The sequence below is a fragment of the Podarcis tiliguerta genome (genome assembly GCF_965153285.1).
Source record: "Podarcis tiliguerta genome assembly, chromosome: 5".
In the NCBI taxonomy this organism is placed as follows: Eukaryota; Metazoa; Chordata; class Lepidosauria; order Squamata; family Lacertidae; genus Podarcis; species Podarcis tiliguerta.
The window spans coordinates 20196582-20267976 of record NC_139538.1 but is presented as its reverse complement, the minus strand read 5'-3'; the positions used below and the strand labels follow the sequence as shown (position 1 = coordinate 20267976).

Below are 71395 nucleotides of genomic sequence, written 5' to 3'. Positions count from 1 at the left end.
TCTCATTAAAAGAACCACCTTGCATTTAGCAAGCCACAAGGTGACATCTACCATGCCAAGCAAGTATATATGGAGTCCCTGGAACTGGCAAGTATTTATGCCAAGCTGGAATCAAAGAGGTAGAGTGTTCTGAATAGCTTCTTTGAGCACATGAAATTGTGCTGCGTCTTCCCCGCCGCCGCCGCCGCCGCTGCCACCACCACCTGCCCTGCTCCCAAAGCAGTAGGTCTTTCCATAGAAGAATAGCTTCAGATCAAACTTCATCCAAAGAAACACACTTTTGATGAAGTCCAAAGGCTGGAAATGTTAACAAACACCCTCCTTCAATCCTGGCCAGACAGCTGGTTTGTTTTGTAAAACATTACAAAGAATGCTTACTCTTGTCTTTTTCTACCCAGCGAATACCTCTGAAATACAACAGAGGGTGGGGGGGAGAGAAAACATTGCCCCAGGCTTTTTGCTGCCTGCTTAAGAATATTTCTTCAGATTTTCAAAGGGACAGAATGGAATACAAGATTTATTATTCAAGTGGAGATTAGAGCCAGCAGCAGATCTTAGGAGAGCTTTGGTCTTAACCCACTTGGACTAGTTTTGCAGGGGGCTCTTTGAGATCTTCACAAGTGAGGCTGAATATGTTTATCCTCTGCTGTATACAGCCTCATCAGCACTTGGCTGTGCCAGAGATCCAAACAACAAGGCTGGTTTTTCATTAGCATGCTTGGATAGCACAACATACTCCTGGCTTTACAATTTTATTCATTAGCAAACATTGCCTGTTTGGATAACATAATTTTTTTGAAGATGTGTGAATGGCTTTCATCACAAATTCACATTCTCTTTGCTGCTGACAACTGAGCCTTTGCATGGTTTTGAGTGGGTGGGGGAGGATGTAGACTGTATGCAAAGACCCTTCTAACTCCTGGATCCAGCAAGTGTTAAAATATAAGCCAGGCTAGTTTCCTGTGGCAATAGCCTGGGAGATGGGCCATTCCATTAACAAAGGAAGGAGTCTCTGTGTGAGACGGCAGATGGGTGGGATCACCTTCCCAGCTAATGGTTAGTTAGAAAGAGAGTTTGGAAGTGATGTGACCTAGAAGGAAAGCAGCAAGCTAGAGTTTGAGAGCAATGTTTGGTTTCTGTTTGAATCAAAGGCTATGGCTATGGAAGAAATAAGACCCTTTTGGTGGTGTTAATACTGTGAACCCCTCCATCATAGGCTCAGGTGTGTGTGTGTGTGTGTATGTATGTTTAAATAAACCATATATCATAAAGACACCACAGTCTCTCCTGTGCCTCAAACCTGAAACCCCTGGAAACTCAAACCACTTAAGATATTGGCACACAAGATCCTAAATTGAAAGTTCATTTAGGAAACATTGGCAAAGTGGCTACTCTCTCTTTGTGCCAAAAATAAATAAATTACTGTTAACATTCTGAAACAGCTGTATCTCATTGTGTGAGCATGGCTGTAAAATGTATGTTGTCAAATATATGCCTCTCATTATACTAGAAAACTCAGAGACATCCAATGGGAAGGAAATGCAAGACATACGAAAGGAGAGAATTTTACAAAGGAATTAATTAATTTACAAAATTCACTGCCACATGATGTCGCAATGGACTTTAAAATATGATTAGGCTATCACTGCCTTGTGGGCTTCCCATAGGCATTCGACTGGATACTAAGGGGGAAAGATCCTGGTCTAGACAGGCCTCTGGCCTGACCCAATCGGGACTATTCAATCACAAATGTACAAGGCAGTGCAAGAAGGAACCAATCACATTAAACCGATCCAGTTTTGCTTGGAAAAAGCCATTAGCCAACTTTGAATTATGGTTTTGTGCTAAACCCTGCCGTTCATATATGATCCAAAGTCATAACAATACCATTTTAATGCCATTATAACTGGGAGATGTTAGAACAATCAACAGCATCTCAAAATGTGTGACAAATGGCAGAGGGAATACCTGGTCCAATGTGTCCTTCATCTCCCTTTCTATGATGAGGAAGTGAGAACTTTGCCTACATACTGCTGACTGGGAGTCTACCCAGATTAACTAAGGGCAGATTCACACTACAAGTTACTACAAGATTCATACTGCAAGTTAATTTATTCTTTAGGACAGAACGGACTGGTAACTTAACAATGGATTAAACAGTACGTGATCAGGCTTAATAACAACCCCCAATATGTGGCTCTTCTGGAATTTGTGATGGATGCGATTCATCTGCAAAACTGCCCCTTAAGAACCACTCATCAGGGTTTAAAGGGAGCACAGCAGCAGCCCAGTGTCAAAGTCAGAACAGCTGGGCACTGCAGGATGGGGGAACCTTCCTATTGATAGACCCTGCCCTGGTACCAGAATTTTTTTGCTGCTGAAGGCACTCAACAGACACACCTAAAGAGACCTGGATGCCTTGAAGAAGGAACTCCACCCACCCAGTAAAGTAGTTCCATCTGGCTGCTTGTAACCACTTCTGCATTCAATGGGGAGGGGGCACTCCTGCTGAGGTTCACACCTCCAATTGTCCCTTGGGGGAAGCTGCAAGCACCAGCCCTATTCCAGCCTCTTACCTCTCTTTTTTTTATGAGTGTGGCTGTGCTCTGAGGGTTCTGGGGTTTTGTCAAACTAACTTTTGCCTCCCCATTGTTGACAAGAAGAGAGTGCAGGATGAGAGTCACTTCCTTTTTCTCTCATCTCTTATCTGCAAAAGCCAAGATATGACTCATGGCGCTAGGGCAGTGTCTTCCTCTGGAGACTCTCTCTTTTCGTCTTTTATTTCAGATTAGACTGGGAGGTTGATCTTTTGAGGAGCGTAGGTGGTAGTCGTGGATTCTTTGGGAGTAGGATAACATCAGTTTGTCCATTGTCTGTTGGCCTAGGTATATCTTTTCTTAGAATCAAAGTTGGAACGGCCCATGAGAATCACGTAGTCCAACCTCCTGCAATGCAGGAATCTTTTCACCACTCAACGTAGAGCTTGAACCCACAACCCTGAGATTGTGTCTCAGGCTCTGACTGAGCTATTTTACCTGCACTTGTAAATATAGTGTACTGATTGCTTAGATTACTAGAGTTGTATTTTTTCAGCTTAGATCTTGACATTGGCATTATGTTAATTGCTATTTTAAGGCCATGAAGGTTTTGGTGGTTGTTCTTTTGCTTAGCTGCTTTAGGCCTTCTTTAGAAGAAAAAAGCAGGGTGCAAATTCTGAATAATATGTGATCTCCATCTCACAGTATGGTATACAAACCTCAAATGCTCCTCTACTCTAATGAAAAATGATTACAGAGTTCCAACTTCAAGCATTGTGTTTGCAAAATACGGCATAATGGAAAAAGGAGGTCACCAAGATTTTCAACATAGAAAACTCATGTTATTTGAATTAAGCAATTTTCTTGCTAAGTATTCATTGTTTGACATAATAACTTAGCACTAAGGCTTCCACTAAGGTCTGCTAAATAAAACTGTAGCTCCTTCAAATCAAACACAGATATTGAAATATTTCACTGCCAAGGCAACACCAGGATAAAGCATCCCATCTGGAGCAGCTGTGTGTAACAGAAATTTTAGGACCCTGCCCCCTTGTCTTTCTAAATAGTTCACAAGTGCCCTCTTGGAAAAATTCTTCAGGAACAATGCTAAAACTTGCAGTCTAGCAGCTTTGCCAATGACTCCACAGAGTTGGGGGGACAAATTTCTGGTGAACTCATGATTCAAAATACCAATGAAAAGAACAGCTGGACACTAGGAGTCATCACTTCTCTGGAAATGTGCAGTTTCAGCCCAAGCTGTTCCCATCCTATCACAAGAACTTAAAGAGTCCTGCTAGTTCAGACCAAATTTCTATTTAATCCTTCATCCTGCCTTCACAGTTCCTTTTTTTTAATGTAAAACATTTAATTTAAAAATGTTGACACTACAATATATGAAATAGCTATTAGAAATGCACATAGTGTATTCTATAGCTGCCAGCTTTACGTTTTTAGGAAACTGTAAGTTACACTGTGATTAAGACTTGTAGTTTTACGCTTCTGAAAGTCCACATTATATCACAGTGATGATGTATGGTCAGACTTAACAGCCCCAATTGTTAAACACTTGGATGAAGCTATAACCAGTTTTATTGCAAAAAGACCCTCTACACATTTACATCGATTCTAGTACCTTACAATTTTAGCTACCCAACAAGTCATTAACATACAGAAACATGCATGAAAAGCAAGAAAGATCACCCATCCCTTCTGCATATTAGCAGCTTGTCACTGTTGAGCAACAAAGCTCACACCACTGAGTTTTTAGGTGAACAGTCCCTTCTATGGGAAGCTTGCAAGCAGGCCATGAGTGCAACATTACTCTCCCCAGCTGTGTCCTGCAGCAACTGGTGTCCATTTTCAACCATGTATAAGCTTATCCCGCATCCCTTTTAAAGCCCTTCAAGGCATTGCACACACTCCCATATACTCCGCAACCAGTGTACTCCCACAGCTGATTTCAGAAGCAGCGTACACACAGCATTAGCCACAATCCATATCTCCCTGGGCACCTATCCTCTTGTTTCTTATGAAGTATTGTGTTTTGACGAGTTTTCCCCTAGGCCAGTTGGGATGGCTCACTCAGTAGAGAATGAGACTCTTAAGTCTCAGGGTCAAGGGTTCAAGCCCCATGGTGGGCAGAAGATTCCTGCATTGCAAAGGGTTGGATTAGATCTCTGACATTCCAGGATTCTAACCCATATGGAGAACAACAAACAATCTAGCTGCATTATAAGCCATTAATGTGAATACAGTTGGCGACCATCACTACAGCCTGCATTATGCCAGAGCATCACACATGTTGGCCACACTCCCAGCAGGCAGAGCAAACAAGTTGCCCTGGAGACCAACTGTGATGGCGAGACTTCTTTAAACTTTCCAGTTCCACTCTTGCTAGCTTGAGGGTCTTCCTGCTACCTTGCACCAAGCAGCATTTCACTGCAAATCGAGTGCAGGTGTCATGGACAGGACCCGGTGGGCTCATCGACATGGTAAACTTTTGCATGACAGTCTGCCTTTTCTTAAGTTTACAAGAAAATTCCATAGTACTCTACATAGAGCAAGCAGAGTTGCCAACTTTTTTTCCTAGCAAGTCAGACAGAAGTTTTACAGGTGGAACTTTCCCCAGAATGGACAGACACACACAAACTGCCCACTATACATTTCTGCCACCTCAAAAGGCACAATGGCTCTGCGGGGGGGAGGGGGGTATTAACAGAGGATTTCCATAGGGGGAACCGTTTCAGTCTGCTTTGCAGCAAAAGCTGTCTTGTGACGCCTTAAGGACTTGACACACTTATTAAGGAGTCAGAAGCTGCTTTTATAGAATAGAGTCCACTCCATCTGCAAAGGACCACAAAAGGCTCTGTTCCAGACACTGCGCGTGGATTTTGGAAAAAGCCCCTCTCATGGGTTTGGCCAGGATTGCGGGGGCGGGGGGGGGCAGAACCTCAGTTAAGCATTTTTTATTGATTTAGGGGGCAGCCGCCCCTCCCTGCCCACGCCCATGGGCCCCACTCCCGGTACAAATGCTTACCCCACCTGTTACTTAAGCCACGCCCCCTTGAACGATTCCCACGGCGGCGTTCCAAAGCGCCGCGCCTCTGCCCATGTGCAGAGTGCGCTTCCCTGTCCCCCTAGACCATTCGGCCCAAGGATCCCTGCCCTGCCTTACCTTGGCGGACGCCTTCTTGACGTACGCCAGACTCCGCAGAGAGCTGGGCGAGCTCTGCAGGTAGTTGAAGAAGTCGAGGGCCGTCTGCGCGGGCCGGCGGGCCAGCGCGGTGTAAGGGTTCAGCGACAGCCGAAACTGCTGCTGCTGCTGCTGCTTCCAGAGCGCTTTCGCAGGGGCCGGGTCGCCTCCCGCGGGCCAGAACAGCGCGAGCAGCGCCGCCAAGACGAGGGTCGTCTCCGAGCGCAGCATCTTCTTCCCCGGCAGGAGGCGGCGAGCGAGTGACTGAGCCGGAGCGGCAGACCAAGTACAAATAGTGCGGGCTTCCCTTCTCCGGAAGCCGATCCCGCCTCCTCCCCGCCGCCTGGCTCCGGCCCCAGACGGGAGGAGGCGCCCTTCGCAGCAGCGCCCACGCCCTGCGGCCTTCCGCTCGCCTCGACGGGGGCGTCGAGTAGGGCAGCGTGACCCGCGCCTGGGAGGGCTGGGGCGGATTCTCGGGAAAGGAGCCAGCGACCCCCTTTCCCCCCAAACGACAACGTGGTTTAATATCATCCTGCCTTTCCAGAGGAAGAGTCACCTGTTGGATTTGGTCATTTCCAATAGACACACACACTAGGAGCCAGCAGCTGCTTTAAAAAGGCGTCAGTGCACCTTCCAATATTTATTTAGCTGCTTCCTTTGTTTCTTTTTCGCTTTTATATAATATAGGTAAAGGTAAAGGGACCCCTGACCATTAGGTCCAGTTGTGGCCGATTCTGGGGTTGCGGCGCTCATCTCACTTTATTGGCCAAGGGAGCCAGCGTACAGCTTCCGGGTCATGTGGCCAGCATGACTAAGCCGCTTCTGGTGAGCCAGAGCAGTGCACGGAAATGCCGTTTACCTTCCCGCCGGAATGGTACCTATTTATCTACTTGCACTTTGACGTGCTTTCAAACTGCTAGGTTGGCAGGAGCTGGGACCGAGCAACGGGAGCTCACCCTGTCGCGGGGATTCGAACCGCCAACCTTCTGATCAGCAAGTCCTAGGCTCTGTGGTTTAACCCACCCACGTCCTTTTATATAATATATATTACCCCTATTACACTATCAAGAGTCACCCTACTATAGGTTGCATCTAACACGCTCACTTAATTTGTAAACCCTAATAAATACAGCAATAGAATAAAATTCATGAGTTTAAATAGTCTCAAGTGTAAAACGGTGCGCACTGGAAGTAGGTTAGGGTAACAGCCTAAACCGATAAGTCCTAATAAAGGTATTGACTTTTGCATATTATAGTTTAGTTATTCTGTTTCATTTTGTCTTGATTTTTTTCAATGACTGCAGTTGTAACTTTTTATCAAACTTCACTGAACAACCTTTACAAAGTGGCATTTTTTAAAATAAAAAAAAATGACTTCAGCCTTGAGTAGTTTACACTTTAAATTACAATTCCCATCATCCACAAGCAATGTGTTCTGAATTTACAAAGCACGTGTAGTCAATCTCAAAGTACTATTAATCTGCCTTTAGTGATATGTATCCTTGCTTGAGAGCATAGCAAGAAACTATATGGGCTCCTGCTGAGTGGTAGCGAACAGGATGTTATTGGGACTCCAGCTCCCATCATCCCCAGCCAACAGGGATGATGGGACCTATAGTCCCAGGATTCCCTCCCCCCATTGTTTTTATTAAATACTTTCTTGGGTTACAGAAGTACATACTATGTCTCTGGTTTCAGTTCATAGAGTCCTTTATAGAGATCTGTTATATTCAAAGTGAGACACTAACGTTTTTGACCATATAAGGTTGGGGGAGAAGAGAGGTGTGTGTGTGGGGGGGGGGATAGATCAGGGTTGGTGTTGGTGGGAGAATAGGGCTGCCATCTTTGTTCTGGTATAATACAGGACAGGTTGGCAGTGGGCAGACCAGGAGCAAAGGGAAAGAGGGTGTTGGGGTGATTTTCTTTCCCACCTGGTGCCGAAATGACTTCAGAGTAATCCATTACAACCTACTGCAGTCTAACCAGATGGCGCCTCTAAAAGTTGCCACACACACACACACACACACACACACACACAAAACTAGCTGTTCTTTGCAACCCAGAGCTGAAATACACGACACACCCTTTCACACACATGCAAGTACTATACTGCCATATATGCTGACCGGGGTAATAATAATAATAATAAACATATTATGATGAGGTGATGAGCTTTGTTCCGCATGTTAAAGTTCTAAAGCATAGCTGTTAACTTTTCCCTTTTCTTGCAAGGAATCCTATTCGGAATAAGTGAATTTCCCTTTTAAAAAGTTGACAGCTATGTTCTAAAGGGGGCGGGGAATATTAGGGGACAAGGGGAAAGGCAAGCCCTGTGGGAAGCTGCTTCTCCCCCACCCTCCTCTCTCAAATATCATGTAGGTAACTCTGTTCAGAACTGGGGCTTCTGGGCTACACTGGCACAAAACCAGAGAAACGAGCCTCAGGACCTCTCTGGAGTGCTCTGATGGTGTTTCCTGCTTGGCAGGGGGTTGGACTCGATGACCCTTGTGGTCTCTTCCAACTCTATGATTCTATGATTCTATGATTCTATGACCTGTTGCTCTTTGAGGGATGGGTCCCAGGCCAGCACTCTGGGGCTGCAGCTCTGCAGATGGCCACCTTAACCCAGCCAAAGCTTCGGGAAAGTGGAGGCGACAACAATGTCCAAAACGTTTGCCATTCTCCTGCCCTCTCCCATTAAATAAAAATGAAAATGTTTTTATTGGTTGCAATCACTCTGCTAATAATTGCCAACATGTGTCTTTCTACTGTTGTGGAATTAATCTGGACAAAACCCAACGTTCTTGTTTTGTTCCCTGGCATTTCGCAACTAGATTTTACGAAACAAGTTGTTTTTAAAGCATCTTCTTAACTGTGCACACCCAGAATTCCACCCTTTCCCCCAATCTCAGGATAATTGTTTTTCTTTCCATTTATTACACACCAAGCTTGTCCCCATGCCTGGTAAATGAGGAAGGGCCAAAGCTTTGTGGTAGAGGGGCATCTGCTTGGCATTTAGAAGATCTTAGGTTCAAACCCTGATACCTCCAGGTAGTTAAAATGGAAAATCTATATTCAGAGGCAGTTATACCTGTGGATACTGAATCCTAGGAATAAGTAACAGAGTTTGTTTGTCAGCTTCTTGGAGAGCATATGGAAGGCACTTTTGAAAAGAGAGTGTTTAATCTGAAGAGTCATGACTGGAAGGAAAATAGCCACTTGCCCTGTTGCTCAAATGCTTGAACAAACAATGATATATTAAGACTTAGTTTCACTTTTCTTGTGCAACACTTGGGTGTGAGTTGCAAAACAGACCTTCTCTAAGTGGAAGTTTTCACCCAAGCACAAAAACGTGGCTTTGATTGATAGAGCTGGATGTTGATATAACTGAACCTATTGTCTAATTCATCAGAGTTTTTCCTCATTGATTTACAATACCTCTTGATGGCTGCCAACTAGGCACCACTCTGACACAAGGAATGATGGGCAAGGAAGAAAAGAGCTGATTTTCACAACTTTTTTTCTTTCTTTTTTTAAGTGAGCACATTGGGCTTGTGTGTTTGAGAATTTTGGATTTTCCAGGATAGCAGATTTTACTGTCAACTGTAATAGGGAAATATTTATGGATGGACAATTTTCCGCAACTTTTACAGCAAAATATGGGTGATGTAAATGTGAATAGCATGCAGTTGAGGGAACATGAAGACATATATCATCTGCCTAATAATATAGTTGCAGAAGAATTTTGAAACAAAATAAACTACAGGTCATGAGAAAATAAATTGTATCTCTCTGCTTTAAAGCTCAAGCAGAAACTTAGCAGAGGAATATTATTTATCCTCTTCTTCAATCTGCACTCTCCTACAATGTCCATTTAAGACAGGGGTGGGCAAACTAAGGCCTGGGGGCCGGATCCAGCCCAATTGCCTTCTCAATCCGGCCTGCGGACAGTCCAGGAATCAGCATGTTTTTACATGAGTAGAATGGGTCCTGTTATTTAGAATGTATCTCTGGGTTATTTGTGGGGCCTGCCTGGTGTTTTTACAAGAGTAGAATATGTGCTTTTATTTAAAATGCATCTCTGGGGTATTTGTGGGGCATAGGAATTCATTCATTTTCTTTTTTTCAAAATACAGTCTGGCCCCACACAAGGTCTGAGGGATGGTGGACCGGCCCACAGCTGAAAAAGGTTGCTGACCCCTGATTTGAAAGATACTTTGCCCAGATAGACACACTTAATGGATCAGTTATGAATGATACATGAATTTATAAATGCTAAGGTGAGAAGAGGGGACACGGGTGGCGCTGTGGGTAAAACCTCAGCGCCTAGGTCTTGCCGATAGCATGGTCGGCGGTTCGAATCCCCGCGGCGGGGTGCGCTCCCGTAGCTCGGTCCCAGCGCCTGCCAACCTAGCAGTTCAAAAGCACCCCCGGGTGCAAGTAGATAAATAGGGACCGCTTACTAGCGGGAAGGTAAACGGCGTTCCGTGTGCTGCGCTGGCTCGCCAGATGCAGCTTGTCATGCTGGCCACGTGACCCGGAAGTGTCTGTGGACAGCGCTGGCTCCTGGCCTCTAGAGTGAGATGAGCGCACAACCCTAGAGTCTGGCAAGACTGGCCCGAACAGGCAGGGGTACCTTTACCTTTACCTTAAGGTGAGAAGAATCTAGGAAAGGGTTCCTTGTATGGATTAAATGGAAATGAATTTTGAATTGAAAAACTGGGATTTATCCCATGCACCTGCTTTCCATGCAGCAGGGACCAGGGCCAATCCCCAGGATCTCCAAATTATACTGGGAATGACCTGTTTGAAATCCTGGAGAAACACTGGTTGGAACAGGCAATGCTAACCTAGCTCATGGGTGGACAACCAAAGGCCTGGGGGCCGGATGCAGCCCAATCGCCTTCTAAATCTGGCCCCCGGTTGGTCTGGGAATCAGCGTGTTTTTACATGAGTAGAATGTGTCATTTTATTTAAAATGCATCTCTGGGTTATTTGTGGGGCATAGGAATTTGTTCATTTTCTCTCTCTCCAAACTATAGTCTGGCCCCCCACAAGGTCTGAGGGACAGTGGACCGGCTCCCTGCTGAAAAAGTTTGCTGACCTTTGACCTAGGCAGTCCAATGATCTGACTCAGTATAAGGCAGCTTTCTATCTGCCTGGCCTTTCTTATTGACTTATTTGTATTTTGGACCCAGTGTGCATTGCAGCAAAGGCTATGGCATTAAGATGAGAGGCAGGAAATCAAAGTTATAGATTGTAGTGGTTCTAGGGGTTGCTCGTGCGTAAGCCGGTGCAAACACCTGGCTGGGTTGCCTGAGTGAACCTTTTCTGTCCGGACAGCCACTCACCCCTGGCTGTCTCAATCGCTGGCAGAATCCGTCAGTGGGCGTTTCTTAAACTTCTTCCAGCAAAGAAGCTCTTTGACGCCTAGTCTTCTCCTACTCTCTCTGCGCGAAAGCCTTCTGCGCAAGGAGGGCATAGGCAGCGGAGGACCTCTACTCTCCCCGCTGGTCCCCAGCAAGGAGTCATGGGACCGCCTCGCCGCTTCCCCCATCTGCCCCCCTTCTCCACTGGTGCTACGCTGATTCTCTTCCCCAGAAGATGGGCTGCCTCTCCCAATCCCGTGATGCTCTCTGGAATCCCTCTGGATCTTGCTCTCTCCCTCCGGCACTGATGGCAGTTCCCTGACATAGATTCCGCCATGAAGCTCACTTGGGTAGACTGTGTCTCTTGGGCTATTTGCAGTGAGGCTAGAATATCACTCCAAGTCCTTGAACAGAATACAGGTGTAAAGATTCATTACATTGGAGTTCATTACTTTATCTTCGTTTCTTCTTTTTGCACTTTCAGAGGAAGTGTGCAGATTGCATCGCATCTAAATGAACCACCACGATGACTTTCCCAGAAATGCGGTTTTTACGCTGTTGCAAAATTATACGTTGGTTAGCTGTGCGCTTCCTTCTGTCCAGACTAGCCCTGTTCCTCAGCCCCACTGCTGCTTTTGTACCCAGCTCAGTTTCTGTGTTAATAAACCAAAGTTTCTGTTCTCTCTTAAAGCCCTGGCAGGGTGGGGCTCAGTTTTATAGCAGTGGTGGAGGAGCTGATTAACCCTTCCCCTCCATTTTCTAGGTCTAAATTGCCCTCCTGAAAAACTGCTAACAGTTTTTAAAATAAGTTGGTTTGGTAAAAAGAAGCAGAAGCAGCATATTTTTATTAAGCATTTTCAATATATGCAAATAAACAAGTATAAAGAACAGTATGATTTTTAAAAAAGAATACATGAACAATCCCCCACCCCACCCCACCCTTAGGCAACAGACAGCCTTGAAACAAATAAACCCAAAAAACAGAGGACATACAGTACATGTGAAAAAGTTGACGAGAATGACTGAATTACATTATCAGATTATACCATGTCTTACTATTGCCTTGTTTCCTGGCAAGAATGACTGCAGAAACATTCCCATGGAAGCAAGAAATCACAAACATTGATCCTTTGACCTTAGGACAGTAGGCTAAGTTCTACACAAACTCCTCCTCTCTATCCTTCATGCAGACAAGCAAGGTAAAGGTAAAGGTACCCCTGACTGTATAGTTAAAGCTATGGTTTTCCCAGTAGTGATGTAGGGAAGTGAGAGCTGAACCATAAAGAAAGCTGATCGCCGAAGAATTGATGCTTTTGAATTATGGCGCTGGAGGAGACTCTTGAGAGTCCCATGGACTGCAAGAAGATCAAACCTATCCATTCTTAAGGAAATCAGCCCTGAGTGCTCACTGGAAGGACAGATCCTGAAGCTGAGGCTCCAATACTTTGGCCACCTCATGAGAAGAGAAGACTCCCTGGAAAAGACCCTGATGCTGGGAAAGATGGAGGGTACGAGGAGAAGGGGACGACAGAGGACGAGATGGCTGGACAGTGTTCTCGAAGCTACCAACATGAGTTTGACCAAGCTGCGGGAGGCAGTGGAAGACAGGAGTGCCTGGTGTGCTCTGGTCCATGGGTCACGAAGAGTCGGACACGACTAAACGACTAAACAGCAACCCCTGACAGTTAAGTCCAGTTGTGGACGACTCTGGGGTTGCACACTCATCTCGCTCTATAGGCCGAGGGAGCCGACATTTGTCCGCAGACAGCTTTCGGGTCATGTGGCAGCATGACTAAGCCACTTCTGGTGAACCAGAGCAGCGCATGGAAACACCGTTTACCTTCCCGCCGGAGCAGTACCTATTTATCTACTTGCACTTTGACATGCTTTCAAACTGCTAGGTTGGCAGGAGCAGGGACAGAGCAACGGGAGCTCAGCCCATTGCAGGGATTCGAACCGCCATCCTTCTGATCAGACACTTCAGCTAGACAAAAACACTCATGGGATGAAGCGCAGCCTGGGAAGGATGTGGTCCGAGGACAGTTATGAGACTCCCCATCCTTGAATCAAAGAATTGTAGTGTTGGAAGGGACCAAGAGGCTCATTTAGTCCAATCCCCAGCAATTCAGGAATCTCTTGCTCAACATGGGGCTCGGACCCATGACCCAAAGCTTAAGAGTCTCGTGCTCTACCAACTGAGCTACATCCATGTTGGTCAAAGGGGATTTGTGGAAGGACAGGCAAAGCTTGAGCAGAACTCAGCAGACATTCCCTGCCACGTCTCCATTTGTGCGCAAGATATAGATCAGGAAAGGAAACAACCTGGCAGAGCTACAGATGTTTTCATTCAGGTATTTAATAAACATTTTTTTAATAAACCACACACCAGGCATATGTACCACGGAAACATATTCCCACGGAAGCACTTTGTAAGCGCAAATACTATGAAAGGGAAATGGGAAGGTAGCCATTATGAAACTCTGTACATCTTCAGACTGCCTTGCGCTGATGATAAAGATGGGTTGGCAAAGCCCCCGATCAAAATCTTCATGCCCACATTGAGGTACAGACATTCATTGTCTGCGCAGTCACATTGGCATGGGAAACAGGGATCTGGCAGCTCTCGGCATCACATTTGCATCTCTCCACTCTGAAATATTAATTTGGTCCCTGCTGGTGTTCCTTTTCTCCCTTTAAAGATGTCTGGACAGCAGCAAACCCCAAGCCCTTGATACTTTCGATTTTGTTTACAGACATGGCAGCAACAATTTGTCAGGAGCCATTGTAGTCTGCTCTGAAAGGAATTTCGCTAATGAATGGGCTGTGTTGTGCTGGTGATAAGACAAACCAATGTTTGGAAGGGCTGACTGCCAGGTAGCAGAGAAAGGCTTTTTAAAGGCTGAAAGAAGAACCTGGTGACAACTCGTTCGCATTGGCTGCGGCGCACAATGTTGTCCTGGCCAGGGCTGATGCTTGCAAAGAGAAATGGGGAAGCAACTGTCAGCAGGCTTTGCGGCGATGCCTCCATTGATGCTGCAATAGAGAGAAGGATGCAAACGCTGTGATTCTTTTTGAAGTTTGGCAAAAGGAAATCCTGGGCCTTAGCAACAGGTGGGCGATTGCCAGAGAAGCCATTTCACTTTGGTTTGCTCTGTGTCTGGATAACACTCATCTTATGAGTTAAATGCCTAAAACTAGCACCAAAATTTTGGCATGAAGGATTCAGATTTATGTCTTCTTTCTTGTCCCTTAGATTGTTTGAACCAACTAGGGCATGCTCTTAGATCTCAGGTTTGGAAACACATGCACTGTGCACTCTAAACCAGGACACCCTGAAGATGTTGTAGGTGGCAACTCCCATCATCCCTGACCATTGGGCATGCTGGCTAGAGTCCAAACACCTGGAGGGCACCATGTTGACTACTGCTGTTCTAATCCTTGTAGCATTAGGGGCTCCAACATTTCTCTGATGAAAATAGGGACGTCCCATTCCATAATGACAACTGTTCTATTTATACTCCACACATCTTACTGGGTTGCCCCAGCCACTCTGGGCAGCTTCCAACCTATATAAAAACATAATAAAACATTAAACTTTTTTTAAAAAAACTCTTCCCTATACAGGATTGCCTTCAGACAGCTCAGGGGCTGGATAACCCCATACCCTCCAACATTTCTCCAGTAAAAATAGGGACATCCTAAGGAAAAGTGATACATCAGTAGTGATGTATGGAAGTGAGAGCTGGACCATAAAGAAGGCTGATCGCCGAAGAATTGATGCTTTTGAATTATGGTGCTGGAGGAGACTCTTGAGAGTCCCATGGACTGCAAGAAGATCAAACCTATCCATTCTTAAGGAAATCAGCCCTGAGTGCTCACTGGAAGGACAGATCCTGAAGCTGAGGCTCCAATACTTTGGCCACCTCATGAGCAGAGAAGACTCCCTGGAAAAGACCCTGATGTTGGGAAAGATGGAGGGCACAAGGAGAAGGGGATGACAGAGGATGAGATGGTTGGACAGCGTTCTCAAAGCTACCAGCATGAGTTTGACCAAACTGCGGGAGGCAGTGGAAGACAGGAGGGCCTGGCGTGCTCTGGTCCATGGGGTCGCGAAGAGTCGGACACGACTAAATGACTAAACAACAACAACAACAAAGGAAAAGTGGGAAACTGGGACAGCTTCTCTAAATCAGGGACGTCCCTGGAAAATAGGGCACTTTGAGAGTCTGCCACTTTTCTGGACAAGGTTGCTTGTTTAGTGAAAATGTCTTTTGTTTCTGAAATGGGGCATCCCACCCTCCACCAAGGTGGCTGACAATCGGATAATAAAACAAACATTAACATAATAAAATTCAATGAAACAAACAATAGAATATAACAGCAACAGAAAGCAAAGAACCTTGAGGAGATAAAATCAAACAGTTCACTAAACAAACAGTGGAAGTAACAAGGCAGATGATCATGGAAGGAAAGGAGGCAGGGAGTTTCAGAGAGCCCTGTTGCCACAATGAAGGAGGCAACCTTCCAAGGCCCCCATGCCAGAGGCAGGGGGAGCCAGAGGCGAAGGTGGGTGGAGACATTAATGAAAATGTCGCCATTGTGCGGTAGGCTAGCCTGGCTAGCTTCTACACACACTTGCACACTTCTCTATCCAAGTTAGCAAGGGGCACTGCCAGAGTTCAAGGGCATTTCCAACCGGGCAAAAAAATCAAGGGGTGTGTGTGCAAAGCAGGGCCAGTTAGGGGTGGGGCCTGGGGAGAATGCCACAGGCCAGGACAGAGTTTCCCAAACTTGGGTCTCCAGCTGTTTTTGGACTACAATCCCCACCATCCCTGATCGCTGGTCCTGCTAGCTAGGGATGATGGGAATTGTAGTCCAAAAACAGCTGGAGACCTAAGTTTAGGAAACCCTGGGCCAGACAGACAAGCCTGCAAGGCCATGTTTTGGCCCTTCAAGCCTGAATTTTCCCATCCCTACTTGAAAATACAGTGGGATAACACAGCTGCCTTTTTATTGCAAGAAACTTACTTCATTTCTAAAGAATTATAGAATTGCCAGAGTCATGTAGAAACTAGGCTCCATCCCAGAACCTCTTTGAATTTTGGAACGCTGATTTTTATCTATTTGCTCGTCTTACTTTGCTTTCCTGAATGATGTTTCCGAAAAGCAACAACTAGTCATGGTCAAAGAACTTGTGCAATAATTCTACTCATTGCAGTTTTGTTCTTGGAGGAACTTGGCTTCTGTATCTGACCACACTTATTGGGAAATCCAGAAGACTTATTGGGTAATAGAGAGGATGTTTCGCTAAAGTACAACTCGAGATGGCTACAGGTTTTTCAAACTTTTATATCCATGTGGTGCTGCTTTTGAATGCGCAGTACAGTTCAGCCCTTTAATTTTCCTGTGCATTGGTGAATGCGGACCGCAGTCTTAAAACATTTTCATTTTGAATCAAGGACGCTTCAGACAAGATGATCACCCTATATGGATTACATTGTGTTAGTGCAAATGAGAAGTCCTGTGATGTATGGCAGATGTGCATACCAGACATGAGGCGCATAACCTTTGCCAGGATTCATTGCCGTTTCTGCTCCTGTGCTTCATACGACGCAAACTCTTTTATTTTCTTCTGAGGCACAGCTCATATTCAGTGCTTAAATTCCCCATATGACAGGCACCACCTGGAAGCCCTCTGCTCCTAATCTCAGGGATTTGGAAAGGGGGCTGGTTGCAGTTCTTTAGAAGTAGTGAATGTATGTCCCACTTCACAGACTGTATGCCTCAGACCCTCCAAGTGGCCCTCTTTTTCAGGCACACTCCTGGATTTACAGATCCTGGAATGTCCCACTTTTAAAAAAAGGTAAAGGTAAAGGACCCCTGACAGTTAAGTCCAGTCGCAAATGACTCTGGGGTTGCGGCTCTCATCTCGCTTTACAGGCCGAGGGAGCTAGTGTTTGTCCACAGACAGTTTTTCCAGGTCATGTGGCCAGCATGACTAAGCTGCTTCTGGCGAAACCAGAGCAGCACATGGAAACGCCGTTTACCTTCCCGCCGGAGTGGTACCTATTTATCTACTTGCACTTTTGGGTGTGCTTTCGAACTGCTAGGTTGGCAGTAGGTGGGACTGAGCAACGGGAGTTCATCCCGTTGTGGGGATTCAAACCACCGACCTTCTGATCGGCAAGCCCAAGAGGCTCAGTGGTTTAGACCACAGCGCCACACCTATTCTCATTGGTGAAATGTCGGAGGGTATGGTAGGACGTACCTATTTTCAACAGAGAAATGTTGGAGGGTGTGCTTCTTGCAGGTATCTGGTTGGTCACTGTGAGAACAGGACGCCTGATGAGTTGGGCCATTGGCCTGATCCAGCAGGGCTCTTCTGGTGTTATTAAATAAAGCCAGGATATTTGGGACGGAGGACTGGTTTTGTCCTCACTGCCACAAGTCTTTTTTAGCAGATGAGTGGAAGGCAGCTATCCCTTTCCATGCCAGGAACACAATTATACTGAACTGCACTGTAATGCGCTGAACCGCAGCAGCTGCTAGCCCTGAGATATTATGGGTGGAATTGGTGGTTATTTTCAGACAAAGGAAGTGCTCCACCACCAATAAAACAAAGGGCTACAGCCAAGGCAGGATGGGCTGCAGGCCTGGCTTAATATCCTCTGATAGGTCACCTCTTATGACATTTGGCTACCCTGATGAGCTTACCCAGTGGCAGCAGTGGTCCTTCAACTGCCACGACACACTCACAATTTTAATTTCCCACTTTGTCCCTGATGTAGCATGGGGAAACAAAAAGTTCCCAAGGTGCCCAGATCATATATCAGTGGTGGACCATTCTGGAGCAGTGCCCCCCCCCCTCCAGCTGCTTGAGGAGGTTTCGTTGTGACACCAGGTCTGTTTCAGGAACAGCCTTTGGGTGAGAGATAAAGCAGCTTGCCGTACCTATCCCTGTATTCTTGACAAAAGTCCACAGGGAGGACCAGGAAGGTGAAGGAAGAGTTCAGGTAAGGAAGTCGGACCATGGACAGCTCTGAGTAGACAGGCAAGCAGAATGCAGAGCAGGAGGTTCGTATGTTGCTCCAGCAAAAGTGCCACCACTGAATAGGCCCTGTCTTCAAACTATCACCTCTGAAGACAGTGGTTTCATATGCATATAGTCAAAATCTTGCAGAGCTGTATTCTTACTACAAAGCAAAACTCCAACTCCCCACTCTTCCTGGCCCTGGTACTCAGAAGATCATTCGCCCCACTGACCAAACTCCCTTTCTCTATTGTAGCTCCTTTTGACCTTGGATTACCCAATTAAATGTGTAAATTTAATGGCTAAAGCAAGTGGAACAGCTGTTGCTCTATAGACACCTCCGTAGCTCAGTCCTGTAAATCTCTTTGAGCAAACTGTCTGCTGCCACAGCTTTTGCTGCCACAGCTGAAGCAACGTTCCCAACTGGCAAGAGAGCAGAATTGTCTAGCTTTGCCCCTTGCCAGGGAAACTCCCACCTTTTGCCTTCGATTCAGACAAAGGCATGTGCAGCCAGGGTTTTGTCTGGTTTCCTAAGTTCCTTAGCAGCCTTTTGGCAACAGCAAAACCATCCGTCGCATCACCCTCTTCCTAGCCCTGCCAGTAAACTTAGTGAGCATGACAAAGGGAGGCTAAAATATTTGCTTACAAAAAGAGATGGCTAGGAAGGATCCCCCCCCCATTTTGTTAAAAGAAGAAAAGAAAAACACCAACACACCAGCGTTATTAAACCTTTAATGAATCTGGCTGATTTCAGATAAACATGGAAAGCAGAATAAAAAAGGGGGAGGTGTTTGTGAACCCCCAGTGAAATCTATGCTTGGTATTTCTCAGGTGCCAGGAGGTTTGGGATGCCAATGCATTAGAGATGGGGCCCAGTTAGGTTGAGAGGGACAGAGCGCATGCTTTGCATTCAGATGGGGCCACAAAGCGTATCCATAGATCTTAAAGCCAGGAAAGTGTGCAGAAAAAGCTCTTGAGATGCGGCCATTCAGACAACAGGGTTCAGCTGTACCATTAGGCAGAGTGGAGTGAAGACTCCTCAAACCATATGGCTCACCAATCTTCCTCTGAGTCCTCCTTGAGTGATTTTGCCTGGCTCTTGGAGAATGGAGAGAGCAGTTTCCCCCTCACAGAGCTGCCATTTCCAGCACTCTTAACAAATTGCAGCTCCCAGGATTCTTGGGGGCAAATCGTGCGCTTTAAGTGTGTGTTGAACACACTTTAAATGTGTGGTGTGAATCTGCCCACAATAGCCAAAGATGACTGGCTGCATGGGTGTCATATCAGTGAAAAATAAATGGTGGTGAAGCAGCAGCTGGTGAAAGGGGAAGGAATGACTGAAAAAAGGCCCCTCCTTCCCACCCCAATGCAAGAGGGCTATTTTGCCACATTCTGCAGCACGTGAGTCTAAAATGACCTATCTGTACCACTGTGGACTGCTTAACCCCCCAAATCTCAACCTCCAAATCAAAAATAGAACCCTGTAAAAAGTTCTGCTATAAAACTTCAACGCAGCATGAATTCTGACCTCATTGTGGGCAGAACAATAAAAACCATATGTTCCTTTCAGGAAATGATGCGTCGCCCCCACGCCTGCCGCTTTTGAGAAAGCAGAAACGAGAGTTCAGCTCATTTATTTAAATTCCTTCTAGCATAAGACTTTATGCTTTCTATAGGTTGCATCTGGATCCAGGGGGGGCGACAGAACCAGATATGGATGCACATTCTTTACCTCCTTGCATTATTGCCCAAACCAAACAAAGCAGAAGGCCTCAGGAAGGTATTTTTTGCCCACAAATGGAAATGGGAATTTGCCAGCACAGGACAAGGGGCTTTCCTGCACCATTGGGCTGTGATCACCACAATTCTGAATTCCTAATGACATCAGCTGCTGATTTCTGTTAATGTCAGCACTTGAGTTCTGCACAAAGGCTTCCCACTGGCATCTAGTTTGCCACTGAGAGAAGCGGATGCTGAACTACACGAGCTACATGGGCCATTGGCCAGCAGCCTCTTCCTACAGTTAAAATAATTCAGTATTAATATGCAAATATTGCGAATATACAAACATACATTTCATACAATCCTTAAAAATCCTCAAACATACCTACACTCAATCCCACAGATAATTCCTTTTCCCATCACCATCCACTACCCCTCACCCCACCTTTGTGTTAACTTCCAATCTACTCAATTGCAATTTCTTTCCACTTCTATTACTTTCTTTCACACACCTTTAACCTAATTTCATGCTCATTTTTCTATTACACATTGTTATCCATCTTATTTAGTATTTCAGTATTTAAAACGGAACTTGTTTATTCTAATAGGAGTTCTGATTTTTCAATATGGTTTTGCAAGTATCCTGGCGAGAGCCAGTGTGGTGTAGTGGTTGAGAGCGGTAGTCTTGTAATCTGGGGAACTGGGTTCGCGTCTCCGCTCCTCCACATGCAGCTGCTGGGTGACCTTGGGCCAGTCACACTTCCTTGAAGTCTCTCAGCCCCACTCACCTCACAGAGTGTTTGTTGTGGGGGAGGAAGGGAAAGGAGAATGTTAGCCGCTTTGAGACTCCTTAAAGGGAGTGAAAGGCGGGATATCAAATCCAAACTCCTCCTCCTCCTCCTCCTCCTCCTCCTCTTCTTCTTCTTCTTCTTCTTCTTCTTCTTCTTCTTCTTTTTCTTCTTTAAACACCTTCCAGTCCCTGTCTATCTTCTCTTTTGAGATCCTTCCCATTTCTCCCATTGTTTTGTAATACTCCAATAATTTGGCAAGCCACTCTGTTTTTGTTGTCTTCCTACAGTCTTATGCTTCTTTGTTCTCTGCCGTGGTCAATAGAAACCGTCAACTCTATAGAGTGCTTCCGAATTTCTGACCTCCTAGACTTGCTTCTGTTATTCTGACTTTTAAAACCAGCCCAAATAAACCCAATGAGTCTTGGTGAGTGTCTGGTGCTAGGGGTGGGGCTTAAGGACCCCAAGGCTGCAACACAGGGTTTGTTTTGCCGGGGCGGACTCCTCCACATATGGAAACCTGCATATTAGGAAGTCTGAAGACTTCACACAGACTCCTGATTCCAGCATCTCCTCCGCACAAGTGATGCCAGAGGTCCTAGACTCAGAGGGATTCCTGATTCACCTCCACAGCTGCCTCGCCTACAGTATCAGGGGGTCAAGTAGCCCCCCATTGATGGAGTGTGTGCACTCTTGGGAAGCAGAGAACCTTGAATTCTGGGCAAACCGGTTGCAACTGGCCTGTGGCTGGGTGACCAGCATACATAAGCTCCCAGTTGAAAGCTGCTCCCTGCTGGACCAGCCTAGATTATTGACTGGCTGACCCCTGGATAAAAACTAAGACTTCGCTTTGGGAATGTTGCCTGCCCTCTGCTGTGCTTGGCCTTGGTTTTACTTCACAACCATGCTATCGGGCCCTGATGTCTTGCTATCCTATGCCTCTGTAGTTTAGCCAGCCCCCTCTCCTAGCTTCCCCCTTGCCTCTGGGACCAAGCCAGGAGGAGGACATGACACTTGGGAGGCCTGAAAATGACTCAGGTCCAAGAGTCTTTCTTTGGAAATTGCTAAATTGTTGCCCCAGCGATTTCCTTGCGGGAGGGTATTCCTCAACCCGAGCACAGGTGTTGCCTGTGGCAGTATAATGATTCACCCTCCCTCTAGAATTTGCTAATCTAGAGGCTCTAAGTGGCAGAGGTTTTCTATTTTCTTCACGCACCCCACATTCCTATCTTGTTTTTGTAAACCCCTCTCCTGTCATCATCTTCTTCCTTTCTTCTTTTCACTTAATTTGCACCTTTCCCCCCTTCCGCCAAACTTTCTTTCAACTCTCCTCCCTCTTCCTTTTATATCCACGTCATCCCTGAGGTTCCCTCTGTTATCTCCTTCCTCTTTATTCCCAGTTGTATATTATTATTATTGAAATTGTTAGCCTTATATCGCTCTCTTCCTTATTTCCTTTGATACCTGTTTTGACCCTTTCTTCTCCGAGGCTGGAGGAGAGGCTTCTTGGCTTGGCAGGGGCAGGCCTGGCCCTACTGTTGGGCAGAGTGCAGTGGGCAATGGTGAGGTGCTGAAGAGCTGTGTGTGCTATGAGGCCTGCCCTACACCCCACAAGCTAGTCTGCTGCCCTCTGGAGTCAATTACTTTCCTGGGACCCCTAGCAATCTGTGGAGCCAATGCAGTGCCCTCAAGATGCTGTTCTTATTGTCCCTGGTTATATTATTATTATTATTTGGTTTTCAAAAAGAAGGAAAATAAAAGAAAGGAAAAAAAGAAAGGAAAGGAAAACTAAAAAGAAAAAAGTAAAGTTACATCAAAACGTCATACACATTCACATATCAAGATTGCTTTGAATCTCCTGACTTCCCACCATCCCATCCATGGGTCCTCTTATTTCTGTTTCCATCTGCATATCCATACTTCTCCAAAAAATGTCAACATCCTAAATTATCTGTAGTTTCTATTACATTACAGTTTGACCAAGCTGCGGGAGGCAGTGGAAGACAGGAGTGCCTGGTGTGCTCTGGTCCATGGGGTCATGAAGAATCGGACACGACTAAACAACAACAATTACATTACAAGTGTATTTAAAATCCTGCTAATGTTTTAACCTTTTTGCAATGATTTTGTATATGCATTTCCCATGCTTTTTAAAATTTCTTGTCTTCTTGGTTCCTGAGCTTCCCAGTTAATTTTGCCATTTCAACATAGTCCATCAACTTGATCTGCTAATCTTCTTTAGCTGGGGCTGTCTCTTCCTTCCATCTCTGGGCTAGCAGCATCTGGGCGGCCGTTGTAGCATACATGAACAGTTTCTTCTGATCTTTTGGAATCTCGGTACCTATAATTCCTAGTAAAAAAGCTTCTGGCTTTTTAACAAAAGTTAATTTAAACATTATTTTTCATTTCAGATTGAGGTTGAATCCTGACAAGACAGAAGGACTGTTTTTGGGGGACAGGGGCCGGGCGGGTGTGGGGGATTCCCTGGTCCTGAATGGGGTAACTGTGCCCCTGAAGGACCAGGTGCTCAGCCTGGGAGTCATTTTGAACTCACAGCTGTTGATGGAGGCACAGGTTAATTCTGTGTAAAGGGCAGCTGTCTACCAGCTCCACCTGGTACGCAGGCTAAGACCCTACCTGCCCGTGGACTGTCTTGCCAGAGTGGTGCATGCTCTAGTTATCTCCCGCTTGGACTACTGCAACGCGCTCTACGTGGGGCTACCTTTGAAGGTGACCCGGAAACTGCAATTAATCCAGAATGCGGCAGCTAGACTGGTGACTGGGAGTGGCTGCCGGGACCACATAACACCGGTTCTGAGAGATCTGCATTGGCTCCCAGTACGTTTCCGAGCACAATTCAAAGTGTTGGTGCTGACCTTTAAAGCCCTAAACGGCCTCGGCCCTGTATACCTGAAGGAGCGTCTCCACCCCCATCGTTCAGCCCGGATACTGAGATCCAGCGCCGAGGGCCTTCTGGTGGTTCCCTCATTGCGAGAAGTAAGGTTACAGGGAACCTGGCAGAGGGCCTTCTCAGTAGTGGCACCTGCCCTGTGGAATGCCCTCCCAGCAGATGTCAAAGCAATAAACAACTATTTTACTTTTAAAAGACAACTGAAGGGAAGTTTTTAATGTCTGATGCTGTACTGTTTTTAATATTCAGTTGGAAGCTGCCCAGAGTGGCTGGGGAAACCCAGCCAGATGGGCGGGGTATAAATAATATGTTGTTGTTGTTGTTGTTGTTGTTGTTGTTGTTGTTGTTGTTATTTCATTATATATAATTTCCCAATTTTTAAAATTACATTACAGTTCCACCACATATGATAAAAGGTACCCTCTTTTTCTTTGCATTTCCAGCATATATTGGTACTCATTCTATACATTTTTGCTTGTTTTACTGGGGTTAAGTACCCCCGATATATCATTTTCATATAGTTTTCTTTCAATGAAGAACATGCCATATATTTCAGATCAGTTTTCCATAGCATCGCCTCTCCCAGTCTGTCATTTGTATATTATGTCCCACATCTTTTGCCAATTTTATCATCACTGATTTCACCTGTTCATCTTTAGTATCCCATTCCAGAAGCAAATTGTACATCTTTGACAATGATTTAAAATTATTTTCCAAAACCTCTCCTTGAAATCTTGATCATTCATAACAGAAACCTTTCTTTTTATCTGCTTTTAAAAAGTAATATAATTGATGATGTTGTAACCAGTCTGTTACCTGTTCTCTCATCTCTTCAAAATCTTTTAATTTTACCTGGTTTTCCACCTCAGTTAACAGCTCTCTATATGTTGGCCAATTTGTCCTCACATGTACTTTTTTCACAGACAGTGCTTCTAACGGGGAGAGCCATCAGGGTGTTTTTTGTTCTAATAAGTCTTTACACTTCTCCCATACTTTAAAAATTGATTTTCTTATTATATGATTCTGAAATGATTGTCCCTGACTATTGATCATGCTGGCTGGGGCTGATGGGAGTCTGAGATCAACAACATCTGGAAGGCACCATTTTGGCAATCCCTGTTGTAGCCAATGTTTTCCTCTGCCACTGCTGCAACCAAGAAGCCCTTCTGGGCTCTTTGCTTCATTTCAGTCCCTCTCTGCTGCTGCTGCTGCTGAATCATAGAACTGTAGAGTTGGAAGGGACCACGAGTGTCATTTAGTCCAACAATGCAGGAATCTTTTGCCCAACATGTCAGGGCCGTCTGAAGCATATCCGGCGCCGTGGTGCAAAGATCCCTCCAGCGCCCCCCACCATTTCCCAGAGTTGTCAACCTTTCCCAAACCTCTGCAGGGATCGCTCTCCTCCCGCGGAGGCTTGGGAAGGAAGCAGCACACCCGCCAGCCATATAGTTGACAGGGCACAGCTGGCGTGCATGCAGGGAAAGGGGAGGCCACTGGCAAAGCCGCGCAGCTCCCCCACTTGCTGGGGCGCCCATGAGAGGCCAGCGCCCTGGCGCAATGCACCAGTAAGACCAATAGGAAAGACGGCTCTGAACATGGGGCTTGAACCCACAACCCTAAGATTAGGAGTCTCATGCTCTACCAACTGAGTTACCAAGAGGGAGCTACCGAGAGGGGAGGAAATGCTAAATGGCTCTGCTCTCAGAGACCTGTCTTGTTGAGTGTGGAAGGGAAGGAAGCAACTGTGGGTCTTTCTTTCTTTCTTTCTTTCTTTCTTTCTTTCTTTCTTATCCCTCCTTTTTCTCCAAGGAGCCCAAGGTATCATACATGGTTCTCCCCCTACTCAATTAATCACCACAACAACTCCATGCGGTAGGTTAGTCTGAGAGAGGAAGGTGAGCTTCATGGCCAAGTGGCAATTTGAACCCTGGACTCACAAGTCCTAGTCCAACACTCTAACCCCTGCACCACACTGGCTCTCAAACAAGTTTTCATGTCCTTTAGAATTCTCATTCTGCCCTTGCAAATGCTCTGAGGACGTTAACACAAATAAATCTGCAATACAAAAATCAAATCGAAATGAACGTCCGAAGTGCAAATTTAAAATATAGCAGCTAGCACTGAAATAAGAGCTAAGCTCAAATGTCGTCAAGCCCAGCGATCAAAAACACTTAAGCCGCTAAGTGGTGGAAGAAACAGATATGCTTTGCACCGTTTCCAAAAGACTAATAAAGATGAGCCTTTGCAAACTTCCCCAGGCTAGACATTCCAAAGTCTTGAGGCAGTCATAGGAAAAGCCAAAGCCTGCCCTGCTTATGAGCTTACTTCTCGCAGTGATGGGGTTTTCAACAGAGCCTTTCCTTTGGGTGGGGAGCAGTTCATTTGGGAAAGATTTTCCAGAGGCAGAAGAGGGCTACTGGAGATCTGTTCACCCTTCCCACCCTATCAACCGACTTTAGGAAAGGGGAACTTGTGGATCACTCCAACTTCCATGAGCTCTGGACAGCATGGGCAATGGTGAGTGGTGATGTGAGTTGTATTCTATGGAGGGCCACAGGTTCCCCAATGCCTTATTTAGTCTATCTACAGGATGCATATCTCTGGCTGCCTTTTTGGTTCTGCTGGAGTATAACCAAGGTAACATATGAAATCCACGCTGAACACTTCAGATGCTACAGAGGCACAGAAGTTATACAGGCAGGCACTGCTATTCAGAATGTGATCAGTGTGGTGCTTTCTAGTAAGTGATGCCAGATGTGAAAAGATCCCACGAAGATCAAAAAACGAGAGGGAGAAAAGTAGCTCATATATACTATCCCAGACTCCTGAATTCCCTGCAAAACGAAACAAATGACATTGCCTTCCAAAATCCAGATCCTTCAAGCATCCCTATTTTCTAGGGACAGTCCCGGATTTACAGAAGCTGTCCTGGTTACTGCTTTGATCCTGGAATGTCCCACTTTCCCTTAGGTAAAGGTAAAGGGAACCCTGACTATTAGGTCCATTTGTGGACGACTATGGGGTTGCGGCGCTCATCTCGCTTTATTGGCCGAGGGAGCCGGCGTACAGCTTCTGGGTCATGTGGCCAGCATGACTAAGCCGCTTCTGGCGAACCAGAGCAGGGCATGGAAATACCGTTTACCTTCCCACCAGAGTAGTACCTATTTATCTACTTGCACTTTGACGTGCTTTCGAACTGCTAGGTTGGCAGGAGCAGGGACCGAGCAACAGGAGCTCACCCCATCACGGGGATTCGATCCGCCGACCTTCTGATTGGCAAGCCCTAGGCTCAGTGGTTCAGATCACAGAGATGACCCTATTTTCATTGTAGAAATCCTGGAGTGTATGGAGTTATGTGACCTCTGAGCCAAGGAGATAAGTAACTCTACAACCTTTAGAAGACATCTGAAGGCAGCCCTGTATAGCAAAGTTATTTTTATTATGTTTTATTATGGTTTTATATATGTTGGAAGCTGGCCAGAGTGGTTGGGGCAACCTAGTCAGATGATGATGATGATGCTTGAATAGGATGTCCCTATTTTCATCAGAGAAATGTTGGGGGGTATGAAAATCCCAGATGGATGTATCAACATGATACATAAATTCTGAACTCTCTTAAAGCTGTATCAGCACAGGAAGAAAACCAGAATCTCCTGCCCCAATAAAAATGGATTATTATTTATACTGGCTCAGGCAAATCCAGGTTCTGGCCCAACACTTGCATAAAATGGGTTTATTTAATTTGCTGCAATCAGTTTCCCATTGGTATCTGTTCTCACTCATCAATGAGCAGGCCAGGCAAAATTCGTTTGCCCCCACTGATGAGTGGGCTGGACCAAAGCCTAACAAGAGCCACACTGCATAACAGGACAACACAGCGCACCATAGCAAAGAGCTGTAGTAACTACCTACTGCTGCTTCCATGCCCTGTGCTTAAAACCTGAAACTGGCTGGAAAATCTGGTCAGAGCTTCTACGCAATGAACCAAGGTGTGGATTTGCACCTGCCTGACTCCCCATCAAATGTAGGACTTTACATGGTTCAGGACATGTCCACTGGGATGTGAACAAACACCGGGATTGGGACGGCATTATGTGGATGCCCCCTACATTAATGGAGAGACAGGCCTTTGCAATCCACATTTTGTTCCAGTGTGAACAAGTCCACAATTGGATCCCTGCCTTTACCTGCTCTCTCACATACTTCCATTGGTTCTGCACACCTTGCTAAGGTATAGTCAGGTGCTCCTTAACGTCCTTAACGTCCATCAGGAAAAAGTATTCATTTCCAAAGACAGTGATGGTCCAAGATGGTGGTGCGTTTGAGAAATGTAGAAGACCTTCATCGTCCTTGTAGCTGTGCAACCCCCCCCCCCTTTTTTTTGAGGATCAGGCTATGATTCAGTTTGAGTTTTCAAGAAAAAGAAGCAAAACCTATTGCTACTTTTGTAATAATGGTCTATATGGAGATCCAATGAGAAATATTTTTAGAGCAACATGACCTTCCAGTTTCATGTAACTTGCCTTCCATGAGTTAATATAACTCCATGCTTATTTATTTATTTTTAAAAAGAGCAGTTTGCTTATTAATTTGTTTGGCCTGCTTTAATTCACTTTATTCATTGTCCTTTACTATAAAAAAGCTGGGCCATATATACACATTTCTCCTAATGTAATGACTCATATTTATGAAGTTATTTGGAGCTTCTAAACCGCGGGTGATGAACTCGGAGATATAAAAATTGCAAAGCAATGCAATCTCTACGGAATGAAAATTTTAAATCAGCTGCCGAGCTAGATGCCCTTAAGGGAAATAAAATATTCTGTGATTTTTTTGTTGCTGTGTTAGCATATTTTTCATTTTTGGCCTCTGCAGGAAATAAATATGCTGCTCTATAACACAGCAAAGGAAGCACTTGGTTTGTGGATTGGTTGAGAATTATATGCCACGAGTCCCTGCTGCTTTTTATGATTGCTCAATCAAAGTATCGTCGCTTGCTTAACTTTATTAAGTAATTTGTTCTGCCAGCTTTTTTTTTTTTATCCCTCCTTTGTAACAACTGTTGGTTTTCATTGCATTGGGTAGCTGCTTGCAAGATCACCTTATGCCATATCAAATGCCACTCAAATACTTTGATCTCAGGAACTGGTGCTGTTACGGCTGCCACATAATGCTCGTTCTGCACTTGTAAGAAATTGATATTTTAGTGTGGCAGCAATTACATTTCAAAACTCCTACTGACATCAGGCAAGCGCCTTCACTGTACTCTTTTTGGGACCTGCTAAATACATTTTTGTTTAGGCAAGCCTGTCCCGGCCTGTGGAATGTTGACATGTGTTTTAATCCGGTCTTTTCTTCTTGCTGATTTTAGTTTTTTAAAAATGTTTTAAGTACTTGTTTTTAACATTTTACGGAAAATGTCATTGCTTTTATTCTTTTCAAACACCACCTTGAAGATTTCATACAATTAAGCAGTACATAAATGTTGTGAAATAAAAATAAATATGTAAGTAAAATACTTGTCTCTTCTTTCCCCAATGTGTAGCAATTATAAGCATTTAACTTCCTTGAGATGCAGATTATCAAATTCACATTATTGATTGATTGACTGACTGACTGATTGACTGACTGATTGATCAGTCTTGGGGCTTATAAACATCCTATGCCCTTTTAAATTGTGGTTTTCGGGGGGGGCATTATTGGGTTATTGTTGTTTTTATTTTGATTATATATTTTGTGGCTTTATATTTTGATTTTGTTCTTTGAACCACCTTGGGCAGTATATAAATCCTATAAATAAAATAACAAAATAAAACAAACAACCCTGAGCCCATTGTCCTGAAGCTCAGAGTAGTTAACGGCATGTTAATTTTAAAAACCCATAATACAGAAAATAACAAAAATGTCATTTGAGAGACATTGTGCCTCATATTTTGTACTTGGGAGCTACTTTATGAGTATAAAAAGTACACATGTAAAGTGCTATGTACAGAATATGTCCTATATGAGAATGGCATCCTTTGCCTTTGAAATATGCATGAGCGAGTCAGCTCACACGCACGAGAACCCCATTTAAAATGACATAGTACATATGCATTTTGTACTCAATAATTAGTTCCCAAGTACAAAATGTAATGCATTTAGTTCTGCTGACATGCTAATTTTCTATGTGCGGTGAATCTCTTGTTTGAGATTTATTTGAACATCTGGCTTCCCACCCAAAGCCTAAAATTGATATTGCACAAGGGGACACCTGCCTAGCGGACATAGCTCATGCACAAGGGCTCTGATGTCATGCACTGGTTGGATGCAGAGGAGTGCTGGGAGGAACCAGCCGGGAAAGAAGGCTCAGAGTGGTGGAGGAACAATGAGGGGTGGTCAGAGGAAGAGGACTGGGAAGAGGCGTTTTGGAAGCTGAAGAGGTAACAGGACTTAGTGAGCTCCAGATTTAGAGAAGCCGTCCTGGTTTCTGATTTGATCCAGAATGTCCCAATTTTCCTTAGGATGTCCCTATTTTCATCAGAGAAATGTTGGAGGGTATGGAGTTATCCGACCCCTGAGCAGTCTGAAGGCAATCCTGTATAGGGAAAGGTTTTTTTTAATGTTTAATGTTTTCTTACGTTTGTATATACAGTGGTACCTCGGGTTAAGTACGTAATTCGTTCTGGAGGTCTGTTCTTAACCTGAAACTGTTCTTAACCTGAAGCACCACTTTAGCTAATGGGGCCTCCTGCTGCTGCCGCGCCACCGGAGCACGATTTCTGTTCTCATCCTGAAGCAAAGTTCTTAACCTGAGGTACTATTTCTGGGTTAGCGGACTCTGTAACCTGAAGTGTATGTAACCTGAAGCGTATGTAACCTGAGGTACCACCGTACAGTGGTACCTCTGGTTGTGAACGGAATCCGTTCCAGAGGCCAGTTCGCAACCTGAAAAGAACACAACCCACGTCTACGCATCTGTGCATGCACAGGTCACGATTTGCCGCTTCTGCACATGCGCGTGACGTCATTTTGCTCGTCTGCGCATGCGCAAGTGGTGAAACCTGGAAGTAACCCGTTCTGTTACTTCCGGGATGCCGTGGGACGCAACCTGTAAATGCTCAACCTGAAGCAAACGTAACATGAGGTATGACTGTATGTTGGAAGCTGCCCAGAGTGGCTTGGGCAACCCAGTGTGGGGTATAAACAGTAAACGTATCATTATGGAATGGGACGTCCCTATTTTCATCGGAGAAATGTTAGAGGGTATGGAGCTGGGAGAGTCTGGGGCACAGAAAAGTCCAGAATCAGAGGCAGAAGGTGAAGTAGGCAAGTGGGATGAGGGAGGCCAGGAGGAAGAGGTGAGTCAGACTGGTGAAGAGTCACAGGTGTCTCCCCGCTCCCCACTTGGCTCTCAGAACCAGAAGAGGCATGAAGTGGGCGGAGGAGAAGTTGGCTGCCTGCAGGAGCAGTCTCTGATTCCTTGAGAAAAGCCCTGGGGATGAGGTGGGGACTTTCGATCTCTGCAACTCATTTTCATGGACAAAGACCACCAGGAATGAGCTGCTCTGCTCATTAGGCTTGACATCCAACCATAAGAGTTAACTCCATTTTCGAACAACAGTGATTCTAATACAGCCCAGACTTCACATAAAAACCAGGAAATGATTTACAGAAAAGGGCTTAGAGAGGTGAGTTCCAGAGAGTTCCAGCTGGAAAAAGCCCTGTGTATAAAGATGTGTGGCATATCATCAATTGGAAGGTACACACAGTTCCTTTTATGCATTTTTCATGAAGGAAAAAAAAGTTTTTATTGGATTAGAAGGGGCGTCAGTCAGCTGCTTTCATTTTGGCTGAAGCCCAACATAAGCAAAACAATAGAAGTGGCAGGAAGGGTGTGAATTTCCTGCATTTCTGTAGACTCATAAGGTTTGTCTTCTGCACAAGGCAGCATCTCTGAAACGGATTTTGACCTAACCTCATTTAACCAATGAGGCCCTGAGGAAGTTTGCGTTTGTGCATTTAAAATGGCATCACTTTGAAGATAGACAAATGTTCCTATCTACTAGCAACAGGGTCAGAAACGAGCAGATTTGGAAAACCATTAGGTTTTTGGCCATGCTGGTTACATTGTGTTATTTTAGCTGACCTGTTCTGTTTCTGTGCCCTCCTTTTATTTCACCTGCAACCTTTATATATCTCAACTGGCACAAAATGCTGTTATGTACCAGACAAGCTTGTTTTCCAGATGGTTTGTGCAGTTGTGCTGCGTATATCTGTGCAGATGGACCAGAGAGCTGGTGTTACTTACATATCTATCCATTAAAAAGTTAAATAATATGTAAGAAGGTGCGGGAGGCAGTGGAAGACAGGAGAGCCTGGCGTGCTCTGGTCCATGGGGTCACAAAGAGTTGGGCACGACTAAACGACTAAACAACAACAACAAGAAGAAGGTGTCTAATAGCTAGGACAGTATCTTTTATTGGCCTAACTCAGGATGGTCCAAGGTGTGACAAAAGGGCCGTACAGTGGTACATCTGAAGCATCTGTAACCCGAGGTACCACTGTATGTGACTCTCAAGGGTATTTTTTGGTGGCCTTTGGTAACATTTGATGCCACCCAAGCCCTATTGCTGCCTTACCAAAGTTGGGTAATCGAGGTGCTGGATTTTTGGAAGGAGAAGTGAGGAATCTGACAGGATCCTAGTTAGTGCTTTCCCTCAGTGATCCTTACAACAATCTTGGATAGCTTATTTGATCATTTTTTTACTTGAACATTGTTCATGGATAAGTTGTACAGTATAACTATGTAAAAAAAAAAGTGTCGCAAGAATGTCATTGACATCATCTCTGTATGTAACTGCTGTGTACTTACTCTTGCTTTCAGTAAAAAAATGTTTGAAAACCAAAAGCCACAACAGCAACCTTGGATAGCAAGACATGGCTGCTACGCTCAGAATTTCTGCTGGGAAGCTGAGGATGAAAAAACGCCAGCTGGCCTAAGGACTCTTTGGCTGAAATGCTAGGTCTCTTATTAGGAAGCTGAGCACAGTGGGACTAAGGTTTATTTACATCCCTCCTTTTTCTAAGTCCGGCGCTCAAGGCAGCTTACACAGATAAAACAGAATTAGCTGAAAGACAATCATTAAATTGTAATTAAGCACTAATACAGTTAAAATAGTATTAAAAATCCATCAAACACAGATAATAACAATTTAAAAAATCACAGCACCAGCCCTTTCCTCAAAAGCAGTCAGTTCCCTGTTGGAAGGCCTGTTGGAATAGAAAGGTCTTCACCTTTTGGCGCAAAGACAACAAGGAGGGAGCCAGTTTAACCTCTCTAGGGAGGGAGTTCCAAATTCTGGGAGCAACCACCAAGAAGGCCTGAAAATATGTTCAGGGTTGTGCTGTTAAAATGCTATCCCATGCATGTTTATTTAGGAGTAAGTTCAATTGAGTTTGATGGCCCTTATGCCCTAGTGTGCTGGATTGCAGCCTTAGTGAGACTGGACATTGTCAGTCTCATCTGAACAATGAGCGGGCAGTTTTGACATACGGGGTTTTCTTAGGTAGGTCAATAAATCCTGATTAATATGAGATTTAAAGTGGCTCCTGGCCATGGCAGACTTGGAACGAGAGTCTAAAACCTTAATTGGACAGAGTGCTGATTTGCTTTCCTCTTGACAACAGCTGGTTCCCAAAGACCAATGTAATGAAAATGCCCCCTCATGATTCAGGTGGGCATATGAAGGCATTCTCGCAACTCACCCTCTCATCTGTGATCAAGCAAAAACTGGAATACAAAGAATAATGGAAGATGTTATGTGCCCGAGCTGGGCTATGCGTTAATGCAACAGTTGTGTGTTCAGACAACAAAGCTGAAAGGCTCAGAAAGGGACTGTGTTGTCTGCATTACAAATTGGATCCTCCTGAAGGGATCAGATTATAGTCCCTATAGGTCAACTACACATTACACTTCTAAGCCTGACAAAGGGGAGAAAGGACAGGAGAAAGGAAATGCGTTCCCCATCAGTCACTTTTTGCCAGAAATTTATGCTGCGGCTGATTTTACCTGTATTGGGTTTCAGACTTGTGTTTGCCATGTAATGTTAGGCCTGGAGGAAGAGAGCTTGGGATAAAAGATAGAGGAACATAGGATTTCAGGGTGCTGGAAGGGTTACTGTTAAGCACTGTCTGTCTTTCTCCCATGCAAGTTTTCTTCACTACTTTGTGAAGAACTTGGACTTTGCGTATGTGGCTGCAGTGTAATGTTTAGTTAGTTCAGTGACAGAAAGACCCATGTGGCAAGGAGGAAAAAGTTGATGAGTGCAGTTGGACTTGGTGTCATGTAAATGTGCATAGCTGTGCGCCTTTGGGCCGCACCCTCCTATGTGCTATTTCCTAGGTCCACTGAATGCAGTGAAACTTACAAATAAAAATGCATAGGTTTTCACTGCAAAATTGTATTGGCTACCCTCAAAAAAGGACTACTGCTTTATTGCCGTTTTGTTAAATTTTGCAACATATTTGCTCGAGACCATAATAATTTTTTAAAAAGAGTAACTCTGAAAGCTAATAGTTGTTTCAACCGAGTATTTATTATCCGGAATGCCGGGAAAACTCTGATTGATTAGGGGTGATGCAAAAATGTTAGACTGCAGGCCCACGAATTTTATAGCTCCTATAAAGTGCTGTATACAGCTTTTGCTCAATTTTATGCTGTTAAACCAAACATTTGGTATCATATGGCACTTTGAGTGCTTTGATTTATGTAAAGACAGCAATTGCTTCAGTAATAAACATTCTAAAGTGTGGGCTTAAGAGTAGTCTACTGTATTTATTTGTGACATAAACACTTACCTGCAATGCATTTGAGAATCATCTTAGATTTAACTCATACCGTATATTAAAGACATTAAGCTTCAGACACAACAAGGTCATCTCCAAGGTAAAGGCGGCCGTGATGGAAAATCAGGCAAGGATAAAGTGGTAACTATTTTGAATTTAAACTGATGGGGGAGAGCATACTATTTCTCTTGAGAGATGTTCTTTATTGAACTGAATTGAAAAGCTATAGTGCAAGCTATTATTCTTGATTTAGTATTTAACCTAAGGATATAATAGTGCATTTCCAGAGCAAATTAACTGTATCTGAAAACTGCCTTTAATTATCTGAAAAGAAAAACACAGGTGACTTTGAAGTGGGCACAGTTACAGGAGATGTTTTTTCATGTTGCTCAATGTTGAGGAAAACTCCTGCTTTCAGTAAGGGCCATTAAGTAGTCATTTCTTTCTTTTTGGGAAACCCTGGTGTAGTTTGGGTTTGGGATATGTGAAGCATAGCTGTCAACGTTTCCCTTTTTTAAAGGGAAATTCCCTTATTCTGAATAGGATTCCTCACAAGCAAAGGGCAAAGTTGACAGCTATGGTCTGGAGTGCCCTTGTGAAACTGCAATATCCCAACGTTCTTTGAGGGAAAACCATGACAGTTAGCGGAATTTAAGTTTGTAGTGTAGGTAGAGTCTATTTGTGGACTCTCCTTCACTGGAAGTTTGTAAGCAGAGGTTGGCTGCCCGTCTGTCATGGATGCTTTAGTTGAGATTCCTGAATTGCAAGGGTGTTGGGCTACGTGACTCTCGGGATCTCTTCCAACTCTATGATTCTGTGATAGGATATTAGAGACGTGGGCCCTGGAACTGCTCTTTAAAATAGAGTCCCATAACCGTAAGACTTTAGGCCAGGGATAGGGAACTTGTGGCCATCCAGAGTTTGGGGACTCACTCTCATCAGACCCACTGCTGATTATCTACACATTGCATCATGAGTGGAGAGAATTAGGTCCCAGAATGGAAATTTGAATTGGGGAAACGATCAAGTGGCCTCACCCTTCCTGTAGTATGGTGAGCGCAAGAGTTGTGACACCAAACACGTGAACAAAATGTCTACATTAATCTGGTGGTGTTCATTGCTTTTCTCAATCCGTAGGCTGCATTGGTAGGATGATAGCTGCCAAAAAAGGAACCTAACAAATGTTTAACAGATGTAAGCAACCATTGAAGTTGACCTTGGGAGTGTCTGTAGGGCAGTTCTTGCTGTAAGGAAGGAGATAAGTCTTTCTTTCTTTAGTCCTATACCATTCAGTCAAAACTTTAAACTGGGCTTGGTAGCCTATAGACAGCCAGTGCAGCTCCCGAAGGAATGGTGTTATATGTCTCCATATCTACTTCCAGTTGTACCTTAGAGACCAACTAAGTTTGTTATTGGCATGAGCTTTTGTGTGCATGCACACTTCTTCGGCAGACCAACACGGCTACCTACCTGTAACTAGAACTATCCATATTTACTCTCATATTTACTTGGGGTTCAGTCTGACTCCCTCTCCCCTTTCATAAGAACTCGCATGAAAGTGGCCTCCCAATTTTTCTCACAGGCCCATATAAGTTCAGCACAAACAGTTGGGCCTGGTGAGCATTTAAGGTCCCCAACCCTAATCTGCGGGTTGCCATCCGATTGGATTTTATTCTGATCCTGATCTGATTTGAGGATGTATTTTAACTGATTGTCTGATTTTATGTTAATGTATTATACATTTGATGTTAGCCGCTCTGAGCCCGGCTTTGGCTGGGGAGGGCGGGATATAAATAAAAATTATTATTATTATTATTATTATTATTACTTATAAAAAGTGTCAGGGATATTTTTGGTTTTTCTAGTATTTTCTATGTAGATTTTATATCACATTTGGCAAAGAATAATTGATACTTTCAAGTACAGGTGAAGAACAGTTTCTGAGCCTTAGGAAGGATCTACTTCTTTCCTCTTCCTTGTTTTCTTATTTTCTTATTTTATTAATCACCTTCTACGCAAGTGTATCAAGGAAATGTGCCATAAAAAAAGCAAGAAACAGTTAAAAACACACCAAAAAACCCCCAGCAGATATATTTTTAAATGATGCAAAGTGAAATTATTTATTTATATGTTTGCTTATTTGTTTGATTTATATACTCATCATAAGATCTCAGGGTTGTTCACAGAATAAAATCAATACAAAATCAATACAAAATAGACACCCATGATTGAGACCCTTTCACCCAGCAGGAAAAACCTCTCAGAACAAAAATGTTTCAGTTGCTTACAGAATGCGCATGCCAAGATCCATTAATATAATAATAAGAATAATTTATTATTTATACCCCGCCCATCTGACTAGGTTTCCCCAGCCACTCTGGACAGCTCCCAAAATAATATTAAAAACACGATAAAACACCAAACACTAAAAACCCTTAAATGGGTTGCCTTAAATGCCTTAATATGTACCTGAGGGTAAGTGGCCAGGGTGAGAATATAATTTTTAAATGTTAGCAACAATTGGAGTTGACCTTTAAACATTTCTCCTCCCCCCAAGGACTGAGACAGCATCCAGATTCTAGAACAGGGATGAGAAACCTGCAGCCCTCCAGATAATGGAATCAAACTTCCTTTAGTTCCAACTAGCATGGCCAATTGTCAGAGAGGGTGGGAACAACATCTAGAGCACGACTCGGCTCCCTGTCCCTGTCCTAGAATATATAGAATATAGTCCTACCCAACTTACAAACATGAGGGTGCATGATGTTAAAATTTACCAGGGGCTGGCTGGTATGTGCCTGGATAGAAAAATGATTAAGCCACCCAAAGTAGAGTGGGATAAAAGCATAATAGAATAAACAAGCAAAACAGAATGCCCACAGCTGCTGTAGCAGGGACTGTAATTTCCAACACAGTACAGTAACAGAACCCTATTTATTCAGTAAGGTTCTGCTAGCAGAGTACTTTGATTATGAGGCTACCAGCTTTTAGTTCTCAGAATATAGATTTCACACTTGTAATAATATAAAGTTTTACTCGTGTTAATCATGCAAAGGAAATACGGACACTTTGCCTGGGTTTTTCTTCAGTAAGCCCAATGGTATACAGCTCTAGAGTGACACCATCTGTTAAAAGACCAGAATCAACATCTCAAAAATAAAAGATATACAGTGCTCAAGCCAGGCCTATGCAGTACCGATTTCCTCTTTTCCAGTGGTATATGATCTTATGCCTCTTGCATAAAAGTTACACTGAAAGAAATTGAATTTGCATTCCAGAAAATGTGTTTGGGAGAAGGCACCGAAGATGCTGCAGTTACAGTAATCCCTCCATCTTCTGAGCACACAAAACTGACCTCCTAGTAGGGCTTCTACTTACTTAAGAGTGAGTCCCAATGTATTCAGTGGAAATGACTATCGGGTAAAAATATCCATAGGACTGGGCTCCACAACTCTGATTTCTTAACTTTAGATACAATCCCATGCACACATACTAGGCATGGTAATCATTGGTTGAGAGTCACTGCATTTTCCTCTCCTGCAGTTCCAGTAGCTGGTATTCAGAAGCATGCTGCCTCCAACAGTTTTGGGCGATTAATTTTTTGGTATTTTGTTGCTAAATTAGAAGTGTTTCCATAAAAAAATATAGCAGCAAGGGCAGGGCTGTCGTAAGCATATGCAGCCCTGGGGAGCAAAGATCCACCCAGCGCCCCCCCAGGTTGCCCAGTCCCAGGTGCGTAGAGGGGCGGAGCCGGCCGGCCGCCTCAGCGTCTTGCTGGCTCGGTAGCCCCTGAACTCATGGCGCAGAGCCGCCCGCAGCAGAGCCCGCCGTGGCGCTCCGACCAACGGGCGGGTTCTTTGCCGAACTCAACTCTCGGGCCTTGGATTCTCAGCCTGGCACCCCTGAGAGCCCGGCACCCGGGTGCCCCGCACCCCTAGCACCTATGAGTAAGATGGCCCTGAGCAAGGGCAGGAATTCCTGCCTTTTTTACACAGGTCTTATTTTGTGTGATGTTCATTATAACAATACTAGTACAGTGGTACCTCTGGTTACGTACTTAATTCGTTCTGGAGGTCCGTTCTTAACCTGAAACTGTTCTTAACCTGAAGCACCACTTTAGCTAATGGGGCCTCCCACTGCCGCTGCGCCACTGCTGCACGATTTCTGTTCTCATCCTGAAGCAAAGTTCTTAACCTGAGGTAATATTTATGGGTTAATGGAGTCTGTAACCTGAAGTGTATAAAACCTGAAGTGTATGTAACCCGAGGTAATACTGTAATACAAAAACAAAAAACAACAAAACAGAAATTATGAACATTAATAAGGCAGGAAGAGAATAGAAATTGCTTTTAAACCTTGCTTTTACTTTTCAGGTATGTTTTTTTCTATTTGAATAAACTAAAAATAGTGTTTCTGGGTCATGGTGTGACATGCAGGGTTCCGGTGGTGTTTTGATGGTTCTAGGCTCTGTTCCAAAGCAATGTTGAGACTGGTGGAATTTTCTGAGCTTATTTAACATCTGCTGAGAAACAATGCCACACATAGAAGTGCAGGTCTCCGATGAGACCCTTTGTATGTTTCAGTTGATATGTCAATTTCTGTGCCACTGCAATATTCCACGTCCTGGAATGCCATCTGTACAATATTAAATGTTCAACATTGTTCCAGCGCCAGGTGAGTTTCATGTGTGCCACTAGTTAGTTACTTAAATGCCAAAGTATTGTTATCTCCTTCCCAGATGTTAAGGAAAAGTCGGTGTGAAAATAGCTGTTGCTGCATGTAGGTTTTATTTCATTTGTTTTTTTATCTTATATTTTGGAAATGTACATCCAGTTTCCCCCCCTTTCAATTTTTTGGGGACCCCCCCCCAAGAGAGTGGGCCCCTAAACTACAGCTTGTTTAGCTTATAGGTGGGGAAAATCCGAAACCTCCCCCTGCCTTGCCAGTTCTGCACTGCCAGTTGTCCTGCGCTGGCAAAGCTTTCCCTTCCCACCAGGCTCTCCCCGGCCGCGTGTCACGTGACCCGCGCCCTCACGTGACCGCCTCGCTCCTCGCCCCGTCGAGATGGCGGCGCCTGTGGAAGAGGAGCAAGCGCTGCTGGACGGGGACTCGTCGCCGGAGCACGATGGCTGTCCTGCGAGGAAGCCGATGTCGGCCCTGTGCGACCCGCAGCGGCTGGCTCATCGGATGCTGGTCCTCGCGCTCATGTGCTTCCTGGGCTTCGGTGAGCATAAAGCGAGGCTGCTGGTGCTGCCCCCTTTTTCGCCCGGGACTGGTCTGCAGTTAAGGAGGCTCTTGGGGAGGGTGGTTGGGAAACCTGCCTTGGGGAAAAACCAAACCAAACCCCGACAGCTGCTTGATCGTGGGCCGGAAGGGCGGCGCGAAGCATATCTTTTTCAGGAACCATTGACCTTTGGGGAGTGATCTTGGGAACGTGCCAGAAAATGCTAATTTTCTTTACTGTGTGTTTCAGGGTGAAGCTAGACCCCGCCCTGAGAACTGGGGTTTTGCATTTTAGATTGCAAAAAGAAAAAACAAAACTTGCATTCCTGGTGTTCTTTGCTGATTGCTGTTCAAGCAACAGAATGGGGAAGCATCTATATGCCATGGGGAGGGAAAACCCTAAGCAAACAGGGAAGTCAAGCTCCCTGTGGTTGATGACTCGCTGAAGTGGAGTTTCGCTTTTTAAATTCTCCTCCCTACGGAAGGATTTGTAGGAGGCGGTGGAAGCTTTTAAGCATGTAAAGAGGATATAGAAAACTGCTTTGTGTTGAGGCAGGCATTTGATTGGTCTCATTCAGTACTAGTTATAGAATCATAGAATCATAGAATTATAGATTTGGAATAGACCACAAGGGCCATCGAGTCCAACCCCCTGCCAAGCAGGAAACACCATCAGAGCACTCCTGACATATGGTTGTCAAGGCTCTGCTTAAAGACCTCCAAAGAAGGAGACTCCACCACACTCCTTGGCAGCAAATTCCACTGTCGAACAGTTCTTACTGTCAGGAAGTTCTTCCTAATGTTTAGGTGGAATCTTCTTTCTTGTAGTTTGGATCCATTGCTCCGTGTCCGCTTCTCTGGAGCAGCAGAAAACAACCTTTCTCCCTCCTCTATGTGACATCCTTTTATATATTTGAACATGGCTATCATATCACCCCTTAACCTCCACTTCTCCAGGCTAAACATGCCCAGCTCCCTGGGCATGTCATAAGGCATCGTTTCCAGGCCTTTGACCATTTTGGTTGCCCTCCTCTGGACACGTTCCAGTTTGTCAGTGTCCTTCTTGAACTGTGGTGCCCAGAACTGGACACAGTTATGCCAGCCTTCGCCCAACCTGGCATTCAAATGTTTAGAATTACAACTCTTATCAGTGCCATCCAGCTTGGTCCTGCTGCTGGAATCCAGCTAATAGTCATGCCTGAGTGAGGCTAATCTGAGTTACATAGTTCAGAAGGTCTGGAAGTTGCTAGGCTGGGGAAAGCTGGCCTGCCCTTCTGACCAACTTCCCTCCAGGGTTTCAAACAGGGATTCCTCCTCTCCCTGCTTAGAAATTTCAGGGATTGAATCTGGGCCCTTACACGTACCCTTCCCATGAGAAACATTATCTGTTGCTATAAGGCTGCTGGATCTTGGGAAGGGAAGGTGGAGGTGTAGCTGCTCCTTCTGTTGCTTCTCAGTGGACAGAAAATGGCTCTTCCCATTGTGGTGGTTTGGTATGATCCGAAATGTTTACCATTATTGCTATTAATACAGCTTTTCCAGGTTACTTAAAAAAAAGGGGGGGGGAGTTCATGTTTAATTTTTTTGTCTTAATTTTCCTGTATAGGCAGCTATTTTTGCTATGACAACCCCGCAGCGTTGCAAACTCAGGTCCAAAAGGTGAGTAATGTACAGAATATCTGCAATATGGTGGATTTCCCCCTTTTCCCTCCAGAGAGGTTACCTTTTTAGTCATATGTTAGATGACTATCAGTAACTGAGAGAAAAAAAATAGTGTGCTGATCTTGCTTAAAAAAAAAAAAAGACCTATAATTAAACTGATTGCTGTTTCACTCTTTGTTAACAAGAAACATCATGGCTAAATACGATGTGATTTATGTGTTAGGCTTGCTTTTGTTTGGCCATGAGTGCTAGACGTTGATGTTCCCCACATTGCACCTCCCACCAGCCCTGATGGGTCTTTCCTGACAGACTGTGAAGGGTGACCCAGGAGCTCTGCTTATCTTTTTAGAGGGATGTGGTACAGTACAGGCAACCAGCCCCCAAAGTAGACTTGCATGGTGCTGTAATGAAAAAGCATTTCACTGGATAGATGTTTCTGTATGAATGTGTCATAACACAAAGTGGTGTCAAAAGATTACGGTAATTCTTCTGTATGCTCTTCCTTTTAGGATATGAAGGTGAACACAGCTGAATTCATGGCACTGTATGCCTGGTATTCTTGGCCCAATGTGGTTCTCTGTTTCTTTGGAGGCTTTCTGATAGACAGAGTCTTTGGAATAAGGTAACTGTATAACCCAGGGGTCAGCAACCTTTTTCAGCCGTGGGCTGGTCCACCATCCCTTAGACTAGCGGTTCTCAACCTGTGGGTCCCCAGATGTTGTTGGACTACAACTCCCATCATTCCCTAAGCTCTGGCCTTGCTAGCTAGGGGTGATGGGAGTTGTAGTTCAACATCTGGGGACCCACAGGTTGAGAAAGGCTGCCTTAGACCATGTGGTGGGCCAGACTCTATTTTTTGGGGGGAAATGAATGATTTCCTATGCCCCACATGTAAATACACCCTGATTGCCAGACCATCCACGGGCTGGATTGAGAAGGTGATTGGGCCGCATCCAGCCCCCGGGCCTTAGGTTGCCTACCCCTGGTATAACCCATCCATCTTGAAAGTAACAACTTGATCCACGTTTTGTTTATGCCCAAATAATGTGATGTTTTGCTAATATTTGTTTAATTTTTCAAAACGCAAGTGAGGAGAGTGCTGTTGCACTTGGCTCCTCCCTTCCCACATGGCATCTAGTTGGCCCTTGTGAAAACAGGATGCTGGACTGGGTGGGCTGATGGCTTGATCCAGCAGGCTCTTCTTACATTGGAGTTTTGCAGGCTTGTCTCCAGAGATGCAGGAGAGTTTAATTTCAGTCCCAGTCAACATTAACAGTGGGGTTTTGTATAGGGACAGTTCTGTGTAATAAGTTAACCATGTGAAATTCCTTGCCAGTAGAAGTTCAGGAAGAGTCATCTCTGCTTTCAGGTGCCTTTTAGAAACTGTTGATCAGACAGCCCTTTAGAACATTATTTTTTTTACCAATCAGTTTTCATTGAAGTGCTATTGATATTTTTACCTGAAGGAGCGTCTCCACCCCCATCGTTCTGCCTGGACACTGAGGTCCAGTGCCGAGGCAGTTCCCCTCTGGCAGTTCCCTCGCTGTGAGAAGTGAAGTTACAGGGAACCAGGCAGAGGGCCTTCTCGGTAGTGGCACCCGCCCTGTGGAATGCCCTCCCACCAGATGTCAAAGAGAACAACAATTACCAGGCTTTTAGAAGACATCTGAAGGCAGCCCTGTCTAGGGAAGCTTTTAACGTTTAATAGACTATTGTATTTTAATATTGTGTTAGAAGCCGCCCAGAGTGGCTGGGGAAACCCAGCCAGATAGGCGGGGTATAAATAATAAATTATTATTATTATTATTATTGTTGTTGTTGTTGTTGTTGTTGTTGCAAATATTAGCATAGGTATTTTTAAAGTCTTCATTTTCTTGCAGGTGGGGCACAATAATATTCAGCACCTTTGTCTGTATTGGACAGGTGAGTGAAACAGATAATATTCATGTACTTTTCAATAGCTAAATACAGAAAAATTAATGCTTATGTCCCAAATATGGAAAAATAAATGCTTACTATTTAATCTGCTTTTTCAGTGTAAGATTCCCATGTCTTACCTAACTGAGTTCATTGGGGCTTACTCCTAGGAAAGTGTGTAGGATTGCAGTCTGAAATAGTCGCATATGGCATGGCTCCAACACTTCATTGAAATGTGACATGCATTCCTTTTTTTACAGGTGATTTTTGCTGTGGGAGCAATATGTAACGCTTTTTGGCTGATGGAAGCCGGCAGATTTGTATTTGGGTGAGTTCACACTTCAGCTGTGTCTCAACATTTGCTATATACCCTCTCTCCCTCTTAAAAAGCAGGCAGCCCATATGGAACTATATGCTGAAAAATACCCTGCACTCTTGCATCTGAACAGCTGGATTATTTGCCTTTTGGTTTTCTAGTTCTTGCGTTAAGGTAAAACTTATATATCAGCATGGATACATTACTGTCATTAGAAGGCCGGAGTTTCATCCATGTTGCTTCAAATATCTGTATTCATGAACTTTCTTGCTTCATTTAGGATTGGTGGAGAGTCCTTAGCAGTGGCGCAAAATACCTATGCTGTCAGTTGGTTTAAAGGAAAAGAATTAAACCTTGTGTTTGGACTGCAACTCAGCATGGCTAGAATTGTAAGTCTAAAAACATTTTTTGTGTGTGTTCTAATTTTAATCATTACTATCCCCACATTAGGGACGCGGGTGGCGCTGTGGGTTAAAGCCTCAGCACCTAGGGCTTGCTGATCGAAAGGTCGGCGGTTCGAATCCCCGCCGCGGGGTGCGCTCCCGCTGTTCGGTCCCAGCGCCTGCCAACCTAGCAGTTCGAAAGCACTCTCGGGTGCAAGTAGATAAATAGGGACCGCTTACTAGCGGGAAGGTAAACGGCGTTTCCGTGTGCGGCTCTGGCTCGCCAGAGCAGCGATGTCACGCTGGCCACATGACCCGGAAGTGTCTTCGGACAGCGTTGGCCCCCGGCCTCTGAGTGAGATGGGCGCACAACCCTAGAGTCTGTCAAGACTGGCCCGTACGGGCAGGGGTACCTTTACCTTACCTTTATCCCCACATTTGTCATCCATTCCTGACTGTAGAATAACCTTTGCTTGTAAAGTGGAACCTGCCCATCCCCTCTCTGTGTCTGACCCCCCCCCCAAATATGCCCCAAAATGTTGGGAGACCCTCCGAAACAGGTGGGTGGGTTTCATTGCAGGAGAAGGGGAAGCCACTTGCATAACATTGACTGTCACCCTTGGTGATGGATTTTCCTGTTTATTTCTCTCCATGCACATTAGAGTGGGGAGAACAGTTCTTAACTAGGGACATAGGGATTGTTCTTTTTGGAGAACACCCATTGAGATTAATGGGCACGACTAACTTAGATCCTTAAATTAATTTCTGCAAATCAGATACAGTGGTACCTTGGTTTAAGAACAGCTTAGTTTGTGAACAACTTGGATTAAGAACGCTACAAACCTGGAAGTAGGTGTTTTGGTTTGTGAACTTTTTCTTGGAAGCAGAACATGTTCCGCTTCCTGTTGAGTGTAAATTGAGTCCCCCACTGCTATGGGAAAGCAGGTCTTGGTTTAAGAACGCTTTGGTTTAAGAACGGACTTTTGGAACGGATTAAATTCGTAAACCAAGGTACCACTGTATTCAAATATAAATCTTATTTTAAGGTTTTTTGGGGGGCTAATTGTGAAATTGGTTCCAAGTACATTGGTGCCTCGCAAGACGAAATTAATCTGTTCCGCGAGTCTCTTCGTCTAGCGGTTTTTTCGTCTTGCGAAGCAACCCTATTAGCAGATTAGCGCTATTAGCGGTTTAGCGGCTATTAGCGGCTATTAAAGGCTTAAGGGATTAGCGGATTAGCTGCTAAAAGGCTATTAGCAGCTTAGCGCCTTAGAAAAAGGGGGTGGGGAGCGAAAAAACCCCCTCAAGAATCGCAAGACATTTTCGTCTTGCGAAGCAAGCCCATAGAGAAATTCGTCCTGCGAAGCACCTCCAAAACAGAAAACCCTTTCGTCTAGCGGGTTTTCCGTCTTGCGAGGCATTCGTCTTGCGGGGCACCACTGTATATGTTACAGTTGCAGGTCATCTCTCTTCCAGGGGAGCACGGTCAATATGAACATTATGGGATGGGTGTACTCCAAAGCTCAAGATCTGATCGGTTCTACGGGTCACACCACTCTTGGTATAGCTCTCTTGATAGGTTAGTAAATGCTTTCAATATTAACTTTGTACGAACACTTTGGTTTCCTCTTCAATGAATTGGAAGATTGTGGGTTGTTAGACTCAGATTAGACCTATTAAAATTAGTAGACTTGCGTTAGAAATCACTAACTTAATGTCCCATGATTTCAGAAGGCCTTCTCAGTGTATGGCTTAGTTGGATAAAACACTAAGGCTTGAAATTCAGTTCCAACTCTGATGAACTCTGTAAACCCACTTTTGTATTGTAAACTACAAAGTTAAAGGTTGAGGCTAGATGATGAGAGCAATGGAGGACTTTCTGATGAACTCTGTAAACTCTGATGAACTCTGTAAACCCACTTTTGTATTGTAAACTACAAAGTTAAAGGTTGAGGCTAGATGATGAGAGCAATGGAGGACTTTCTGATCTTGACATCAGAAAGGTTGCTACCATGGAATCATTTTAACTCTAGATCTGAGAGAGAGAGAGAGAGAGAGAGAGAATGAGAATCACTTATTTGCATATTGCATATCTGCTGCTTTCTGGCACCATATACCAGGGGAGTGGGTGGCGCTGTGATCTAAACCACTGAGCCTCTTGGGCTTGCTGATCAGAAGGTTGGCGGTTCAAATCCCTGTGACAGAGTGAGCTTCCGTTGCTCTGTCCCAGCTTCTGCCAACATAGCAGTTCAAAAGCACACCTGTGCAAGTAGATAAATAGGTAGCACTGCGTTGGGAAGGTAAACACCATTTCCGTGCGCTCTGGTTTCCATCATGATGTTCTATTGCCCCTGAAGCGGTTTAGTCATGCTGGCCACATGACCCAGAAAGCTGTCTGTGGGCAAACTCCGGCTCCCTCAGCCTGAAAGCGAGATGAGCACTGCAACCCCATAGTCGCCTTAGACTGAACTTAACCGTCCAGGCATCCTTTACCTTTTTTTTCTCCTTTTTTTACCTTTTATACAAACTAACACAGTGAAAGAAAGGCCGCATTAGAGCTGCAGTGTATACATAGCCTTTGGTGAACTTTTTCAGGGCAATAAAGATCGAACGAGTCAGTAGTTTACAGATGACCTGCAGCAAGTGGTGATGTAGCTGTTTCAATGGTTGAATAACGAGTAGAGCATCTTTACCAAACACTGAAATATTTGTGCTTAATCTGTGGTTTGCTCAGCACTGAACTGCACAAACATTTTAGTAAAATCTGGAACTCCTTTCCTTTTAATTTGGCAGAAGACTTGCTTTTATTCATTTATATGTGTTTACAGGATATTCATAAATAATACTTAGTAAACTTTTGTAAATATTTGTATTTATTAGTATTTAACCATCTGACACCTTGGATTAAAATATTAAGCTGTTTTACGGCAATTAAAATAGAAATTAATTAGAAACACACTGGATAATTGGGAAGACAGCATTATGAATAGTGTTGTGCGATGACATAACTCAGATTCTCGGACTAGAATGGTTCTGTGTTAACTGTCTTTGTGCTTCATTGTAAGTGCCATGCCATGCCAAGTTACAATGATGAAGCTCATGTTCTCTAGCTCTGCTAATGAAGGGGCTGAGTCAGACATGTATGAATATCACTCAAATGATGTCACAGCTAAATTTGTGAACTGTCTGTATTTCTCTAAAGTACCTTGAAATCTTTCTTGGATGAACAGCAGTATACCAATGTAGCAGTTAGTGATAAAAGTAGTGGTATTTAATGCTGGCTGCTTCACCCATCTAAGTCATTGTTTAATTATACAGTCACCAGGTAATAACATGAATGGATTTTACAGTTCTGTAAATGGCGAGTAGCTTCTGCTCGTAACACTGAATTTCTCTGCATTGCAGGTGGTGTGTCATGTATCTTTTCACTACTCTGTGCTCTCATTCTTGGTTATCTGGATAAAAGAGCAGAGAAAATTCTATGCAAAGAGCAGGGAAAAACTGGTAAGTGGGAGTCAGGCTTCAATAATGGAACCTTAGGCTGCAGTCCATAGTTTTTGAAAATGTATGTATGTACTGGAGGAAGCAGAGACGATCTTTTTCAACGTGTTTTCCCCACTTGCCAGAATGCATGTGTGGGTTTCCCATAATGTGGTAGGAAAACTCAAAACTCATTTTGAAGTGACCTAACTTCACTTTTCTCACGATTCTAGAGCTTTTTGCTGTTGAGAAACTGCAGCTTCTGCTTCCCACCAGTAAAAAATAACAGCTAGACTTAGTCAATGACGGGAAATGGGGTTTGCTGATTTTAGTTGGCGGGTGGCGCTGTGGGTAAAACCTCAGCGCCTAGGACTTGCCGATCGTCAGGTTGGCGGTTCGATTCCCCGTGGCGGGGTGCGCTCCCGTTGCTCGGTCCCAGCGCCTGCCAACCTAGCCGTTCGAAAGCACCCCCAGGTGCAAGAAGATAAATAGGGACCGCTTACTAGCGGGAAGGTAAACAGTGTTTCCGTGTGCTGCGTTGGCTCGCCAGATGCAGCTTGTCACGCTGGCCACGTGACCCGGAAGTGTCTCCGGACAGCGCTGGCCCCCGGCCTCTTAAGTGAGATGGGCGCACAACCCTAGAGTCGGACATGACTGGCCCGTACGGGCAGGGGTACCTTTACCTTTAATATAGAAATGATTGAGTTAAAATAGCGGAACTGATGTTTCTCTTTTCTCAAGGTGAAGTGATAAAATTAACCGATGTGAAAGACTTCTCGTTGTCCTTGTGGCTCATATTTATTATCTGCGTTTGCTACTATGTGGCCGTCTTCCCTTTCATTGGACTTGGAAAGTAAGTGCATGCTTTGACAAAGACTTGCCACTTTGTAACTTGTTGCAAATGTTTGATATACCTGATTATTATTATTATTATTTATAAAAACTGTTTATGTTTTCTATGGTTTTGATTTAGAACTTCCCCTAAAATGTGTTGCTGTTCTGGTGTTGTAGGCTGCTTTGGGCACCTCTGTGTAGAAAAGTAGCCTACCAGTTGAAGAAGTAGTAATTCCACTAGCAACACTGGGAGGCCCAAAGAGCTATATAAGGCAGGAAGCCAAATAAGGCACTCCAACCTCTTGAAAATCTTTCTCATCCACCCTACTTTTTTCTGGCTCTGACATGGCACCAAAATGTGCAAGCACGTGCATTGAAAGTGTGCACCCTGTTTTTATGGCCTAGAGGTTTGCCTAACATAAACGGATGTTGCCGTTAGGTTTCCGAGTTCCAAATTTTGTGGCTCTAGAGTGTTGATTACCGAATTGGAACATGCAAGAAGATCTGGGCGTTTGCTATTTCTATGACATATTCCATTTTTGGCTCAAAATCTTTTGAGGCAAGGCTTGAGGAAGGAGTCAGTGTGTCGGTTTGCAAAGTCTTGCTTAGGGGGTATATTTTCTTCAACTATGTAATCTGGTTCTGCTTTGACACGAACTTTCAGTTCTGCACTTAAAACTCTGATATTCTTCAGAATCTAATATTTATTTATTTATTTATTCATTCATTCATTCATTCATTCATTACCCGTCCATCTGGCTGGGCTTCCCAGCCACTCTGGGCGGCTTCCAACAAAATATTAAAATACAGTAATGCATCAAACATTAAAAGCTTCCCTAAACAGGGCTGCCTTCAGATGTCTTCTAAAAGTCTGGTAGTTGTTCTCTTTGACATCTGGTGGGAGGGCGTTCCACAGGGTGGGTGCCACAGCTGAGAAGGCCCTCCGCCTGGTTCCCTGTAACTTGGCTTCTCGCCATGAGGGAACCGCCAGAAGGCCCTCAGCGCTGGAACTCCGTGTATCCTATTTGATACTCTTGGATTAATCTTTTAGGGAGCAATCCTAAGTACAAGGAGCTGGCTTATAAAGTTGCTGGAGATCCAAACTCTGATCGTCCCACCCAGAATGTCTCACCTTTTTTGTATTTACAGTGGCCTTAGTTTGGCCAGCTTTAGCTCTGGCATCTGACCTCTGGCTGAACCAAGACGAGCAAGTTATACCAGCATGTCTTCAGCGGAGCCAGGTTTGAGGACCTAATGCCAGCTGAGCCAGAAACCGGCTGGTAGAGCTGGAGATCCTTTTCATCCTAAGCTTCTCATGCCAACTCACCTTGACATAGGATTGCCCCCTAAATGTCTAATGTGGTGCATGTTCTAGTTATCTCCCACTTGGACTACTGCAATGCGCTCTACATGGTGCTACCTTTGAAGGTGACCCGGAAACTACAACTAATCCAGAATGCGGCAGCTAGACTGGTGACTGGAGCAGCCGCCAAGACCACATTACAGCAGTCTTGAAAGACCGACATTGGCTCCCAGTACATTTCCGAGCACAATTCAAAGTGTTGGTGTTGACCTTTAAAGCCCTAAATGGCCTTGGTCCTGTATACCTGAAGGAGCGTCTCCACCCCCATCATTCAGCCTAGACACTGAGGTCCAGCTCCAAGGGTCTTCTGGTTCCCTCACTGCAAGAAGTGAGGTTACAGGGAACCAGGCAGGGGGCCTTCTCGGTAGTGGCGCCCGCTCTGTGGAACACCCTCCCATCAGATGTCAAGGAAATTAACAACTACCTGACTTTTAGAAAACATCTGAAGGCAGCTCTGTTTGGGGAAGTTTTTAATGTTTAATAGACTATTGTATTTAAATATTTTGTTTAAAGCCGCCCAGAGTGGCTGGGGAAACCCAGCCAGATGGAAAGGGTATAAATAATAAAAAATTATTTTTATTTTTATTTTGCTCCATCTTGCCATAATTTTCACCCCCCTCCACCCACTTTTCATTTCCGTTAAAAGCCAAGTGACACAACCAGGGCTTATTTTGGGCCAGAGTGTTTCTTCCTAGCATCAATCTATGAGTAATGTCAGGTCCAGTCTACTTCATACTTCTCTCACAGCTTCCTTTTCTGGGGAGTGTTAGCAGATATTTATTGCATACAATTTCCTATTCCTCATTACTTAATAATCAGCAGTCCTCTTTCAACAGAGCTTTTCTTATTGTGGCCTAGTTACGAACCAGCACTATTAGAATTGCAGGCTGGTTTCCCCCCATAGTTATTGTAAGTAGGTATAAGATCGTAAAACTTTTTATATGGATTTTTACAGGGTTTTCTTCATTGAGAAATTCAAGTTTTCTCCTCAAGAAGCAAGTGCAATCAACAGGTAAGTGTTGTCCATTTAAGTAAAAAAAACCACAAATAATTGCATTGCGTGCATTTTTTAAGCTCAAGAATCTTGACTTTGAGCAGCACACCTAAATCACACACTCTTGGTAGGATAAAAGATCAATAAAAGAAACTGAGTATTTGCTCTGAAGCATATGTATGCAGTATATGGTTACATACTTGTAGCATTCCTTCCTCTTGAAACTTCAGATTTCTTAGAAGGGTAAATCTCTAGCCGTTGCGATTACAGAAAAGTGTACCGAAAACAATACAGTCCTTTCATGTAGATCGCTTCCTTAACCACCTGGAAATGGCATGATCTTCTAAGATAATATAAACTATAATGAAAATGAATAGAAAAGATGCAATTTAAAATGTATTTTCTTTGTGAGTTGTAATTCCACCTTGCCTTGACTGCTAGTGTAGCTTTTCAGCAGTAATTCAATTTTTTATAAGAGTTGACCAATCCAATGAAATCGCCATGAATTTATCAATGGGCATGACTGCATATCAGAATATATCAGGTCTAAAAAATAATTCAGGAACTGAATTTTTGTGGGTGGGGGAAAGAGGAAAGTCGCATCACACTGGAAAACCGAGAGCGGTTGTAGCATTTTGTATCATGATTGCCTTGCTCTTCTGAAATAACTTTCCTTTGTACAGCATTGTCTATATCATCTCGGCACCCATGTCCCCTGTCTTCGGATTCCTGGTAGACAAAGTTGGAAGGAATGTCACCTGGGTTATGTGTGCTGTAGTGATTACTCTGGCTTCTCATATAATGCTGGCCTTTACCTTCTGGAACCCCTGGATTGCCATGGTAGGCATTTACCCCAACTTTATTGTATCTAATGCAGTAAGGCGCATTTATAACCATCTCCCACAATAAACCATCTCCCGTGCATTATACGGAATGTAAAATAATGGATACTTGTGTGTAACCCTGATTCTTTCCTCCCAAGGATGCAACACATATGCCAGAAACTATTTTTTTATGCCAGTCCAGGCCGCTTTAGGACATTAGTATACTCTGTATGAATTTTGGTACTCATCAACTTAGCAGCTGTGCTAGATGCCATTTGTTGGGCGTTTCACGCCTCGTACACTACATTATCTCTGTCGAGGAGGATGCACACGCTGTTTCAACTTCAGAGCAAGCTATTGTAAACATCCCCTTAAAGATAAAGGGTAAAGGGACCACTGACCTTTAGGTCCAGTCGCGGACAACTCTGGGGTTGTGGCGCTCATCTCACTTTACTGCCGAGGGAGCTGGCGTACAGCTTCCGGGTCATGTGGCCAGCATGACTGAGCCGCTTCTGGCGAACCAGAGCAGCGCACAGAAACACCGTTTACCTTCCCGCCGGAGTGGTACCTATTTATCTACTTGCACTTTGAGGTGCTTTCGAACTGCTATGTTGGCAGGAGCTGGGACCGAGCAACGGGAGCTCACCCCGTTGTGGGGATTTGAACTGCCGACCTTCTGATTGGCCCCCTTACAAATGGGCAAACTGGATAGAAATGGGACAACTAATTTGTGAAGCCCATATAATTTGTCCCCTCTGGAGCTGTTGGTAGATCACGTTTAATGTTTGTGTGGTTTTTTTTCAATGCTGTTTTCTGCAGTGTTTCCTGGGAGTGGCTTATTCCCTGCTGGCCTGTGCCTTGTGGCCTATGGTAGCTTTCGTTGTCCCTGAACACCAGCTTGGAACTGCTTATGGCTTGTGAGTAATAGATATTTGAGTCTCGATGCTTTGGAGTAAGGCTTTGTCTTTTAAACTTTGGGATTAATAGCACGATACCGACTTGTTCTCATAAAGCACATCCTTTCACTGCAATTCATTCAGGAATTTCCATTAAGACAGTGGTTCTCAAAGGATGTGGCAGGAGAAAACAGCAAGTGTGGCAGGAAGATTCAAGGGCAATCTGTATTATATTATGGGAATGATTCATGTTTCTATGTAGCTGTGGTGTTTTATACTTTATAATATGTCCCATGATCATATTGGAAAGTAGTTGTGTTCTATGTTATGAATCAAGCACTGCCAGGAGTTGTTTGCCAATGTATTTTTTTATCATTTAAAAAATTGGTGTGCCACGAGCAAGTTTTTGTACTGAAATTGTGGCCCAGAGAAACTACTGCTTTAAGATGTATTTCGCTGCACCTGGTTCACCGGCTCAAAAACATCAAAACCTATTTTCTCAGATTCAGCCTTGGGAACGGAAGACTTGATTTTTGAAACTGGGGCTGCTAAATGAATTTTCTCGGCCTGAATCAGTGTCCAGGGCCTTGCCCTGTTTTATAGGCCTGACTCCAGGTATATCACTTTCAGCTTGGAAGAATGGAAACCTAGCCGTCTGAGATAGCATGTGTGTGTACCAGATAGCAGGTGTCCATGTATGTCAGATCTTGAACACGTTTTAAACCTTCCTCTCACGTGGGCCACCTTGAGGCCTTCCTGCCAGCCTGCCTAGGTCAGGTTGTGGGGCTGTTATGAGTGTGTCTCCCTGGAAGCTGCGTTGCTTTGGAAGACAAATTAACCCTCCACTTTTTATTTTATTTTACCAGCTATATCTCATTGTTTAATAGATGCATATGGCTTTTTATTTGCTCATCTGTCAGCTCGTTTGGATTTTATGAGCAAGTGAGGGCAATATCTTTCAATTGGTTTCTTTTTATTAGCTGAAAAACTGAGCTTTGTAAGCTAATCGTCTTAATGCTTTTCAGCATGCAGTCAATTCAGAACTTGGGCCTGGCCATCATTGCCATCGCAGCTGGCATGATCCTGGATTCCCGGGGCTACCTCTTCCTTGAAATCTTCTTCAGTGCTTGTTTGTGCTGTAAGTACAGTCATACCTTGGGTTACAGACGCTTCAGGTTGCGTTTTTTCAGGTTGTGGGCCGCCGAAACCCAGAAGTACTGGAACGGGCTACTTCCGGGTTTCGGCGGTCACACATGCACAGAAGCACTAAATTGTGCTTTGTGCATGCGCAGAAGTGCCGAATCACAACCAGTGCGGGTGCAGATGTGGGTTATGAACGCTGCGAGTTGTGAACGTGTATCCCGCACGGATCACGTTTGCATCCGGAGCTTCTACTGTATGATGACATCTTGTTGGAATACCTAATAATTCGCATGAAGCTATTGTTCAAAAAGAATGATGCCAAACCATGTGGTGGGTTCTGTGCTAGGCCCACAATGTTCCTCTCTCTTCTTAGACATGCATAAAGACCAATGTACCCTGGTTCACAGGGATTCTTGAACCTGAGTGATTCAACCCATGTGTGTGTCATGCCCTGGCTGGACTCGAGAGGGGTGGTGGGAGGCAGCAGCAGCAGCAGCTGGGGAACCTCCAAGGGAAGAATGCTCAGAGCCAGGGGATGGGTGGTGGGACAATGATGAGTGGTCAGAGGGAGAAGAGGGAGCAGACTGGGAGGAGAAGGTGTCGGAAGCTGAAGAGCTAACAGGGTTAATGAGCGGGAAGAGCCTCTGGCAGAGTGAAGTCCAGAAGCAGGAGAGAAAGGAAGCCAAGAGGCAGTGATCAGACAGCCTACTGAAGAATCCAGGGAGTCTCTCCCTCCTGCTGTGATTAGCTCGCCTTCGCCCTGTTTTCCCAGAACCTGCAGAGGTATGAAGAGGGCAGAGCAAAGACAGATAAGGCGAAGAAGTCTCGGGTTGCTTGGATAGGATGTTGGGGAGGAGGCAACAGGGACCTTCAGTCCTCGCAGCTTCCTCATTGGGGCAAGGCCTACTGGGAACAGTTGCTGTGCTCACTAGGTCTGAGCTGTTTTGTGTCTTTGACTAGAGAGCTAACTTCACTGACATCTTGTGGGTTGTTCCTGACCCGCTCCTGACTCCCGCTTTAACAGTGCAAGCTTAACTGGGGAGCTGCTGTAGGTAAAAGGGAAATGCCTAGCTTTGTGAGTGAAAACCCTGTCTTTGGAGTTGTTACTTATTAGTGACTGGGACCAGTGTAAATGCATAGGCATCTAGTTGGGCTGGCATCCTGATCTGAGCCACAAGGGGGTGCTACTGCTCCCCTGGGCTTTGCCGCAGATCTGTTTTGTATTCAGTTGCCTTGTTTGCATTTAAATATTTGTATACTGCCCGGACACTGCTTCCGACCACAGTATTCTGGCTATGTCGGGGAAATTCCGGGTGTATGGCAGTCCTACTGTATAGGCAGTTCTCATCAAATTTAAAAGAAAGAAACACAAGTCAATATTATAGTATCAAACAATTTAATCTTAAAATAAAGGCAGCAAGAAAAAGATAAAATAGAGTAGCAATAAGAAGATAAAATTGAGCAACACTGCAAGTTTAAGAGCCTGCGCCAACCTCAAATTAATCAGTTAAGAGCTGATATAAGCAGACAGGTCTTTAGAAATAACCAATGAAGGTGCTATACACACTTCCCACATAATGTTACTTATTTTTATTTATATCCTGCCATTCCTCTCGAAAGAACCCAGGGCAGCAGACACAGCAGTGTTAAAACATGAAAAAACAAGTAAAAACAATACAAAAACTATTCCAAAAAGCAGTTAAAAACATTTTCAACCAGTGATCTTGGGCTTGTCAGGAGACTTTAAGCCATCAAATGCCCAAGTAAACAGGAATGTGTTCAAATTTCTCCTTAAATTCAATAATGAGGGTGACAGATGCTCCTCACCCATGTGGGAGTTCCACAAACAGATTTGTGGAACAATCTCAGATTTGTACACTCTTCATTTTAATTTTTTTACATCCTTTGCATAAGATTGTCCCGCCTAGTTTGTATACTTGAGCTTTATATAACTTCATTTTTGCTTTTTAGTGGGCCTCATTGCTGTTGTCATGCTGTACTTTGTGGATCTCCTCAGAGGTAAGCCTCTTCATTATATTAGTCTTGTGACTGTATGTTTCCTTTTTTGGGAAATATTTTTATTTGTTTTTACCAATACAAAGTTACAATCTAATTATTATTATTATTATTATTATTATTATTATTTATACCCCGCCACTCTGGGTGGCTTCCAACAAAATATTAAAATACAATAGTCTGTTAACATTAAAAACTTCCCTAAACAGGGCTGCCTTCAGATGTCTTCTAAAAGTCTGGTAGTTGTTTTTCTCTTTGACATCTGGTGGGAGGGCGATCCACAGGGCGGGTGCCACTACCGAGAAGGCCCTCTGCCTGGTTCCCTGTAACTTGGCTTCTTGCAGCGAGGGAATTGCCAGAGGGCCCTCGGCACTGGACCTTAGTGTCCAGGCAGAATGATGGGGTGGAGATGCTCCTGGACTGAGGCCGTGGTCTTGGCGGCCTCTCGCAGTCACCAGTCTAGCTGCCGCATTCTGGATTAGTTGTAGTTTCTGTGTCACCTTCAAAGGTAGCCCCACATAGAGCGCATTGCAGTAGTCCAAGTGAGAGATAACTAGAGCATGTACCACTCTGGCGAGACAGTCTGCAGGCAGATAGGGTCTCAGCCTGCATACCAGATGGAGTTGATAAACAGCTGACCTGGATACAGAATTGATGTGCACCTCCATGGACAGCTGTGAGTCCAAAATGACTCCCAGGCAGCGCTCCTGGTCCTTCAGGGGCACAGTTACCCCTTTCAGGACTAGGGAGTCCTCCACACTTGCCCGCCTCCTGTCCCCCCAAAACAGTACTTCTGTCTTGTCAGGATTCAACCACAATCTGTTAGCTGCCATCCATCTTCCAACCGCCTCCAGACACTCACACAGGACCTTCACCGCCTTCACTGGTTCTGATTTAAAAGAGAGGTAGAGCTGGGTATCATCCACATACTGATGAACACCCAACCCAAACCCCCTGATGATCTCTCCCAACATCTGCATGTAGATGTTGGAAACCATGGGGGAGAGGACAGAACCCTGAGACACCCCACAAGTGAGAGCCCAGGGGACTGAGCACTCATCCCCCCCCCCACTTTCTGAACACAGCCCAGGAGGAAGGAGCAGAACCACTGTATAAGAGTGCCCCCAGCTCCCAGCTCCTCTAGATGGTCCAGAAGGATATTATGGTCAATGGTGTCAAAAGCCGCTGAGAGATCCAGCAGAACTAGGAAACAGCTCTCACATTTGTCTCTAGCCTGCCGGAGATCATCAACCAGTGCAACCAAGGCAGTCTCAGTCCCATCATGAGGCCTGAATCCCGACTGGAAGGGATCCAAATGGTCCGCTTCTTCCAGGCATGCCTGGAGTTTTTCAGCAACCACTCACTCAATCACCTTGCCCAAGAATGGAAGATTTGAGACTGGGCGATAGTTGGCCATACTGGCCGCATCTAAAGATGTTTTTTTAAGAAGCGGTTTAATAACTGCCTTTTTCAGTGGGTCTGGGAAGGCTCCCTCATGGAGGGAAGCATTCACCACCCCACGAAGCCCATCTTCCAGTCCTTCCCAGCTAGCTTTTATAAGCTAGGATGGGCAAGGATCAAGGAGACAGGTGGTTGGTTTCACTCGTCCAAGCAACCTGTCCACATCCTCAGAGGTTACAGATTGGAATTGATCCCACGCAACTTGACTAGACAGGACTCTAGCACTCTCCTGCCCCGGCCCTGCTCCCATGGTGGAGTCTAAATCTGAGTGACACTATCTGCAAAAAACTTTGCAAAATCATTGCAGGAGATCATGTGGCCCGTACGGGGTCCCGATGGAGCAGGTGGTTCCACTAAATTGCGAACCACCTGAAAGAGTCTCCTGCTGCTGTTTTCTGCAGATGCAATAGAGGCGGTGAAGAAAGTCTTCTTCGCCGTTGCTACCGCCACCTGGTAGGCTCAGCATTGAGCTCTAACCCGTGTCTGGTCAGCTTCAGAATGAGTTATCCGCCACCGGCGCTCTAGTCCAGCTAAAGTTTTAATTTGCTTACAATGGTCTCCTAAGTAAATTATAAATTTTCCCATTCTTTTTCAAAATTCTTGTCTTGATTCCTGAGACTCCAAGTTAGTTTTGCCATGTCGTCATAGTCCAGCAGCTTGGCTTGTCATTCCTCCCTAGATGGGATTATTTCTTCCTTCCATCTTTGGGCTAATAGCATCTGTGCAGCTGTTGTCGCATAGCAACTCTGTCAGAACCAGCAGAGGTATGAACAGGGTGGAGTAGAGATGGACAAGATGTCAGAAGTCTCCAATTGCTTGGGTAACCTTGAAGAGGAGGGAACTGTAGGAAGGCAGGGACCTTCAGTCCTCACAACTGTCTCATTGGGGCAAGATCTTCTGGCAACTGTTGCTGGGCTCTCTGGGCCTCATCTGTTTTATTTCTTTGACTAATGAGTTAATTCTCTGACAAGAATTATCTGTGAATTCTTGCTGACCTGCTCTTAACTCCCACCCTGACATGGGGCGGGCCAAAATCCTGCCTTTTATTCTTCATTTCTGAAGAGAAGGCAGAGGAATGTTATTTCTTGATCTTGGCTCTGAACCCCACAGCACTTGGTATGGGAGCACTTCAGGGAGAGTTCCTTCTGTCTAGAGCTGCTTCTGTCTTCTTACTTCCTATAACCTTCTAGATTTTTCCTGTAGCACACGATATTTACACCAAGTGAACTGTGGTAAATACTCAGTTTAATAACGGCCCGCATGGCGTTGTACCCACAATATGCATGGATTGTGACTCTTTGTAAAAACATCCATGCACTCTGTTAAAAGACATGCATATATCTTTTCTGTCGTAGGAGGTGACCTTAACTGGTCTGCAAAGAAAAGGGAAAAACTACAGAAACTAGCTGTGGCTGAGTAAGTATGTCGCTGTGTTTCTAGCCTAGAGTATGTGTTGATGTATTACAAAACAATCAAGACTACAAGGGCAGATTGGTTTGGAAACACAAAACAGTGTAGCGCCAAAGATCCAGGAACGGATATGGTAAACTTGAGTGAATGAGGTGGAAGTATTCTTCAGCAGAGGGGCGACTCTCATTCATGTCTTGTTGGAGATAGCTTAAAGCAGGCCATTTAAAAATCAGTGTTGCGGTTCACTTTTATATGGCGCAATGTGTTTTGCCAACAAATTTAACTTCTGTGTTTGAAAGGCGCATAGGGTAAAATAGTAATTGTTGCAACGTGTTAAAAGTTGCCTGGTGTGTGATGTTTAAACATAGTCTCCAAGCAAGCAGTTTATGTGGCTTAAAAATGAGATTTTTTAAAAAAGCACTTCTTTAGCATTTTCACGGTGCTGGGGGAAAAAAAAGACATATTTGTCTCTTGAAACGTTAGCAAGTGCTCAGTGGGCTTTGGGAAGGTGGATGGAGGGCTCAGGGATAAGCAGCCCTCCAGCTTGCCTGGGGGCTGGTTCCGGGGGGCCCTCCTGGCTTTACACATTTTTGCATATATGCCTAGAACCCCAGAACAGAACCCAAGTTACCTGTATGTTGCTGTGATCAGACTGCTACTTGCTGCAGAGCAAAATTCCCAGTGTACACCATGTGGAGATTGCTTTGTATGTAAGATGTAAGCTGGAAACTCACTCACTCTCAAACAGCAAATGCAGCGAGGGCCCTTCCTTCCTGGCTAGAAAAACTGAGCTTTCATTAGCCAAATTTCCAAAGTAGTTTCGGAAAATATTTCCATTACTTACGTTAACAAAAGTTATTCAGTATTTTGATATATATTCATAGTCAAGTTGATATTGTTCTAAATAATAAATTGCAAAGGAAGCACCTGTAAATCAGCCATTAGTAAACGATTTATTACTGAATCAAGTAAAAAGCAAATAATTTTAAATGAAATTGAACAAGGGATATGGTTGAGTGTTACCTTAACTTGGCAGGGATTGGCCACCAGTCCAGTAGGCTTTGGTTCTCTTTTCAGTCACCTGATGGTTGGTTACCTTGTCAGTGCACAATTAGGAATACACCTTAAGGTTCCTGACTGTTCACTGGCGTTATTACCTGCCCTGCACATGACATAACAGGTAGTGGGTATGTTTGGAGAGAAACTGGAACCCAAATTTGGAACCCTTGGAGGTTGGATGTTCCCCACCTCTGTTCTAGATGAGAAGTTCATTTGGTGGTGCTGGATTCTTGGGCCTCGCTGCCATTCCAACAATACATAAAAGATTTGACACTCTGTAAGAGAAGACCTGTGAATGCTAAGCTCTCGGGGAAGTGTGTTGGTAACTGAATGACAGCTGGGAATTTCTGAGGAAGCTCAGGGTTCCTCAGAACAGAGTTTGAAATTAAAAGTAATTAAACTCTACATAGAGGTCACTCTAGATGTGCCAGAATTGCCATATGAAAGGCATTTCCATGCAGGAAAATAGCCTGGTGATAACCTTGAGAAGAAAGCAGATGATGCCGAAATGCTGCGATAATTCTCTGTGTTTATCCTCCCATTAATGTGTGAAATGTGTAGGAGCACTAAATTGGGATAACTTAACTTCACATAAAGAAGGAGGAGTCCTGTGTTTGTTCAAATATCTTTCCCTGGAAGGTGCTTTACAAAGCAAAGATGCTGGTGAAATCAGCAGGTCATTGCAAATATTTCCTTTGAGGCAGAGGCCAGTTTGCTTTCGTGAAAATATCTAGATGCAGGTCTTGCAACATGAAGGGACCAGTGTGATTATAGTGGCAGAGTGTTGGGCTGTGGAAAACCAGGGTTTAAATTGCTTGTCAGCCACAGACCGCACAGGGTAACGTTGGGCTTTCCTCTCAGCCTGTCATATTTCACAAGGTGGTTGTGAACTTACAAGTAGGAGGAAGAGGGAAGGAGCAACTTATATGCCTCTGTGAACTTCCTGGGTGAAAGTTGGGATATAAACATAGTACAGTCATACCTTGTGTTGCGTTCTGCTCTTGTTACGGACTTTCAGCTTACGAACACAGCAAACCCAGAAGTGTTTACTTCTGGGTTCACCGCCCGCACATGCACAGAGGCAATCAGCGTGCTTCGCGCATGCGCAAAAGCGCTCGATCGCGCTGCGCACAAGCACAGAAGAGGTGGTCTAGTTGCGGACTTTTTGGGGTGCGAATGGCACCCCAAAACAAATTAAGTCCACAACTAGAGGTACCACTGTAAATAAAACATTTGCCATATACAAGAGCTGCTCCTGGTGTCCTCAGAATCTCAAAAATACTTGCCATTTGTCTGCTGGACAAGATTTGAAATGTGTGGGGAAGACACTCTTACACTTGGGACTTTCAAATGACGGGAACCTCTTCTTTTATTTTTGTAAAAGTCTATTCAACAATGCAAGCAGAACCTCAAAATTCACGCCGAACATTTCCTCAGCTGTTGAATCGAAAGCTAGCTTTTCTTAAATGTTTCCCTATTGAAGACTGTGCCTTTTTGTTTACATATTTCTTGTAGATATTTTGAAAATGGTTAGGGGTGCTAAAAACGTGTTCTATATATTTCTAGCCCCAGCCAGCCTAATGAGTTAGCCACAGCAGAGGTTCTGCAGAGAGAAACTGCAGCCTCATTTAGCACTTTCAAAGGAGTAATAGCTAAATGCAAAAAAGTACTAAAGTCTGTAATAATGTGTCACCCCACCACCACTTTCTATACCGGAATATCTTTACTGTTTTACATGCTTTTTTAACTGTATGATTTAATTGCCACCTTCCATGGGAGCTTACGGCGAAGAGCAGGCAATAAATTGCATGTATAAAGTTTAATGCACCAACTGCACCTCTTGCACCAACTCCCATTGAAATGAATGGTTGGCGTATGAGAGCACACAGTTCTCCCTTCATGCTTCCCATTCATTTAAGTGAAACATGTACAGGAATGTTTCCAAGTGCATTGTTCCCTTAAGCCAGAGCGGACATCTCAACATGAAAACAGTTGCTTACTTATATCTGAAGCTTTGTCTGGGAAGAATCAGCTCCTTTGTGATGGATTCTTAGCCCATTCTCAGTTGATATGTAAAAGCTCAGTACAGCGCCATGACACTTCTGACAAGCGACAAAGAGCCTGTAAGCAAACTGTTACAATAACCTTTTGCTACACTATTTCTTGCAGAAAAGAAATCTGAATAGGAAATACCTACCAGAAGTGGGGAGCGCTTGATCAGCAGCTTGGCCAGTCGAAGAGTGTTTTATTGTATGTGTGTGGAGAAACTCTGATGCCTAGCGTTTGGACAAAGTAGTTGGAAAACTTAACTAACTTGCATAGAACTATTTCGAGACCTGGACTTGTGTGAATTGTCAAACTTGCTTCTTTGTCAAAGCACTTTGACCGCAGTTGGAGCAAAAACATGTGTATTTGGTGTATCTACACATCGCTGAAGAGATGGTTGCTGTTGAACTGAAGTCAACTTCTTGGAGCAGATCTTTTGGTTTATGGGCTGCACTTTTTAATTTTTCTATTGTGGAACGACGATGGTTTGCCTACTGATAATGGCACCTTGTTACTCCATTACTGTCACTTGTGTTCTGAAGGGGTGATTGCCTTACTAAATGTGGTATTAATCTTCAGTTTCTTATTTGAAATTCTGGTTTCATAATTAAAAAAAAAACATGGTAATGACTTGCAAGGATCATGAAATCTTGGTATGTTGGTAGACTGATTTGGATAAGTTCTGCAAAAGAAAATACAATGAGAGAAAGTAATCTGGGTGGATTTTCTATCAGGCTGCTAGGCAGGCTGCCTTGGTTAGGGGCATTTGTCTCTGCTTTTTGTACTGGAATTGTATTTGTTTTAAAGCATTTTTGTTGTTAAAGGCAAAGCTTAAAACTTGACCGACTGTGTCAAAACTTGCACTTTGCACTCAATTTTTCGACCTTTATAAATAAATAAATGAAGATAGTGTCTGTCTTTACTGCCTGTCAAATTTGTATGACTTACTCTGCCTCCATTTATCTGGCAGCTGCACTTAACTGTAACCCTGATCTAGTTGTAACGTGCAACGAAACTTCTGGGCGCATTTGTGTTAATAGCAGTTCCCTTTTTTTTACAGAGCAAAAAGACGGGAAAAAATCAGACGTCAGAATGAAGATGACTTAGCCAAATTGCAACCAAAGAATGACTTTAGTTTGAGGAATAGGTATCTCTCCAGATTAGGTGCTCAGGTACTGATAACCAAAATATTTCTTTTTAAAAGATTGCAATATGTATTGCTCTAGATAAGGATATCTTACCAAACCACCTTTTGCACTAAATACTAGCCCAATAGAGCAAGTCAACAAAATGTATTGCTGGTGGCAAAGCATATTATTTGCATACAGAAAATCTCAGTTAAATGGATTTCTGGTAGCTAGGGCCATGTAAAAACTTTTGGTGATACATTGGATTTGGCTTGTCAAAGTAGATCAACTTTGTATTCTCAGCATAATGAAGTACAGTTGTACCTCGGCTCCCAAACACCTTGGGAGTCGAACGTTTCAGCTCCTGAACAATCGAAAACTAGAAGTGAGTGTTCCAGTTTTTGAATGTTCTTTCGGATGCTGAATGACGGGGCTTCCGATTGGCTGCAGGAGCTTCCTGCAGCCAATCAGAAGCCACACTTTGGAAACTGAACATTTCAGAAATCGAAAGGACTTCCGGAACTGATTCTGTTCGACTTCTGAGGTACGGCTGTATGAGCACCCATCCTAAAATAATTCTCTCAGGTTCACAGCCTTTTATGAGAAATGGCCACAAACCGTGACAGTGTCACATGTAGGACAGAGACAAGGTCTGCTTTAATCCTTTTGCCAAACTTCACTGTAGTAACAAAGGACAAAACCAAATGTGAGATAAGTAAAGAGCTGTGAATAGACTCCACTGAAAAGCGTCGCCTTTAAAGGGGTTTGAAAGATGCAGCTGTGGCGAATATGCCTTCCCATTGTATATGCCCATTGTGGGTTTGCGCTGCGCTTGCCAGGGGGTGAATATGCATGTGTGAACCTGCCCTTCCTTGCTTAAAAAATAGCCGATAAGCTGGAAATACTTGCTGATGAGATGCCTTACTCTTTCTTGCTTTTGCAGCTGCCAGACACCTATGTTTGCCACTTAGCTGCACTGGCACACAGAAGTGTGTTGAAATAGCAGAATTGTGTTCAAGATGTGGAAATGGCAGTGTGAAATTTTGTGCAACGCAGGACCCCCCCATCTCTTCTGTGGAAGAGAGCGGCAGTATACAGAATGGAAAGCGGTCAATATTAGATCTTGTGCCAACAAGCATTTAGCTGACCTCTTGGAAGATTTTTAAGATGCTACATTGAATTCTATGACACAGTGGGTGGGATGGAACCATTTTATTTTAAAAAAAGTTTCCATGGATTTACAGCTGTTTGCAGTCACCTGCTTTACTTAGAACTCATATCCGCTTACTGTTTTCCTGCGCTTCGAATAGAATTTCATAAACAATATGAATTTGGGGCAAAAAAACCAAAACAAAATACCTGTTCAGTATAACCACACTCTGAACTCTCATATCTTTTATCTACATTCTAGATTTCTTTTGCTCTGAAGAAGGAAGCAGTGGAGCCTTAATTCACTAGACTATTTATTTCTGTGAAATTTTTAGCTTTTTATCGGAAACCTTTTAAACACACTACTACCTTAAAAGTGACTTCTTGAAAATGTAGGAATTTTCATATTTTGTGTTGGTGAAAAGCAGAAGCATGACATTTCCTATGGAAATAGCTTAAAATGTATTTCTTCTTCTTTATTAAGGTAATGGTAGCAATAAAATGGTAGAACTTGCTGTTGCAGTTTGCTGCAATAAGAAAAGCCATTTGTTGTGGCTTGGCAGGGGGTTGGACTCGATGGCCCTTGTGGTCTCTTCCAACTCTATGATTCTATGATTCTAAATGAAATGGATTAAAATTCCAGGAGGAGACGGGTCTCAAGGTCCTCTTCAGGCTTCTATCGCTGCAGAAATGTTTTAATATGAAGCTGTTAATAGTTAAATATTGCATTACTAGCAATGCAGTCATCAGTTGGTTAACACTGGATGTTACCGGTGGTTATATAAGCTGGTGCACCTTTCAACTTGAATGTTGATCCCAAGATAGTACAGTGGTATCTTGGTACTCAAATGGCTTGGCTCCTGAACAAATCTGCTCCCGAACCCCACAAACCTGGAAGTGAGTGAGCGTTCTGGTTTGGTTTGCAAAAGTTTTTCGGAAGCTGAACGTCCTACACAGCTTTTGCAGCTTCCAGTTGTGTACAGGAAGCTCCTGCAGCCAATTGGAAGCTGCACCTTGGTTTTCAAATGGTTTTGGGAGTCGAATGGACTCCTGGAACGAACTAAGTTTGAGAACCAAGGTACCACTATACACAAATGTGTACAGTGTACAGCCGAATCTCTTCGGCTGCAATCCTTTACATACTTAACTGGGAGCATATCCCATTGAATCTGGTAGAAATTCCTTTAGGTTGGCATGCATGCAATTGTACTGTTCATTTTCCATTATCTGACAGTTTAATGTTGCCTAAGCTATAACAAAGGGACTGGCGGGTGGCGCTGTGCTCTAAACCACTGAGCCTAGGGCTTGCTGATCAGAAGGTCGGCGGTTTGAATCCCCGCGAGGGGTGAGCTCCCGTTGCTTGGTCCCAGCTCCTGCCAATCTTAGCAGTTCGAAAGCACGTCAAAGTGCAAGTAGATAAATAGGTACCGCTCCAGTGTTTCTGTGTGCTGCTCTGGTTTCACCAGAAGTGGCTTAGTCATGCTGGCCACATGACCCAGAAAAACTGCTACAAACGTCAGCTCCCTCAGCCAGTAAAGCGAGATGAGCACCGCAACCCCAGAGTCGTTCGCGACTGGACTTAACTGTCGGGGGTCCTTTACCTTTAAGCTCTAACAAGCAGTATCTACACAGTCTTGGAAACTCTGCTGAAGGCTCTGGAACACAGTTCTCTTTGCTCAAGCACAAGACTTGTTTTTAGAACACACTATACCTGAACATTGATGACCTAAAAAAAAGTCATATACTCCCAAGTCAATTGGATGCATTTCTTTTACTACTTATTTCATGAGAAATAATAATAATAATAAAATATTTTAGAGGAAAATGTAAATTCTAAATGGATGGCTTATTTGTAATTGTAATTATTCCCCCTTCTTGCTAATAAAGCCAAATAAGCACAATAGTATGCTGCCTTTTAATATTTGTTTTCACTTATTTTATAGCAAAATACTCAGGTGGATGGGAAGACAAGTGTTGCAAGCCAGCTTATTATGTTGAGCTCTTTATGTTTTATTTGAAGTAGTAACAAGTTAGGGCTAATTTTATATCTGGAGAAACTGTGCTGGTGGGAAATAATATGATAAAGTTATTCTTTTATGCAGATAGAGATTGTAACTCTGCCTTTTGCTCAGATATATTAATACTCTTAGCTGTGCGCTGCAACTTCCCTGCTTTCCTCTTCCCATGACGCCCCCCCCCCCGCCCATCAAGAGGGGATCCCACCATTTTCTGAAGCAGATTTAGGGGTTGTGCTGGGAAAAAAGGTCATTCTAGTGGCACAACTGCTTCGTTGGATACTGTCCTACGCAGGAAGTTTCTCTGGTGTAAATACCTACTTCCATTGGCTAAAGAGCCAGTGTGGTGTAGTGGTTAAGAGCGATAGACTTGTAATCTGGGGAACCGGGTTCGCGTCTCCGCTCCTCCACATGCAGCTGCTGGGTGACCTTGGGCTAGTCACACTTCTCTGAAGTCTCTCAGCCTCATTCACCTCACAGAGTGTTTGTTGTGGGGGAGGAAGGGAAAGGAGATTGTGAGCCGCTTTGAGACTCCTTCAGGTAGTGATAAAGCAGGATATCAAATCCAAACTCCTCCTCCTCCTCCCCTTCTTCTTCTTCTTCTTCTTCTTCTTCTTCTTCAGATTAAGCTTGATTCTACGTAAAATGACCTGGTTTTCATGAAATTGCATACAGTGGTGCCCCGCAAGACGAATGCCTCGCAAGACGAAAAACCCGCAAGATGAAAGGGTTTTCCGTTTGCAGAGGTGCTTCGCAGGACGAATTTTCCTATGGGGAAATTTCGACAAAAAATGACGAAAAAAAACCCTTATTTTGAATCGCTAAGCTGCTAAAAGCATTTTAGCAGCAAAACCGCTAATCCCCCACCCCTTAAAAAGCCGTTTTTAGCCCTTAAATCGCCAATAGCGCTAATAGCGCTACTCCGTCAATGGGCTTGCTTCGCAAGACGAAAAAACCGCAAGACGAAAAGACCCGCGGAACGGATTCTTTTCGTCTTGCGAGGCACCACTGTATAAGCAAATGGGTCAAATGCCATCCTTTACAACCTCCCTACTTGTTGATTTTCAGTTTCAAACCTTCCATTGGGTTTTGACTTCAGAATTACTTTTTGAAGCAGGGGTGGCAAATGTTTTCGGGGCCAAGGGCCTGATTGATCCATGGTCAACCATTGGTGGGGGGGGGGTACAATGGTTCTGTCCAATACCTTCCAGGTCAAATTTTGGTGTTATTGGCCACAACGTTCAGAGGAATACTGCCAGTATCGTGAATAGTTGTCCTGAATGGTAGCCAGCGACAGCCTCGTCCTCCAGAAACTTATGCAATCCCCTTTTAAAGCTACCCAGTTTGGTGGAAACCACTACAGAGAATTGGTTGCTTGTTATGAAAACACATCCAGGCTGTTAAAAATGCAGTGTGCAACATTTTAAACAAAAAGCCCATCAAAGCATAATGATTTCCATAGTTTATGCTGCGTGAGGCGGATTCCTTTTGCCCATTCAACTTCTCTGGGTGTCCTTGGGTTCTAGAACTTGGCTTCATGAAAATATGTGGGTCGCTGGTCCCTTTATGAACGCAGGCACACTTACGGTATATTATTCTGGAGGTGATGGCTGCAGGGGAGGGGTGTGTGTGTGTTTGTGTGTGTGTGTGTGTGTTCTGGCTTGATGGCTTTTGGTTTTGGGACAACAGTCACCCAGCTCCTCTCAAGTGCCGATAAATTTTCTGCTGTTTAGAAACTTGCGCCATTGTGAAGCTGGTTATTAAGGCTTTTCTACTGAATGCTGCCAGAAGCAAATGGGGAAACATTATACTCAAAACAAATTACTCTGTATGAATTTTATGGTTCCATTATGTCTCAATGAACAAGTTATGTTTGATGGCTGGCTTGAATTGAAAGGTAATTATCTGAAATGGCTGTTCCGCTGAACTATGGTGCTCTTTGTTTCCCCAGCAAAGCAGCTTTGCAGTCTAGGGCAGGGAGGAAGCCCTATTGGATTGGACCCAAAGATCCGTCCAGCATTGACTTCCAAAACGAGATGCTTCTGGAAAGCTAACAAACAGGGTGGGATGGCAGCAGCCCACTGCTTTTTTGTCTTCTAGCACCTGTATTCAGAAGTACTTATTTGTGGTTGCTGAGTTTTTTATTGCTTACCTGATAACATACAGTGGTACCTCAGGTTACATACTCCGCTAACCCAGAAATAGTACCTTGGGTTAAGAACTTTGCTTCAGGATGAGAACAGAAATCGTGCTCCGGCGGCGCGGCAGCAGCAGGAGGCCCCATTAGCTAAAGTGGTGCTTCAGGTTAAGAACAGTTTCAGGTTAAGAACAGACCTCCCGAAAGAATTAAGTACTTAACCCGAGGTACCACTGTAGACTGTAGCTGGTTATGCTGATTAATAAAAAGTGATTAGGTAATCAGTAAAAAAAAAACCAGCACCATTTTTAAGCCTTGGACCTGTATTAACAAAGAAGGTACTGAATCAGACAGTTGGCCCATTTTGCTCAGGAGGGCTTATGCTGACTGACAAGAGTGCACCATACAGTCTGAAGAAGAAGAAGAAGCCAGCTGCACTCACTTCAGCTTTTGGAAAGGCCTGATTGCATGAAGGAGCTGCAAGAGTACAGCTATTTTCCATTCAGAGCTTTGCTGAATGCAGAGGCGTGGAGCCAGCTAGTGAAGAGCTAGGAGAACACCTCTTTTTCTGTATGGGACAAAAGTTAATATATTTTTGTGAGAGAATATCCTGTATCCTTTATTTATTTATTTTTTTAAAAAAATGGTTTCTCCATGTGAACCAGGAAGCTACTTCTTCAGACAACGGAATGACTCTTTTTTTTTTTATCTCTGCAACTGCAATCTCTTGGGTGTTGTGGACACTGTTAGGCTGTTGAATATACACATGTGTATTCTCCTCTATTTCCCTCCCTCCCACTCACCACCAATGCATGGCCTTGGGCACTGGCAACCCACGCTATGCCACTCCTCAAATCTTTGTTTTGTTTACTTAACAAAAATTATATAGAGTGCTTAAAAAAGAAAAAAAGCAGCTTCCGAAAGTGGTTTGCAAAAATATACACCAGCAAATAAATTGGTATAAAAATGGAAGACACTGAGGGGCAGTATTTGGTTTTTAGTCAGATACATATCTTCCAGCACACCACAGTCGTTCATATGGGAGGCCAGGATAATGATCACTATTTGCACAAAGCCTTTCTTGATGATCAAGATGTTTTTTTTTTGTTTTTTTTTGCTTATTTTGAAGCAGGAGGGTGAATATGTGGTGTAACTCAAGCTGCTGCTTGGGTTGTAAAGAACAAAGAGTTGGTTTGCTAACCCCAGGTGGAGGTGCTTCTTGGTCTATAAATAGGTTTACATAGCGGTGCTGCATTGGGGAGGACTTTTTTGTGGCACAGAGGTAGGTGCTTGTTGCAGCCTAAGGAGACTTGAGATATTTATTAGGCTTCATGTACAACCTAGGGAACACTTTGCATATTTTTGCTTTCCAGCTTCCTTTCCACAACTCATCTTTGCAGTATTCACATCTAATTAGGGAAGTTCATGAAACAAGTTTTTGATATTTAACCAGCGGGTCCCTTGTGTGAGACCGCAGGGAGTAAGATTTCTATTCATCCAAGAAAGAAAAGATGTTAAATCTGCATCCCACTTCAAATAAGTTTTTAAAATCTCTCTCCCCCACCCCCACCCCGGAAATACTTCAACTCATAGCATGGAATGAATTGTGGGGGAAATCAATTAAGCCATCATAGACTGGAGCTGGAATATTAACTATAACACCAACATTTAACCAGGATTAACTCCTCCTCTAGGGACGCGGGTGGCGCTGTGGGTAAAAGCCTCAGCGCCTAGGGCTTGCCGATCGAAAGGTCGGCGGTTCGAATCCCCGTGGTGGGGTGCGCTCCCGTCGTTCGGTCCTAGCGCCTGCCAACCTAGCAGTTCGAAAGCACTCCCGGGTGCAAGTAGATAAATAGGGACCGCTTACTAGCGGGAAGGTAAACGGCGTTTCCGTGTGCTGCACTGGCTCGCCAGAGCAGCGATGTCACGCTGGCCACGTGACCCGGAAGTGTCTGCGGACAGCGCTGGCCCCCGGCCTCTTGAGTGAGACGGGCGCACAACCCTAGAGTCTGTCAAGACTGGCCCGTATGGGCAGGGGTACCTTTACCTTTACCTTTAACTCCTCCTCTTCTTCCTAGTAGGTTACTATACCTTTCATGGCAGGAGCAAAATCCATCAGCTGAAACATTTTCCACCATTACAACTGCAAGTATTTCCTCTTCTGAGTTTGTGCCGATTGCAGTTAAAATAAAGAGTCCACCATCCAGCAAAAGTGTTGGGGAGCCGTATAAATAATATGGTACCTGAATACCAGATGTAGGACCATAAAGAATGCTTTAGCACTGGCTTTTCAGAAAACACCAGCGTTGTTATCTGCTGTTTAATACCCTACTTACCAAATAGATGGTTGCACAATAAAGACTGTAATGGAAATCGATACTGCATACTCCGCTTCCGACACCCTCATGAGAGTCCCCTCAAAGTTGTTTCAATAATCCCAGAGATTGAAAGCGAGTGTCAACCTGTGGATCAATGTTTTCCAGTGGTCACTTCTGAGAGTCTGAATCATCATGAAATACTTTCTGGATTCCCTTGCCAGCATTTTTGTCAACAAAACCAAATTGGTTGTTAGAACCTGCGTAGTGTTTTCCTTTCCTTTCCTTTCCCTTTTAATTTGTATACCGTCTTTCTATTTTACAATACCCAAGGCGGTTTACAAGCTGAAGAAACAATATACACCTTGTAACAATCTAATCCAATACAAAAAGGTGATAATAAGACACAACTTTAAAACAAGCAACTTATATCAAATAAAGTAATATTCAACAATCCATTAGGATAGAATAATATTAAATACCAGCATATAAAAATTAAACAGAAATCCACTCTTAACAATTACAATAAATAATTTCTAAACTATAATCAATAAAACAACGGTGGGTCACAGTGCATAAAATAATACAATACGTACTGAGAAGCAGAGACTGGAGGGTGGGGCAAGGCAGGTGGAAGAAGGCCTTGCCTGATGAAGTCTCTCCCCTCACAGTTCTTCCTCCAGGCACAGCTCCCTTATGAGGACTCCCAGGGCTGTGGGGTGTATAACAGGGAGCATGCTGTATTTATTTGCAGATTCTATACACTAGCAGTTTTAGCAAGTCTTCAAGTAGCATCTGGTTTTATTTTTACCCCAACCCAAACCCCTTGTTCATACCCACAGCTGCAAGAACCACATTCCCACATGGTGTTATTGCTTGAGGCTGCAGTGCGTATGAGTAGCACGACTGCTTGAACGTGGCTGACTGCATGGGTCTTTCTCATGGGCTCATCCTGCTGGTTTAGCACTGAAATGCTTGCATGCCTCCAGAATAATGAAGTTCTACTTGACTGGAGGGCTTCTTAGAGCATAGCTTAGCCACTGATCCCCATTACCGATTTCCCATTTCAGTGTATTTTGGAGTATAGCCTAGAGACTCAGTTCTGGTGGAAACATTTGTTGACGTGCACTTGGTCCCATGGCTTGTCCTAAGAGTTTTGCTAGATCGGAACCGTTAACAAGCCTGTGGAGAACTGCGATGTTATTTTACATTTCAGAAGTGAAATCCCAGAGTTACTCACACTGGAGA

The 71395-nt window shown here is 44.2% G+C and overlaps 2 protein-coding genes and 1 long non-coding RNA gene across 5 annotated transcripts in view; 2 read left to right on the top strand and 1 right to left on the bottom strand.

Annotated features, from left to right (window-relative positions):
- The window catches only part of RARRES1 (retinoic acid receptor responder 1), a 19166-nt gene extending 13093 nt beyond the window's left edge, over positions 1-6073 (bottom strand). The window contains exon 1 of the mRNA XM_083443026.1: positions 5713-6073. Within this exon, the coding sequence (XP_083299152.1) occupies positions 5713-5961 (249 nt within the window). The 5' untranslated portion in view covers positions 5962-6073. The remainder of the gene's footprint in view (positions 1-5712) is intronic.
- Positions 6074-39409: 33336 nt separating this feature from the next.
- MFSD1 (major facilitator superfamily domain containing 1) lies at positions 39410-70209 on the top strand. 3 transcript variants are annotated; one of them, XM_083442248.1, is made up of 17 exons: positions 39417-39601; positions 41207-41259; positions 41772-41884; positions 43143-43185; positions 43440-43507; positions 43776-43884; positions 45355-45457; positions 47284-47382; positions 48100-48211; positions 50511-50567; positions 51233-51389; positions 52193-52290; positions 53295-53407; positions 55384-55431; positions 58245-58305; positions 62465-62576; positions 69911-70209. In XM_083442248.1, the coding sequence occupies exons 1-17, from the start codon at positions 39442-39444 to the stop codon at positions 69911-69913; spliced, it is 1509 nt and encodes a 502-aa protein (XP_083298374.1). In that variant the 5' UTR covers positions 39417-39441; the 3' UTR covers positions 69914-70209. The 3 variants fall into 3 exon arrangements, with proteins under 3 accessions (XP_083298375.1, XP_083298374.1, XP_083298373.1); XM_083442247.1 differs by lacking the exon at positions 69911-70209 and adding an exon at positions 63475-64231; XM_083442249.1 differs by lacking the exons at positions 62465-62576; positions 69911-70209 and adding an exon at positions 61528-62322 and having other exon boundaries at positions 39410-39601.
- On the top strand, positions 58312-60830 carry LOC310678541. Its single transcript, XR_014511830.1, has 2 exons — positions 58312-59310; positions 59358-60830. It is a non-coding gene; the product is annotated as an uncharacterized lncRNA (long non-coding RNA).
- Positions 70210-71395: the final 1186 nt, after the last annotated feature.

Excerpts from the sequence above, each read along its gene's own strand:
- MFSD1 (XM_083442247.1), top strand. The coding sequence starts at position 39,442 with ATGGCGGCGCCTGTGGAAGAGGAGCAAGCGCTGCTGGACGGGGACTCG. Across the intron at positions 47,383-48,099 it reads CAAAGAGCAGGGAAAAACTG|GTGAAGTGATAAAATTAACC; the intron begins GTAAGTGGGAGT and ends TCTTTTCTCAAG. Across the intron at positions 50,568-51,232 it reads GAAGCAAGTGCAATCAACAG|CATTGTCTATATCATCTCGG; the intron begins GTAAGTGTTGTC and ends TCCTTTGTACAG.